Source organism: Coffea arabica, chromosome 6c (assembly GCF_036785885.1).
Source record: "Coffea arabica cultivar ET-39 chromosome 6c, Coffea Arabica ET-39 HiFi, whole genome shotgun sequence".
Taxonomy (NCBI): Eukaryota; Viridiplantae; Streptophyta; class Magnoliopsida; order Gentianales; family Rubiaceae; genus Coffea; species Coffea arabica.
In genome coordinates this window covers 24735962-24808050 of record NC_092320.1, presented here as the reverse complement: position 1 = coordinate 24808050, position 72089 = coordinate 24735962, and the positions used below count along the sequence as shown (strand labels likewise).

Here is a 72089-nt window from a genome sequence, read left to right as displayed (position 1 = left end):
GATTTGTTTGAGAATAAGGAGATGATTCTTGTCGAGTGGGGATATGGAGTGGAAAAGATATAGTAGCTGCTTGATTATCTTCCAAACAGACAAGTATAGATACTGTACAAGTTTTGCGGAAATAGTCAAGTCAATTCTGGTCTCATCTATTATAAGTCTCTGAACCAATGAAACAAGAAGTCAAACTTTGGGAAATTTCTAACCACGATCTGAGACCAACATGCAAGTAATTATGAAAGTGGCTCCGTTCCATTTGACCCGTTTTTGGTTGGGTATAGAGTTGGATTTGATAGACTGTGCTTCTCACGTGCAAAGTTCCATTCAAATTAAATAGTTGTTCTTAATTTTCCATCAATTGTCCTTGATTGACAAAAATTATGAATCTTTGAGGATGAAATGTGTTTTGGGTGAAACTTTGAGGATGAAATTGATCAAAAATCCAAATTTTGAGGATGAATAGTGCATTTTTCCCGTTTAAGTATTCTTAACCAAACATAGCCTTGCGAGCATTTGTCTCCTTGGATCTCTCTAGTTTGTGGGCATTTTGATGACCTCCTAATGCTTGTTTGTTGGAGAATTTTCTATCACAAAATTTGCAACTGAATTTTTGCATTTCCTCTTTGATTCCTTGCCCCTCCAGTTTCACTTCACAATACTGCTTACTAGATTCGCCTACTAAGATAGCCTCTTGGGGTTAGAGCTGTTAAACGAGCCGAGTCGAGCTCGAGTATAGGATAATCGAGCTCGACTTGAACCCCTAATTGAGCTAGCTCGAGCTCGCTCGATTACTAATTCGAGCTTCACAAGGCGCTCGAGCTCGACTCGATTTGGTGGTAAAAAATTCGAGCTCGGGCTCGAACTCGAGTTTGAAATCGAGCCGAGCTCGTTGAGCTCGCGAAAAACTCAAGCCAAGTTTTTTGAGCTCGAAGCTCGAGCTCGAGCTCGTTTACGGGAGACACCATATCAGACCCTAGCACACTCGTATTCAACAAGTCCAAACCATCAAATTCAACAATACAAGCTCGAGCCAAATGACAATACAAGCCAAAAACCATAAAATGGAGAAACAAAATGTCCAAACTCGGATTACAATGTCCAAACCACATCAGATTACAACATATCAGTGACCAAAATGTCCAAAACAGATTAGATAACAACATTTCCAAACGAAAATGTCCAAACTCGGATTACAATGTCCAAACCACATCAGATTACAACATATCAGTGATCAAAATGTCCAAAACAGATTAAATAACAACATTTCCAAACCAAAATGTCCAAACCAGATCAGATTACAACATGTCCAACACAAAATGTCGAAACCAGATCAGATTACAACATGAAAAAGTACATAAATAGCCACCATCAGGTATAACTCAAGTGTTATTTGACTATAAATATGTAGCATTTCCTTCATATGATCACGGGGGACTGCCAAGAGCAATTCAATGAGTTTTCAGAAGCCATCATCTTCACTGCAAAATGCAAAACATGCAGCCCAGCCACGCTCTGCCATCAGTTGGAAAGGAATCAGGAAAAGAACAAATCATTCTTTTTCTTATTTTGTTTCTGTTTTGAAATTATACAGCCAAAAAATTGTATTGAAAATATAACTGCAGAGGGCTGCCCATGCACCCTAAGCATAGTTAGTGAACAATGTATTGAAACGAAAATCGAGCGAGGAAAAGAAAGGAACAAGTTTGGGCATAGAAAGATAACTTAGATTCATAACTAAACTATCAAGAACTTTAGATTCAAATTCTAAAGTTTGGGCACAAAATGGGATCAGTTTGCAAGAAATAGATAGACTCCAAGATTACCAATATCAATAATTTGTTTTTCATTTTGTAACAAAACATACTTATTCATCCCAAGTAATTCATCTTCAGCCCGCAAAGATTGAATCTTGAGCTGCATTTGAAGTATAATCAGTAATTGAATTTTGATATTTTAAGCAGCATAAATCAAGTAAAATGTTAGGAGTTTACCTCCCCTGTCACGGGAAAATAATTTCCCAGCCCTCCCAAGTTTAATTAAAAAAAAAGGGAATCACATTACACCATATCAATTTTGACTGCTGCTATCCAGTAGCACAATCACTGAAGAAGTTTAGCTAAAAATTAAGGCTTAAAGCTAATTTTAGCTAAAAAAAAGGAAAAAGAAAAGGAAGAAGAATGAGAAAACAAAAGTACAAAGTCATCGTCTATTTCCAGACTGGCATTAATCTTCCTGTGTCTGAGATCTCTTTAATTGCATTTGAAAGGGAAAAGGGCCAAAACAATAAATCCAAAAAAAAAAAAAAACTGAACTGTTGGATTAATTTCTAGACCAGGAAAACCAATTAATTATTAGGTCTGCAATCTATGAACAGGAAATTGCAAAATTTGGAGAAGAAATGGTTACTACTTACCAGAATGTAGTGAATCGGGGTATGGTAGAGGCCCCTGGCTCTACCGAGGTGGCTCCGTACGGCGCTGCTCATGAATTCACGAGCAGTGACGGTGGCGAGAATGGAGGGTGCTCCGTATGGTGAGTCAGTGACGGTGGGTGCGGCTGCGGCTGTGGAACGGAAAAAGAGTTGACAGAAATCAGAGGAGGCGCCTGGCCGTTGCTGCTGCGGCTGCGGCTGCGGCTGTGGATGGCGCCTAGCGGTGAGAATGGCGGCTGCGGGGTGTGGCGTGAGAATGGAGGCTGCGGGGATTGGGGTGTGGCTGCGGGGTGACGGCTATGGAACGGGAAAACGAAGGACCAAAAGAGAAAAGGAAGAATTAGGGCTACACGGGACTTAGTTAAAAAAAGTACCACATACATATTGAAATGATGAAAATACCCCTATCTTTCGAGCCTACCGAGCTTCTACGAGCCGAGCCTTGCTCGGCTCGTGTTTTAAACGAGTATTGATTATAACTCGAGCTCGGCTCGTTTCTCTCTGTAAACGAGCCGAGCCGAGCCCTTATCGAGCCGGGTCGAGCTCGGCTCGCGAGCTGCCCGGTTCGATTAACAGCTTTACTTGGGGTTTATCAGACTCAGTTTTTAGACATTTGAACTGATTTGGATGCTAATCTGATGAGCATTGGCATTCTCATGGGGTACATTCTCACTGGGAATTTTTTACTCCATTAAAATATATTTAGCATAAAGGTTTTGAAGTCAATTTGGTTCTCAAAAAGCAAAACCTATAGTTTATATAGGACTTTATAGTACAATGGAGGGGACATACTACACGATGGCTTTAAACAGGCAAGATATTGAAGATAGTGCTCATTATGTTAAAGATGGCTAATGCCTATCTTGCATAACATCTACTTTCCTAGTGTACCATCTAAATAGGCATTCATTTAAGACTTAACTTCAAAGAAAATGATAAATTTAAAAATTTGATCCTCACCTACCTTGCATTCAATTACTTACCAAAATTAACAAGATTATACAAATAAGTTTAAGTAGCTATTTTGGCATTTCACTTATAACATTGACATATGTATGTTTGTGTAATCATATACATACATACATACATATATGTATGTGCGCGCGTGTATATGTATATGGTACCTAATAATTACCAAAAAAGAAAGAGTAAATCTTTCCTACACTGACGGTGTATACACTATCATCATTGGATTCATGACATGAAAATTCAACTTTTACATAGTTGTCAATCATCTAAGGTTGATAGTATATACACTGTCAGTGTAGGAAAAATTAATCCAAAAAGAAAACATCTTTGGTTTTACTATCATTATTTGCATTAGTGGATAAATTATATGAAAATTTTAAAAAAGAAACATTATAAACATCTACATTCTCTAATATGTAGTAGATTGATTAAAATGATAGATGCAATACAATGGAGGATAAATTTTTTTTTATACGAAGATTTGCCACTGTAGCTTCAATATGATAATAATAAATATGCATCGATTTCACAATTAATTCCATTATTCACGGATATTATTTTGCCATGGCATGTTTCAATTAACACGTGCATACATCTCACAGCCAATAATTAGCAACAAAGAAATCATCTCTTGCTCTTTTCTCATATTTTTGTATTTGGTCATGGAAATAAAATTATTTACCTTAAATTCATAGACTCTCGTAACTATCATTTGAGTAGCTCTTGTAACACATATTATTTAAAAATGTAAGAGTCAGTCTTATATGCACTGACAATATATACACGCTATCACCGTTGAATACATGTCACGTATCTACAATTTGAATTTCAAGGTTAAATTTACATTAGTTGTTATACATTCAAGTTGACAGTGTGTATAATATCAGTGTATAAAAGATTAATCTCAAATGTAAAAAGTCCAAAGTTAACTTCCTTCAAACATAAAAATTTTAAGATACGAAGTTCTTAAATAGAAGGAAAAGTGCAAATGTTGGTCTCTTCCAATCAAATGTAGTCACAGATACATAAGAGCAAAAATAGAAAAATTAAGCAAAAACTTTATGGGTCCAAGAATAAACTTGCTTCTCCTCTATGTCTTTCTCAATTCTAATCGAATGCTTCACATCCTCCATTTCCTTAGAGTGCATCACCTTTTTATCGAGCTAACTATCACCTTTTTATCTTTTAAATCCCTTCCTATAGTAATGTCTTCCTCCTCCAGGCCAATAAATTTCATGCAATTGAACCCTTAACCCAAATTATTCCACCTAACTACTTCCTCATCCCTTCGCATTGTATTGCTTCTAAGAATCTCAAGTTGTGGATTCATTTTTTTAATATAGTTTCGATGATTATCAATAAAGAATAACCAAATGAAATTCCATAGGATGCTTACATTTTGTGTATTTTGTTGACCTTCTGTCTGTATTTTTACATTTTGTTTGGATTGAAGAATGTCACAAATTTGGTATATTAACTAGTGATTTGTTGATTGAAGATTGATTAGTACAAAATAGATTTATAAAGAGGAGATTAAGACTACAAGAAGATGTGCTGACAGGTTGTATGAAGATGAGCAAGAAAAAAGATTTAGAGAGAGGTTAGGTGGTTGATGTGGCATTGCAAATTGAGATTGTGGTCTCGAATGTTGGGAATATTAGGGTTTCTTTATATTGGGAATATTGGGGTTGCTTATTAAATTGGCTTTGGTAGAGACAGAGGATCGATGAGTTTCTAGAATTGCGAGGGGACAAAGTCTCTTATGGGGAACAAGCATCAAGGTGAATAAATGAATTTTGATGAAGGACGGACAAAGTTTCCATTAAATTAAAATCTTCTCTAGCACCAAATTTGTGCCCTAGTAGTTCCATCAGCCATACATAAAACAGTATTATGATCCACGTTACGCTTGGGAGTGCCTAAATTTATATAGAAAAACAAATCAAGAAACACTCCATGCCATACCCAAAATATTATGCAAGTAACAATTTAGTTTTGCTAGATTGTATATAACTTATGCAAAGATTAGCTGTCTTTACTGCATGCTTAGGGATATCCTTGGTATGTAATTGTCATTGGCTATTTTCTATAAATAAAAGTTCTATTTAAAAAAAAATAAGTGAATCTTTTGAATACAATCACAAGATTGAAGACTATATCAGAAAAATCATATGATCATTGTAGATGTTGTGACGCCCCCACTTCTCCCAAGAGCGAACCCAAGGGTATCCATGGAACGCCTGCCCAACTCTCGTCGGGGCTCACTACAATCCATAATTCAAAACTAGAAATACTTCAAATAATTTCAATATATAATTAAAGTACTCCAAATGAGCAATTTAGGGGTAATTGACATCAAATTTTTTGAAACAAAACATTCCAAAACAAATTTGACCATTCGGCCAAGAGAAAAAGAAAAGTTTCCAGATTTGAAATGCAAACTTTGGGACATCATTTGGGTATCAAAATGGTCTTAGAATAACACCAAATTTGGTACACTTAAACTTTCATATGAGTACTATTGCCCTATAGAATTTCACACAAAAACTAGTATGGAAAGATAGTTAACAAGACCACCAAAGTTTGGAAAATATTTTTTAGTAAATCTGTCTTCTTGCTTTTAGTTCGTTTCTGAATATTTTGCACAATGAAATCAGTCCCATTTCGGTTCGTTTGTGAAACTAATGTCCAAGAAACACTTAACAAGTAATTGGTAGTCACTTGACATCAAAATTTTCAAAGCAAAGCATCCCTCAATTAGCCTAACCATTCGGCCAACACAAGAAAGGGTTTTCCCAGCTCTGCTGCAATTTACAATTTGTACCATATCTCACTCAATATAGCTTGGAATTGAGAATGGTCAACGGTGTTGAAAACTAGATTCAAAAGGCTACATTTCATCTAAGAAGTTGTTTTGAAAATCAATTCATAGGTAGTTCGAATTCAAGCGACAAGATGCAGCTTATCACTGTCATTCGAACAGAACAGGAAACTTTGGTGAACTCCTACGGTTCACTCAGTTTGAACCAGGAGGTGAATTTTATACCGTTGGAAAACTACAAATGTCTAGTTTCAAATGCCGTAAACGAAACTCAATTTTGACTTTTGTACATAGAGATATGTTCAATTAAAGAGACACTGTTTATCAGCCCAGAACACGTTTTCTAGGTTTCTATACATTTCAAAAATTCAACTTTTGTTCAACCAATTCAAATGATTTTTGGTACAAACTTTCTACACAACATATTCAACATATACACATCAGTTTCACAGTCATTTGAGCCCCCAAAATTCGAAATACAGGTACGGCAAAAACAGGACAAATTTGTCTAGCATTCCTGCGAAATTTTTCCTTCATCTTTCCTTCAATTTCTAAGCTGATGTGAGACGCGGAAGCAAAGATTGGATCTTAGAGGAACACGTTGCGAATTGACGGAGTTGAACCCAAACTTGGACCACTCAAGAGTGAATTCAACGGTAAAGGACACCATAATCAAGTGTGTTTGTTTGATTGATAAGTCAACGAACAATCCTAGGATCAACTCTAGAATGTTCAAACTAGTTTTCACAAGCTAAGGAATTCGCCACAAAGAATTGAATGAAATTTTGGAATTTTTATTAATAATATCGCAAAACTGAATGTAAAACATCACTTAAGGCTATTTATAACCTTGACCAAACCCTAATAAATCTTGGAAAATACAAAGAAATTCGGCTAGCCCATTTCCGTCACTTCGCCGAATATTAGCCCAACAACATATGGGCCGTAAAGCTTAGGGGGACCCCATACAGCTCAGCGTAGGTACTTAACTGCGCCCCAATCTGCCGTTTGAAACTTGACCACTTGCATCTTCAACTGTAAGCAACACTTTAGTAGTCTCGCAAGGATCTTCCAACTCAATCCCTTCAATGGGCGGTTTCTCTTGAGTTTGGAACGCATCAACCAAGGCTTGAAACGATTCCTTGAATCTCTTAGTTCGTGCTCGTGTCACTGGACCTTGGGGCACCTTCACAGAGTCTACTTGAACGCCATGGCCTCGTCCGCATCATAAGCTTAATACTCATCACAACCACAATAACACTCATATTATCATCATATCAGCACGTATTCCCAAGGTGGGAATTCATAGAACCCACTTCAACCATTTCAATCCAAACAACAACAACAATAAGGAAGCTACAAGCTTCAAAACCAAAAATTGCAACATGAAAGCAAGAGTTGTGGTTACTTCCCTAGTTCTTGAAGAAATCAGAAATTTTGGTGTGAAAAACACCTTAAAACAGCCCCTATCCAGCCGTTCTCATCACTTCCTTTCAAGCTAGAACAAGAATCCAAGGAGTTTGATGGTTGGAGGATAAAGAACAAGCAATCTTGAAGCCAAAGAAATGGAGTTTTCTTCTTCTTTTTTCTTCCTATGGCTACCGATCAAGAGAGAGTGTGAGGGAGTGATTTTGTGATTTGGTTTTCTTGTTCCTTTTCTTGTCTTGAGGCTGGACGAGAGTTAGGAGGGAGATGAGGGAGTTTGGTGGTTTAGTTTTCTTGGAGGAAAAGAATGAAATAGTAGCATGTGTTGGGCAAAAAGTCAATCCTTCACTAGTGCTCAATAGGGTTTCGTTCCACTGTTTTCTCTCGGGTTTATTTCAATTGTGCACTAAACCTCCAATGTAGTTCCTTTAATATGGTAATTATCCATTCTTAGTAGTCTAGTATTAGTTTTTTAAATTTCCGCTTAGCTGTTCCGACGTGAAAAACGCGAACCTCCGACTCGCGCGCGATAAGGCAAACATTTGAATTCACTCACATCCAATCACTCAATTAACTTTTCTTAGTCTACTAATGATCATTTTTAATTTTTCATGATTATTACACTCTTTGATCACATATAGCCTCGAAAAACATGTATTCGCTATTTCTCGCTAAACGAGTCGTAAAAAAAATTAAATTTGCTAACGAAACAATTTAAAATTATAAAGGGACATTTTTGCATACAAATGGATTTAAAATGGGTGAAATAAATTATTTGGGGTAAATAGGTGAATAAATAATTAAATAAACCAGTAAAATAAAAGTAAAATAAGTAAAAATTTGGTTCCTCACATCCTTCCCTCCTTAAAAAGAATTTCGTTCTCGAAATTCACACATAGGATAATATCATACCCTTTTAATAGTTAGGCTTATCAAATCGATCAACAACTTACATTCTCTTACCCATATCTCACAATTTCTATCCACCCAAGAAGTAATCAAACTTTGATCCTTAATAGGCGTTTTGAATTATCCAAGTCATAGAGTAATTTAATCGGTCTCACGTCTATCCCACTCAGGAATTTAAGATTTACACAAGAACAATTTGCTCCAGGGTCAATTAAAACTCTAGTTAAAAGATTCAATCTTGTAGTTCGAAACTCAACTAAAATGAAATATTTTCAATAGAAGACTAGCTTACCAAAAAAAAAAAATTTTCGGACTCAATTTGTCCCAATGGCCAACCAAAAAAAATATATATATTATATATTTTTTTTTGTAACGATCAAAAACAATCTAAGAGGGGGGTGAATTAGGTAGTTCAAAAACTGGCCAAGTTGTGAGTCACTTTTTGAGTACTTGCCCTCTTTTTCTAAAAGATCACACAATGGAGCAATTGATGAGAAAGCACAAGTACTTGTGAGTAGAAGAGATGAGTATTATATATAAAGACAGTAAGTAAAAGAGATAGAGTATCAAACCAAATATCAAACTCCTCTTGAGTTTGAATATCACTTTATATAGCAAGCTTTTTCAAGTTGATCAGCTTACAACGAATCTCTTGTGTACAAGAGAAGGATCACTTCCTCCTTACCCTAAGCCACTCTTGGTCAAGTAAGGAAGTTTTATTTCACTCGGATAACCCTCACAAAACTACACTATTGAAGTAATTGAATCACACTAGAAAAGCTTATCAAAAATTATACAACTAAGAGTACAAATCCTCTTTGAAGAGTATTTTAACACTAAAATCACTCTTGATCTGATGTAGTCTCAATGTGCAAAGTTCCTTTGAAGTGGTTGACTTTGTTTTATTTATATGGGACTAAAAAATTTCTCAATTAATGTTTTCAATGGATAGAATGCAGTTGAAGAATCAATTAGTCGTTGGTAGTGTCGGACGTCTGGTAGACCAACTTCTTGCGTCCAAACGTAGACAGTGAGCTCAAGAAATTTTTTTGAATTATTTTGGACGTCCGGTACTTTCAATCTATGCGGCCGAAGATAGGAGATGAAACTGAGAATTCTTCTTTAATTCTTTTCGGACGTCCAGTGCCTTCAAGGTTTTGCGTCCGAAGTGTCACAACACTTGTCGGACGTCCGGTGTTCTGATGATATGCGTCCGATCGAGGTCAGTAAGCTTAGAGGGAATGACTCAATATCCTCGAACGTCCAAGAGTGAAGTTCTTCATGCATCCGAGATTGCGCAAAAGTTGTCGGACGTCCGATCCAGTCTTCTTGTGCGTCCGACCGCAGATTCAGCATTCTTTGTGCTTAATCTTTGAACCTGTTTTACTCTATTTCTGAAAGGGTCTATTGAGAGAACATTAGTAACATCCATTTGATTTGTAATCATCAAAAATTATGGACTGAGATAAACAATCTCCCCATTTTTGATGATGACAAAATAATGGGTTGAGAAAAATAATTAGGGCACAACTTCCCCTTACTTGATGCATCCAAAGAGTGGATACTAAAAGTGTCTTCTCACATACAGATTACTGGGCACTCCCCCTTAGAGTGCCTCCCCCTCACATATAGATTATATATCTATTTCTCCCCCTTTTTGTCATCATTGAATCCAGTATCCGATACACATCATTAATATTTCTAGCAATCTAAAAAACCAAAACTATCAGCAATTATCAGCAATACTATCAACACTTATCAGCAAAACCAAAAGCCAAAACACAACATTATTAATATTGGCAATTGTCAACAACAATCATTCATCCAGTTAATATCAAAAATCAGAGGTCAGACAACATTCATCCAAAAACAGAAATAATCCACAAAAGCAATATTCATTCGAAACATAAAAGATAACCAAATAATTTTACAGATCAGCAGAGGAAGGGAAATAGAATTCTTAATACCGAACACACGAAATGTTTTAAAATGCAAGAGATGCCAACAACCTATTATGAACTACTATCCTAGTCATGAAGTGTATTTGCCTAGAAGAGTCTAAATGGTAATTTTTGATGATCCAGGCCTCCTCCTTGTTAGGCGAAACTGAGTAAGATCCACTTCTTCCTCTTCAGTGTTCTCATCATCATCCTTTTCAGCTTCTTCTTCAGTTGCTGGAGCCTTTTCCTTGTCCTGTGGCAGAGAACTGGAGGCACGATGCTCTAGAGTAGTTTCAGTAGTTGGATCAGTTCTAAACTCCTTTTGGTGTGCATTCTCATTGTCTTGAGGAACAGGAGGTATAAGCAGATTCTTTTTGTCAATGAAGGTGGCTTGTTATTCGGATGATATGGTCATCATCAGACCATCTTCAAGAAGTAGGATGTGTTATTTGAGATTCTCAAGCAAAGAAATGATCTCAGAATTGGATGAAGAGCACTTAGTGGCTGACTTTCTAGGATGGATAGTAAAGGGTGAGACAAACATGGACTGATCTCGAGGAGTCCTAGGGGTAACAGGAGTTTCATGAAAATTCTTTCTCCTAAACTCCGAAACAGTTTCCTTATAGCACCAGTGACTCTAAAAAAATTTCAGATTTTTTTTTTCAAAATAGGTCTTGGAGAAAACAGTTGATGCACTTTTTTTTTGGTAATTTTTCAGTAAAGGAAATTTCAAGATGAGCAAATATTGGAGTAAAAAATTTTTCATAGGAAAGTTTCCTACGGCTATCAGTGCTGATTTTGAGCAAGAATTTGCACATAACAAAACCAAAATTAATTCTGATTTTTTCAAGAAAATAATAGAACAGGTAAAGCTTCATTTTGTTGGTATCAGTCCTATAACCATCAGTAAGGACCAACAGATTCGAAATTATGAAAAAAATAATCAAGTTTTGAGGATTGAGATCCTCCAATCTCGCCTCATCAGGAGTACGAGTTTGAAAATAGATCATCAATTTAGCAACATGAAAATGATGATATGCAGAAGAAAATTCTTCATATGAAAAGAAATTTGTAATTCTGCCTTTAAAACCATTTTTAAATTTTGGTTTCCAGAACAGCATTAACAATGTCAGGGTTCAATTCTATGTTAACAGAATTGACGCATGAAACACGATCAGTGTGTGATCTACCCTTCCTAAGGTTGGCAAAGAATTGATGAAGCATGTCAGAATAGTATGTGTTTGGAATAGTCAGAAGATGGGTCTATTTTTAGAATTCAAAAAACTTAAGAACTGGTTCAAGATCAAACTTATGAAATTCGTATGGGATGATAGTCCTCTAAGTGATGAAGCCTTTCTGCGAAATCCATTCGAATCTGTCCCTGGCATCATTATCAATGAACTTGGGTAAGGGGGTAGGTTCCTCTGCAGTCTGAGCCTTAGGTTGCTCTTTGGCAGAACGCTTTCTCTTTCCACTGTGTTGATTAGTTGGCACAGTATTCTGAACACCAGATTTGTCCTTGGTGACTTCTTGGTAGAAGATTCAGCAGTTTACTGTTCCCTAACATTTTTCTCTGCAGTCTGCTATTTCTCTCTTTGCTCAATAGAAGGAATAGCAGTTTGTCTTTCCTTAGTTTGAGCAATCCCCTTCCTTTTAGTGGACCTTTTTCCCTTTTTACTATGAGATTTTATCACATTTCTGGGTATTTTCGTGACGGATGTATCAGCATTGGTGGGTTGCTCCAGTTTCTCTTCACTACCACTGACTGGATGCTCTTCAGTTTGATGCTTCTTCATCTGCTCAACAGAGGCTTCAATAGATGGCTCACCAATTTGAGCATTCTGCTTCTTCTTTGCAGACTACTTCGTCTTTCCACCACGAGTTCCAGTTCCCTTTCTGGATGATTTGGTGGAAGGTTTGACAATCTGAACGTCTTCATCCTCTTCATCTCTAAGCCTGAAGGTGCGTCCGGCATTGACAGACGCTCCTCTAGTTTTCACCATGATGCAATGCAAGATGATGTTGTTGCAGAGTATGATGCGAGTGTGTAATGAAATAAACTATGAGTGCAAATAAATACAATGACTGCTTGAATCGACCACAGATAGTGAAAATTGAGTGATTAGGGTTTCGGGTGAGAATTGGAATTTATAGTGCAGTTGACAGTTGGGAGAAGTTATGAGAAGCAATAAACTTGCAATATAAATGTAACGGTATTGGTCAAAACAATTTCTTAAAACTTGTTCCGAAAAGAGACAAATTTGAATTTTGAAAGTGAGAGAATATGAAGAGTTGCGTCCAAGACAAAGGATGAAAATGAACTGAATGAAACAGAGTACTTTCTTATAAGACGTAATTTTTGAGTGTCGGACGGCCGAACGAAGTAAAGCTTCCGACACAACCGTTCGAGCCAGAACATTCTGAAAAAATAATCAAGAACACTGTCGGACGTTCGTTCTAACACATCAGACGTCCGATAAAGAGTGACCAGAGAATGTTTTAGAATATTTTTTCTAAAACGCCCAATTTTGTTCTCAAAAACACAAATTGATCCAGTGGTAGGACTTTTGTGAGAATATCAGCAATTTGATCTTTTGAGCTGACATATTGAACACAATTTTCACTCTTATGGATAAGATAGCGAATGAAATGATACTTTATGTCTATGTGCTTTGTTCTAGAATGTTGAATGGGATTTTTTGTCAAATTTATGGTACTAGTGTTATCACAATACATAGGCACACAATCATACATTAATCCAAAATCATTCAATGTATTTTTCATCCATAATAATTGAGCACAACAAGCTTCGACGGTAACATATTCCGCTTCAGTTGTAGACAAGGAAATAGCATTTTGCTTCTTACTAAACCAAGATATTAAGCAATTTTCAAGAAAGTTACATATACCCATTGTACTTTTTCTATCTATCTAACAACCACCAAAATCAGCATCCGAGAATCCACATAAAGGAAATTCATGACACTTAGGATACTATAGGCCAAAATTCAAAGTTTCTTTTAAATATCTAAGAATTCTTTTTACCGCATTCAAGTGAGATTCCTTTGGACAAGATTGAAAACGAGCACACAAGCACACAGCATATATGATATTAGGTCTACTAGCAGTTAAATAAAGTAAACTACCAATCATACCTCTATACTTCTTTTCATCAACTTTTGTACTTTTTTCATCCTTGTCAATCTTAGTAGATGTGCACTTAGGTGTTCCAACTTGTTTTGACTCTTCCATTCCAAATTTTTTGATCAGCTCCTTGGTGTATTTTGCTTGATTAATGAACATTCCTTCTCCGGTTTGAATCACTTGGAGTCCAAGGAAGAAATTTAATTCTCCAATCATGCTCATCTCAAACTCTTTTTTGCATAATTGTGGAAAAATCCTTGCACAGGCTCTCATTAGTAGCACCAAATATAATATCATCCACATATATTTGCACAATCAAAAGATTATGTGAATTTTGTTTAGTGAAAAGAGTAGTATCTACAATGCCTCTTTTAAAACCATTTTCAATCAAAAAATCATTTAAAAGTTCATACCATACCCTTAGAACTTGTTTTAATCCACATAAAACTTTTTAGAATTTAAACACATGATTGGGATAAATCTCATTTTTAAAATCAGGAGATTGATCAACATATGTTTCTTGATCAATAAAACTATTTAAGAAAACACTTTTAACATCTATTTGAAATAATTTAAAATCCTTGAAACATGCAAAGGCCAGAAACATCCTAATTGATTCTAGCCTAGATATGGGTGCAAATGTTTCATCAAAATCTATTCGTTTTTCTTGAGCATAGCCCTTAACTATAAGTCTAGCCTTATTCCTTACTATCTCACTTTTGTCATTCAATTTGTTTCTAAAGACCCACTTTGTGCCAATGATAGGATGATCTTGAGGTCTTTCAACTAATGTCCAAACCTTGTTTCTTTCAAATTGATTTAGTTTCTCTTCCATAGCTAAAATCAAGTTTTCATCTTTCAAAGCATCAATAACAGTTTTGGGTTCAAAATGAAAGACTAATGCAAAATTATCCATCAATTGTTTAGAGGAGGAACGAGTACTGACCTTTTCGAATGGATCACCAATGATGAGCTCCTTATGATGGTTTTGAACAAATTTTCAGATTCTTGGAAGATCGTTAGGTGTACTGACATTTTTGTCATTGTCTTCCAGTGCTAGACTGTCTTGAGAATCATTTTCTTTTGAATCATTTTCTAGTGAAGCAGTGTCTTGGTCATTTATTGTAAGCTTCTTTAGTCCTTCTTAAACACTTGCATCATCATCTTCACCACAACTTTTGGAAATATCATCATTAGATTTATCAAGAGTAATATGTATAGCTTCCTGTATAACCAAGGTCCTTCGATTGTAAACTCTAAAACCTCTCTTATTCTCACAATACCCCAAGAAAATTTCTTCATCAGATTTTTTATCAAACTTACCAAGATATTTTTTGATGTTTAAAATAAAATATTTGCAACCAAAAACTTTGAAATATCCAACAACAGATTTTTTATCAAACATCAACTCATAAGAGGTTTTATTCAAGATTGGTCTTAAAAAAAATTCTATTCATAGTATAGCAAGCTGTATTTATGGTTTCAACCCAAAAATATTTTGGCAAATTGCACTCACTTAACATGGTTCTAGTAGCTTCTTGAAGTGTTCTATTCTTTCTTTCAATAACCCCATTTTGTTGGAAAACTCTTGCAATTGAAATTCATGTGTAATTCCATTGTTATCACAAAATTCTGAAAAGCAACGAAAATGAAATTCTGAGCCATTGTCACTTCTGATCTTGATGATTTTCAACCCAATTAGATTTTGAACCTTTGCAAATAATGAAATAAAGTTTTTGAAATCACCATCTTTGTGTACAAGAAATATCATCAAAGTGTATCTAGAATAATCATCAACAACAACAAGGCAATATCTTTTGCCACCTAAACTAGTAGTTTATATAGGATCAAATAAATCAAGATGTAGGAGTTCCAAAGGTTTTGTGGTAGAAATATATTTCTTGAGTTTAAAAGAAATTTTGACTTGTTTTCTAAATTGACAAGCATCACAGATTTTATCCTTTTCAAATTTGATTTTTGGTAACCCTCTAACAAGTTCCTGTTTGGAAATCTCTTTTAGCAAATCCATGTTAAAATGACAAAACCTTCTATGCCACAACCAAGGGTCTTCATTTGCAACTTTAAGACATTTAAGATTAGAAGAATCAACATTTTCCAGAATAACTACCTAAATGTCATTAACTCTTTTTCCTTTGAAAATAGTGTTGAACTTTGAGTCAAAAACAAGACATTTATGCTTTTTAAATAACACAACCAGATTTCTATCACACAATTGACTAATACTTAACAAGTTATAGCTCAGATTGTCAATTAAAAGAACATTGTGAACAAAGGTTTGATCATTATTACCAACATCACCAATTCCAACAGTTTTGGCTTTGTTATCGTCTCCAAAAGTTACTTTTCCGCTTGCTTTTGGCCTGAATTTGATGAATTGTGATAGATCACTAGTCATATGCCTTGAGCATCCACTATCTATGAACCATTTTGATTCCTTGATAATATTCACCAAGTTCACCTACACAAAAGTTCACAAGATAATATTTGGTACCCTTTACTTTTTGACTCCTTGAGAGTTAGTATTGTGCCTAACTATCCATTTGCATTTCATACCATTTCTCATATTCTTTCTCACATAACAATTACTCTTCATGTGATCAATTTGACAACAAAAGCTACACATAGTCAGTGAGTTGCTTGCATGGACAGGTTTAACAAATCTGATTTGCCTTCTCTTATAAATGGTAAATTCATTTGCACTAGAATTCAATATTTTCTCATGAATGCCAAAAAGAGGTTTTATATCATTCCTTTGAAGGCAGTTTTGTTTCTTATATTGAAGCAACTGATAAACATCATCCATTCTTCTTTTCAACTCCCTTGTTCATTTTTGAGCATGTCACAGAAGTTTGTTTTTCTATCGAGTTCAGCATGTAAATCATTTTCAATCCATTTCAGGTTTTCATTTTCATTTTTCAGATTCTTGTTTTGTCGAAAAAGGTTTGCATTATCTTGAATCAGAAAATTGATCTTTTGTTTTAGTTCCTTGTTTCTAACATAGGATTCTTTCAAACTATTATGCATTCTTTCCATAAAAGAATTAATATCATCATCACTATCAGTTTGAGAGTTACAAGCAGTTACATCTTCATCACCAATGGCCATGAAAGCCATTTGGGTAGATTTCTCTTCTTTTTCGACTTCACCTTCTGAGTTGCAGTCAGTCCAAATGATTTGAAAGTTGTTAAATTTTAGTTTTCGTTCAATTTTTCCTTCTTTCTTTTACTTCATTCGACACTCGCTCGCATAGTGTCCAAGTTGGCCATATTCGAAGCATTTATCAATTTACTTCTTGTAGACACCCAAATTTTATTAATTCAATTTTAGACTTTATTTATTTAATTAATTTAATTTTAGCTTTATTTGTTTATTTAAATTCAATATTAATTTTTTTCTATTATTATTATTATTATTTGTTCTTGTTTTCATGTTTATTATTTTATTTTATTTTAATTGATTTTAGGTTGCAAATAGTAATTCATGTTTATGTTTATTTTGGTACATTGAGATTCATCATTTTCTTTTCTTTTTAAAGCATTTTTTACACAAAATTTTAGGAAAAAGAAAATCCTTAATAAAGATTCATTTTATCTTTTTCAAATTCAATTTTTGCTAAGTGAAAAGGCATTTTGCAAGGTAATTTAAAATTAGCATTTATTTATCTGAAATTGATTTTTGAAAAAAAATGGAATGCACGCGCTATTCTTTCTTCTTCGTACGAAGGAATAAGCCGAAAAATGGTACAGAAGCGGAAATTGCAGTGGCATTTTTGGTTCTTTTTTTCCACTCATTTTTCCACATTTCTCTTCTCTCCAAAACTCTCTAGAACCTTGCCAGCTCGCCCCCTGATTCACAGCTGGAATATTCCAGTACAAAGAACCATCAAACAGCTCCCCAAATGCCATAAAAAAGACAGCTTCATCTATACCATTGCTAGGAGGGTTTAGGTTTTTTGTGGGCCATATAAAGGCATAAGATGAAGCCAAAACTAGTAGGGAATAAGAGTGACGGCTGGAGAGTGAAAAAGAAAAGGAATGACGGCTAAGGGAGAGAGCATATAGAGGTGGCAGCTAGGTTTAGAAAAAGAGAGCTTGGGGGGAGAGTGAGAGAGAGAGAGAGCTTAGGCTGAGGAAAGAAAAGGAAGAAAAAGCTACGGGAACCGGGAGTGAAAAAAAAGGAGAGAGTGGGGGAGATGAAAACTGAGAGGAAAGAAGGAACAAGGTCTGAGAGAGAAAGGGCGACTGAAAAATTGAAACAAAAAGAAAGGAATTAGGAGAGGTTCGGCTGGGTAAAAAAAACCAAAGTGAAAAGAAGAGACCTTGGGGTCTTCAGCTGAAGGAGAAAGAAAGCAAGGTAGAAAAAAGATTAGAAGAGAGGTTTTTGGTTGAGCAAAAACCTCGAACCGAGAAGAGCTTGGAAAGGTGACGGCTGGAGAGAAAAAGGGAACTTGGAACAGTACTGAAAAATGCGAGGAAGACACAAGAGAGGATCTGGCGTTGCAAGGAGGTTTCGGCTGAGAAAGGAAGGGAGGAAAAATCTGTAAAAGGTAGTTTCTTTCTTCTTTTTTTTTTCTTTTTCACGCATATGCTGTTGGGTCTGCATCACAAAGTTGAAGTTGTTTCGCAATGCTTCTTGTCATATTTGCCGCCATTTGTGAATCTGGTAGGGTTTGGACTGGGGTTTTGGGGCAGAAATTTAGGTCTTTTATAAGATTGTATCGTGGTTTCTTGCTTGAGTTCATGACTGGTGTACGTATGTTGAATGAACGAACCCAGAAAGCGATTATATTAAAAACCTGTGAACCGAAGAAGAAAATTTTTTGAGAAAAGATTGCATTTTGGGACTGATTTTGGTATGTTTGGACGTTGAATGTTGTTTTTTCTAGCTTAAGATCGAAGCTTGATGTTTGTGTGACGCCCCCACTTCTCCCTAAGGTGAACCAAAGGATATCTGCGAGACGCCTGCCCAACTCTCGTCAGGACTCAAGCAAATTACGTTCAAGCTTATAACGGTACTAGACATTACACCCAGATAATATAAATGCAATTTGTGCGGAAGCGTTCAAGCTTAACAACGTTTAACAATTACCAAATCCATATAACGGGTTTTCAAATACATCCCATAATATACAATAGCCGAAAAGTCTAGACAATAGAATTGGAACCCTATTACAAAAGTCCACAAAAGTACTAAAAATGGAAATTTCCTTCGAGTCTCATTCCAAACCCAAACCTGATAAGGAAAACAAATCTACAGGGTGAGCAAAACGCTCGTAAAACCAAGAACACACATACAAGTACATTGTTCAAGTAACAATCCCAAATTGACAAGTCGGGCAATAATACATCCATGATTAACAATTTACGAGGAAAGTAACATAAACAATTCAAGGATACTGGAGCTTTCAGGAGCTATATTCCACTTGCACGATCAATAACCTCCACGAGTTGACACTCCGTCAATCGGGTAGGTTTAGTCCGTAGAACTCCACTTAACTTGTCCCCTTTCACCTTACATACCCCTGTTTCGGGCCCGCCTGTCATTTGTTTAAGGCAATAATACTCGAGTATGCCAAGCGAGATCTCTCACTAGATCAAGTTTTTCAATTTTTTTCCCATGGTTTACCAAGGAGCCCGACCAAACCCATGCCAGCTCGAGTCCAAGGTTCGCCAATAAGATATGGGCATCCCCCAAGCATGTTCGAGTATCGAGGAGATTCACTCCAACGACGTATGCAGCCATAGCATACTATTTCAAGTCAAGCAAGCAAGTAACATGTGCAAGCAATTGAGACATTCGAGTATTTCAAGTGCGAGTCATTTATTTCAAGCGAGAACGGGTGCGATAAAGTACACCCCCGTCTCAAATTTTAAAATCTCAAGTATCAATAACAAGTAAACATGTATCTGGTTGACGGTAGTTCAAGTAACACACACTTGACACTCACTAAGTAAAACAAGAAGAAAAGGGCACTCGAAATTCAAGCGTCCACCGTGGGATCCTCTTGAAGTTCCTCTTGGGTGCCTGAGCAATTAACAATAGACTATTACTAACAATCCCCAAACAATGAGGAGAGTTGCACACTAACACGGTCTGGAAAGTATCTCGAAAATCGAGTTTAAGTTCCTTTGAAAATCGAGATCGGATTCCTTTTTTTTATCGAAACTCGAATGAGTTATAAGACTCGAGTAAAAAAAAATGGATTTACTATCCTTAAAATTATTGGATGGGAACGAGTACGTGCGAATAATTCTCGAAACGAACGACCGAAGTCTAAAGTGGATTGGCCACGTCACAATCCCGCCGGATTCTTGGCCGGATTGGAGGTAGTAGCCATCCTCAATTTTTTTTTTCAAATCCTGACAGCAATCTGGCCGACTATCCGGCCAGAAACTGGCCGGATTCCAGCAAAATGCTTCCCGCGCGGATTTCATTTCAAATGTTCAGAATTTTCGATTTTTGGTACAATCTTTGAAAAATCATAACTCACTCTTCGATTGTCAAAAATTGGTAAATTTGGTACCGTTGGAAACATCTTTTAATGTACTAAAAATTCTTAGAAAAAACCATTCCACAAATCTAAGCAGAAGGTATTCAAATTTGAGCTTGAAGATGATAACTTGCGTTATCAAAGTAGGTTCAACTTGGTTTTTGGCCAACTTTGGAAATTCGGCAAAATTCACTCGATTTGAACTAATCTCTAAAATTTGCAACTCTATTAGTGTTATAATCCAAGTTTACAACAAAATAAGCGGAACAAGAAACGGAGTTGTTAGCACCAAGATATGGTAGCTCAAAGTTACCCAAATTTCCTTGTTAAACAAGGGTTTTCCAATATCAAGTCTTGAACTTTGGTAATTTAGTCAAGCAGCGAAATGGACTCGGATTGGTACTAAATTTGGCAGTATAATATTCCTATATAAAGGGTATCCTTCTATAAAATTTCATGAAAAAATACCTTTGAGAAGGTAGTCAACCAAACAACCAAAGTTTCAAAAATCCTAAGGCAGAACCGCCTTGAGTTTTTTTTTTTTGGTTTTCCATTCCAAGCATTTGGTCAAGGAAAATCCCTCAAACATGGTTCATTGTGTAGGAAAAACCTGAGGAACATTCATGGTACATTTGGTAAGTGTTTTAACTTCAAGAAATTCAATTGGCAAGTCCACACCAAGTCTAGCATCAATTTTGCCCAAAATTTAGGGTTTTCAAGAACAGGACAGGTTTCGTATTTTGATCACAAATCACTCAATTCAACTCAGAATTAAGCATGGTTAGTGGCGTTGGAAAACACATTCATAAAACTATAAATTTACAGAAGAAATTGTTTTAAAATTCAGCACCCAACTAGCTCAAATTCGAGCCTCAAGTTGCAGCCTCTGTACTTCGTTCCAGGAAAACAGAGAAACAAGACAGTCATCTTAAAATGGTTGGTACGGAATACTCGGGTGGAATTAGGGGTTGTATTTTATACAGTTGGAAAGCTGGGAATGTCTAGTTTCAAATGCTACCAACGGCACTTGATTTTTATATTGGAGTACAGAGTTATGGACGAAACAAGAAGGCTGTCTGAGCATTACGGGAACATTTTCCAGGTTTACTAGCTTTGCAAGATTAATCCATTTGACCAACCAAACCTCAATATTTTTTAATGAAACTGTATACACCATCTATACAACATATAAATATCATATACAAGCCATCAAACCCTCAGAATTTCACAAAAAGGGGCTCGATCAAAATAGGGGCAGAATTGGAAACTTTTTAGCCATGCAATCCTTGAAGTTTATATTAGCTATGCACCATTAATCTACCAATTTGAGCACTAAACCAACATTAAATCCCTCATCAACATCACATCAGCTATCAATCCAAGAGTGGGAGTTCATAGAGCCCACCTTCCAAATTTTCCAACAATAACAAGCCACCCACATGAATACAAGAGCTTAAAGGTGTACTAGAACTTCCATAAATCAAAACTAGAAGGTTTGATCATTACTTACTTTGGTTGATGAGCTAAGCAGAAATTTCGGTCCTCTCTTGGTCCAAGAAAACCATGGAAAGCTCCCTTCTTTTGTAGTTAGATGAACTCTCCAAGTGTTAAGCTAAGTATGGTTAAATTTTGGTGGCATTTGGTGGTGTTTTTGTTGAAGAAATGGGGATGAAAAATGAAGAACTTGGGTGTTGTTTTTGCAGCTTGATGGCCGGCTGTTCTTGTGAGGAAGAGAGAGAGAGAGTTGATAAAAAATGTAGCTTCCTTGAGAAGCTTCAATGTGTGGCCCAAGTTGGTACAAAAGTCAACTCTCCTCCGCGCGTATACGCGCGCGTTTTGTGCTCGATTCCTCTCGAGTTTATTTCACTAGTACACTAAACCTCCAATACACTTATATTCATATGAATATTATTCACTCTTAATTGTCCCAAAATAATGGTCTAAAGTCCCTCAATTAATCGCGCGTGTGAAAACGTGTATTTCCAATTTAGACGTGATAAAGTGAAACCTTCGAGAAATTCTTATAACGATCGTACCACTAACTATCACTTGAGTACTCAAACCTAAAATTACCTATTTTAGAACCATTGTACATGTCTCCAAATTTTCGAGCTTATTGTACTCCCAATTGGCTAAAGTTTTCAGACACGTTTTCACTATTTACATTAATCGAGCTTCCAAAAATTAATTTTTGAAACGAGTCACTTTAAAAATATAATGAAGTCATAATTCCATGTATTTAAGTCTAATAAGGTTAGAAAATAATAATTGGAGCAAATATTCGGATAAATAATTAAATGGACAAAAATAGGGGTCGAAAAATAATAATTTTTACAAGTCCTCACAGTTTGGTTGAAGTTTTAGCAATGTTTGGATGGAAAATTACATTGAATAAACACAGCAATGGTAGAGAATCGAATCTGAAAAATTGTAGAATTTTGTTATTTGATGCTTGTATGATCTTCCGTCTGAATTTTTTGGTGCTTAAACATGAGAATTTTATGGTAAAAATGAGGAGAACATTTGGTGATTTTGTTGTTTGGTTCAAACTGAATTGGGTTGAGATGTTAATGGTGCATTTGGGATTGCGTCTGAGAGTTGCAGAAGCTCCTGCGAAGAAGAGAGTTTTGACTAGGCTGCATAAAATTTTTGGAAAATGCATACTTTTGGCCCCTCTCTACTCCAAATTTCCTTTGTTGCTTGTTTAACCGTGTGTTCATGATGAATATAATAAATGTTGGGTTGCAAGTTTCCTGGGTTCTTGATAAGCTGCATTCATTCTCATGCTTTATTGCTTCTTTGCTGCATTATTAAGTCCCGCTGTTTTGGTTGGAAGGGGATAGATGATTGTGTTTGGGTAATGGTAACAAGAATGGGATGAAGTTACAGCATTTGGGATTCGATTGATGATGTAGTAGGATCCGTTTAAGTTACTTCATATAGGCCTCTTAGTTGAGTGATGAAGTTTCATTTAAGAAACTCACAAAACTGGTTTTTCTTTTGCTGCCGCAGCATATGCTTTCCATTTGGTTATTCATTTGATCTTTAATAGTTTGTTGTTTATGATTGGGTTGTGGTAATCAAAATGTCTAGTTGTTAAGGGGTGTTGAGAGTTGGTTTTAGCTGGTTTTTTATTGTTGCTTGAAGTGTGGTATAGAATTGCAGAAAGCTCCAGGACTTGCGAAGGTTTTGTTGCAGAAAGCTTCCTTGTAACCTTGCATTAAGATTGCATGAAAAACTTTCAAAAATTGCCTCTTAACCCCCAAGTCCCTTTTTGTTCCACTATGGCCTAGAAAATTGGGAAGACTAATCAATTGGGTCCCGTAAAAATGTTGTTTTTGATTGATATGTTTTAATGTGGTTCTTGGACAGATTATTCGTGAATTTCAAAATGAAATTTTGAGGTTTAATAGTTTTTGAGGGATTTATGAATTTGATTTGGGTTTTTAGTGAAAATTTTGAGTATTTTGTTACTTAATTGTAACAAGTGATTTTTTGATGTATTTTCGTGAATTTTAACATTTGATCTTGATAGGTATCATCTTAAGCCATCAATTTTAGTATTTTATTTTAGACCCTTAAGACTTTTTAATTATTTTATTTAGAACCGTGTTTGCTTTAATTTCTTACATATGGATGGTTTATTTTACGTAAATACCTTAAGTGATTCCATTTCGTGTTTAATTTTCATTTCATGTTTAATTTTCATTTCATGTAATTAATTGTTAATTAAAGTGATACCTTGATCTTTTTTTATTATTTTGGAGGGTAAATAAGTAAATTCGTTTTATTAGGGGCACCAACTCAAGGGAGGTACACACTAACCCTTTATTTTTACTTCATTTGACTCTATGTGCCTATGTGACTTTATGTGTTTAATTGCATGTCCTTTGAATGTTTTTATTTATTTATTTATTTATTTGCTTCATTTGTTTAAATTTTGAATATTTATTTTAGTTTCATTTTGATTATTTAGAAGGCATTTAAAGGCCAAGTTGTAATAGTTAGGTTTATTTTATTTTATTTTATTTCATTTTTTCCCTTAGATTGTAGTAAGACCCCCCTAATGTAATAGTTAGGGCTTGTTTGCTTTATTTTGCTTTATGTGATTTGCATGTTTACGTGGTAACCCCTAATGTAATAGTTAGGGCTTGTTTGCTTTATTTTGCTTTATGTGATTTGCATGTTTACGTGATATGTGTTACCGCTTTTTTAGGGTCTTGCATCTAGATATCATGATTATGTGTTATATGTTTATGTGATATTATGTGTTTACATGCTTTATTAAGTTTTGCATGATTAGTTTACTTATAATTAATGTATGACGTGTTATCACACTACTCCAACGCTAGTTGTGATCAATTTCTCGATTCTACACTAGTCCAATGTTACTTGTGCCCCTTTTTTTGATTTCTCACTAGTCCAATGCTAGTGAGAACTTGTAGATATGGATTAGTCCAACGCTAGACTCTTAGGAGCCCTTCGAGCGTTAGATCATGATTATGTGATAAAATCACTACATCTCATACATATCTTCACTTTCTAGGGCCTTTTTTTTATCATTTTGCATGTCTCTCTTATATATGTATTTTCCCCTCATATTCCCCTTATATGTATATTTCTTATCCCTAATTTCCCTATATATATACCCCTATGTGTGATACATGACATTAGACTTGCATTTCATTTAAGAATTAGAATTAGGGTAGTACATTTGCTTGATTAGATAGGGAAATTACCCCTTGAATATGGGATATGGACAAGTTTTGACTTTCTACGCTTAGCACGCTTGTATTTCCTCTACGAAAGGAAAAAATGAGTCACGAACATTAATTTCCCATGCCCGTTATGATGCATCCGTTTAGAACATGTATATTTGTATATTATTATTTTTCTTTTCTTTTCTTAGAGTCTCATATTTTTGCATTATTCGTGATTTTTTCAAAGAGTCTCTATTGGGTTTCACAATTAATGTGATTTGCACCAATTAAGTTTTGAAAGAGATATTCTGACCCTCCGATACCCTCATAGATTTAGGGTTTGCATTCATGTAGTACATCCTAATGTGATAAATTCCTAGGTTAAAATAAGAAAAGTTTTGACTAAATCGCGCAACTAGCCTTGGTTAGGTTGAAACGGTGTTTTGGATTGGGCAAATTATCTGATTGGCCCTTTAACTCTTTGTCCAGGTAAAATTAAGCCCCTCAACTATTTTTTGATGACTTTAAGCCCTTGAACCTGTAAAAGTGGAAAATCGTGGCCCTTTTACCCAATTTCTCCGGTTTTGCAACCGGAGGACCAATTCACACGCATGCAATGTGCTTCTTCAAAGGGCATTTTTGTCCGCCTGTTCTAATGGCGTGCGATGGGGGCGCGCGATGGGCTTAGTCGAGCGAAATGGCGGCGGGCTGCTCGCGCGAAGGGAGAGGGGGCTCGCGACTGTGGCTTTGGGAGTGAGCGGCGGCGGCACAGAGGCTGGGGTGCGGCCGGCTGGGGTTGCTGGTGAGATGGCGGCGCGCGACTGGTCAGCGGCAGAGGAGCAGCAGCAGATGCAGGGGGTTCGTGGGAGCAGCAGTTCTGGTGGCGCAAGAGTTTAGCTGGGGCAGAGGTCGCGTCTGGAGTGATGTCGAGCTGGTGGTGGGGAGAGCGAAGCGCGAGATCGATTTGGAGCTGGCGGCGAGCACGGGCGGCAGCACAGAGCAAAACAGAGGCAGCGGGAAGAAGAAAGAAGAAAGAAAAGAAGAAGAAGAAGGAGCAAAATAGAGGCAGCGGACAAAAATGCCCTTTGAAGAAGCACACTTGCATGCGTGTGAATTGGTCCTCCGGTTGCAAAACCGGAGAAATTGGGTAAAAGGGCCACGATTTTCCACTTTTACAGGTTCAAGGGTTTAAAGTCATCAAAAAATAGTTGAGGGGCTTAATTTTACCTGGACAAAGAGTTAAAGGGCCAATCAGATAATTTGCCCTTTTGGATTTTTATCCTTGCCTTCCCTTTTTCAAATGTGACTCGCGAATTTTTTTTTTCTGATTTTTGTAAACTTGAAATCGTTTAAAAAGGGTTTTTTACTTTTTTTTTTAAAAAAATTCATTTTTAAGTGATTTGGTACACCTCAACTCAATACTAAGTGGCGACTCTGATTTTTTCATTCAAAAACCCTTTTCAAACTATAATTTAGGCCAAAATCGTCGCACTTTCAAACCCCATTTTAGGCCCTTTTTATTTTCTTTATTTATTTTCATCAAAAATCAAAAACTCATTTTCAATTAAAAATAAATCAAAATTCATTTTTATAACACTTTAATCTTTATTTTTTTCAAAAATGGGGCGCGACACTTCTTGTTGAACTCTTGCTTCCCTTTGTTTCTTGAGTTGTTAAACTGGTTTGGGGATGAATTGTTAGGTCCTCCTTTTCTAAATGTTCTTTTGTTGAGAATTCTCTTGAAAATTCTTGTGATGAGTGCAATATCACTGTCATCAACTTCCACATCATCTCCATCCAAGGAAGCTAAATCATCTTCATCTTGCGAGGGTTTTAAATCAATACTCTTTCTCACCTTTGCATCTTCTTTCTCTTGCACCTTGGACTTGAGTTTCAACTCATAAGAAATTAGAGAATTAATAAGAGATTCAATAGGCATGAAATTTAGATCTCTAGCTTCTTCAATGACAGTTACTTTACTCTCCTAATCTTTGGATAAAGTATTCAGAATTTTCCTGTTCTTCTCGCCTAGAGAATATTCCTTTTCCAATACTTCTAAATCCTTAATGAGATCATTGAATCTGCAATACATCTTATCAATGTTTTTATGAGGTTCCATCTTAAAAGATTCATACTTAGTGATCAGAGCAGACTTCTTTTATTCTCTCACATTCTCATTCCCTTTTGGATTTGTCTGAGTTTATCCCAAATTTCTTTTGCAGATCTACAGCCTTTGACTCTAATAGATTCATTTAAATCTAGAGTACTGTATAACACATTCATAGCCTTGGCATTCAAAGTGAGATGAGTTCTATCATCACCAGTTAACTTATTTCTAATTTTTAGTCTTGGTTTATGAGCGACTTCATCAATAATAAGCGACTTCATCAATAATAAAGGCATCATATGGACCTTCATTGACAATAAACCACAACTTGATATCGATAGATTGTAAAAAGATAATTATCATTTCCTTTCAACCCACGTAATTTGATCCATTGAACATTGGGGGTCTAGTAACGGATTGTCCTTCAAAAAACATGGCATTGTTGGTTGTCATTTTACTCCAAAGCCAATTGAGGTTAATCTCTAGGAGACCAAGGTCTGATACCAATTGTGAGGATAAAAAACAATCTAAGAGGGGGGTGAATTAGGTAGTTTAAAAACTGGCCAAGTTGTGAGTCATTTTTTGAGTACTTGCCCTTTTTTTTCTAAAAAATCGTACAATGGAGCAATTGATGAGATAAAGTAAGTAAAAGAGATAAAGTATCAAACCAAATACCAAACTCATCTTGAGTTTGAATATCACTTTATATAGCAAGTTTCTTCAAGTTGATCAACTTGTAACCAATCTCTTGTGTAGAAAAGAAGGATCACTTCCTCCTTACCCCAAGCTACTGTTGGTCAAGCAAGGCAGTTTTACTATCACTCAGATAACCCTCACAAAACTACACTATTGAAGTAATTGAATCATACTAGAAAAACTTATCGAAAATTACACAACTAAGAGTACAAATCCTCTTTGAAGAGTATTTTAACACTAAAATCACTCTTGATCTAATGTAGTCTCAATGTGCAAAGTTCCTTTGAAGTGGTTGACTTTGTTCTATTTATATGGGACCAAAAAGTTCCTCAATTAATGCTTTCAACGGATAGTAGGCAGCTGAAAAGTCAACTAGCCGTTCGTAGTGTCAGACGTTCGGTAGACCAACTTCTTGGGTCCGAACGTAGGCAGTGAGCTCAAGAAATTTTTTTGAATTATTTCGGACGTCCGGTACCTTCAATCTATGCATCCGAAGGTAGGAGGTGAAACTGAGAATTCTTCCTTAATTCTTTTCGGGCATCAAGTGCCTTCAAGGTTTTGTGTCCGAAGTGTCGCAACGCTTGTCGGACGTCCGGTGCTCTGATGATGTGCGTCCGATCGAGGTCAGTGAGTTTAGAGGGAATGAGGGAATGACTCAATATCTTCGGACGTCCGAGGGTGAAATTCTTCATGCGTCCGAGGTTGCGTAAAGGTTGTCGGACGTCCGATCCAGTCTTCTTGTGCGTTCGACAGTAGTTTCAGCATTCTTTGTGCTTAATTTTTGAACCTGTTTTGCTCCATTTCTGAAAGGATCTATTGAGAGAACATTAATAATATCCATTTGTTTTGCAATCATCAAAATCTACGGATTGAGATAAACAATTTTTTTGTCCAAATCAAGTTAATCATAACATACGAGATATAATCGAGAGCTTTAATGTATATTGGATATGTATGTGACAGAATGTGATTTAAAATCTCAAAATTAGAGTTAAAGATACAAATTTTTCTTCATGGTCCGAAACTAAATTTCCTTAGTAAGAAATTTCAAATAATGTTTTTGCCACAATCATCAATACGTATTTCAAATTCCTCAAATACGTTTAAAAAGATTAACCATGCGACTCAACGCGTGGATATTAAAACACACACTAAAACACATATACTAGTAACAACTCTAAAGAAAAAATAAAATCACTTGCACAAATAACATTATCACCATACAAGTCAAACACAAACTAGAGTTCATCAGATCATAGCACAAGTTACAGTCAAGTAAAGCACATACCAAGTCAAGATCAATAAATAAAAATAAACAGGTGATTAACAAAAGTACATGCATTTCCAAGGTACAAACTCCTAAATTCTACTCCCATCGTCCCATTACAAAAGATCAAAAGTAATGTTTCACTAGATTAATTGAAACTAAATGGTTCCCATTTCCTAACATGTTCAACTTCATTCCCAACACTAGGATCCTCTAGGCCATGATCCTTTCCACCTCTCTCTCTTAATCTCAACTATATTCCACTTCCCTCTGGCCGATATTGTCTCACACTCAGTTAAAATATTTCCGTCCGATGTCTCACTTCTCTTACTACTCGAACTTGACATCCTTTGACCTCTTGTACTTGTTCTTACGAAACATTAGTCCATTTTTATTCCTCGCAAATGGAGATCTCAAATCTTTAGCATTGCCCTCAACTCTTAAGTACTCGAGTACAAGAATTCGAAATAAAATAATTCACAACTTAAGCCGGCCGGTCCCAAGAGTAAATCACCACATTTGAGATTCCTATCTAACATGCATATCTAAAGTATCAAGATAAAGGGTTTATACCTATCACATTCATGATTCACAACTTACGCTCTAGAAGAGTACTTAAGTCTCCACTCATTCACATAATAAGGACCATAACACCACTTAATCCAAGCTCATCCCGTGAAGAGACCACGCGAAGTGGCTCTGATACCACCTATGACTCCCCCACTTCTCTCAAGGGTGAACCCAAGGGTATCCGCATAATGCCTGCCTAGCTCTCGCCGGGACTCACTACAATCCATAATTCAAAAATAGAAATACTTCAAATAATTTCAATATATATGACGGGTTTTTACTTTAAGTGCAAGTTTAAATTCGATTTTACACCCGTTGGACTGCAAGTATACAGGTCGCAATTGTAGTACAAGATGTGTATCGGGTCGATCCCACGAGGAGCAATTTAAACAATTACTAAGCCCTTGTTCTCTCTATTATTTAGACTTACAATTAATTTGAGCAGAGAAAGTCTAATGCTGTAATCTACAAATCTGATATACAAATCTAGTTTAACAAATACTGAATACAAATAGAGAAATTTTACTTAAGGAAGATTCTAGGGATGTAGATTCCACTTATGGCATAAACAATACAAATGAATGGATTTACTTCATACTATTATTCTTATTTAACCAGAGATTCATTTCCAAATTTACAAATCTCATTTTCATGATGAACTGGTCTAGAGCAATATAGATTTCCCTATTATCATGGTGAAATACTACTACTACTCTGTTTTATTTCATGAAATGCTCACTAATCCACCTAAGTGTATCTCTATTTTCATGAACATACAACTCAAGCTCTACTCATGTGTTTCAATTGTTATTACCAATTCTCATTGAATAATAACACTATAAACATGCTATTGGTGATCAATCAATAACAAGTAATCACAGCTACACAAGTAGACAAGTTAATACAAGATATAACAAGTGTAGATCACATTCAATTAGTATTATTTAGCCATAAGTTTCATCTACTCCCTAGATGAAGGAGTTTAGCTACTCATGAATGATTTAACAATCAAACTCACAAGTTTATTAATGCAAAACCTCATAAAGTACAAGTATAAGAAAGATAAAAGAAAACTTAGCCAATTGAAGGTGAAGCTTTCCAATTCCTGCTATGTTCTTGCACAATATGATTATAAGTGAAACTCTCCAAGTACTTCTCCAAGAACTCCTATCTAGAGAGAAAACTAGATACAAGAAAGAAAACTAGCTACGTATGGTAATCCAGCTTCTCCTCTGTGTTTCTGCATAAATGGTGGGAGAAATTCCATTCCTCTCACTTCATAATTTCCTCCACTCAGATTTTGTAAAAAGAAGTCAAAGATATGATATTTCCTTTTGTCCATACTCATTTGGTTTTCTCTTTTGTTGCAGAAGCATGTGCCACCGATTTCTGTCCCTCAAAATAGCTGGAAAGTTGAGAAAAAGGTAAAGAAAAACAGCTGTGGCACTTGTTGAGGAGAGAGACAAATCCGAGCCTCGGATCCGAGGGCTGAAAATGGATCCGAGCTCGGATTATAGGATCCGAGGTCTTCCCTTGGTGGATCCGAGGCCGGATCGTCCTGACCTCGGATACACTCCGCCAGAAGTACAGACGAGGGGTCGGATCCCTCTTATATACACGGATCCGAGCTCGGATCCGTGTTGAGCAATTTTCCAGTTTTTCACTTCTTCCCTTTTTCTACATTTTTGCTCCCAATTTCTTGTATACTTTGTCCTCTGGATGACCCTGACATTTCTTTCAACTTGTGCATGAATTTCATACATCAATTACCTTCACAATTTCATAAAATTAACGCATTAATTCACTCATTTATCAAATTCTTAACCCTTAAACAATATTTAAGCAATTATCACCAAAAGAGTTCAAATATGGCTTTAATCTTCTCAAAACATACCAAAATTCATGCCAAATTCGTACAAAATGTACGTTAAATATTCACTTATCAAATTCCCCCACACTTGAATCATTGCTTGTCCTCAAGCAATTTTACACAAAACTTACTTCAAATATTCAATAGAGAAAACAATATGCGTACTCTTGTCAAATTTAATTCCTCAAAAACCTAGAAACCAATTATTATGCCATTTCTCAGATTACACTAAATATTCATAATATTCAATTAAATAAAAATAATTATGCCTATATTTTGACCAATTCAAATCAATTCTCTCATTCTATCCTAATTCCACAAATAAGTAAATCACATAGTCAAATTTATGGCCTTCCTCATCCCAAAACTTAACAATTTAGAGGGATTTATTCACATTTCATCTTATTTAAATAGTGAAACGTCTTTTTACACGAAAATCAACACTTTTATGTGAAAATTCCCGGTTACTCAACATTTCACTTATTTAAATTGCTAATCATACTCTTAATTCCAATACCTTTTTACGCGAATGTCGACATTTGTAAATGCCAACCCCCGGTTACTCAGTATGTGAATCATTGGAGTAGAAAAATAATAATATTATTCCTTTTTTTTTAACATATAATTTCTTTTTCCCTCTAAGTATAATTAAGGGAAGAATTTGGCCTTGTCTTTGACTATATCAATCACTTACTTATAAAATTAAGTAAAAATGATAAATCTCATTAATTTGCAAAATTCTAAGCATAATTTTTCTTATTTAACCAAATATACTTTCTAAAATGTAAATATCCTAATTGCATAATAATTCATTCCAAGTTAAATAAGAACTAAACTTTTCCAAGATACACATAGCATTTTATCCAATGGAGGAATTAGACACTTAAAATTTTAACATTTTGGCCATTTAATTGGAAGAATTGCAATGAAATATTGGAAAATATTTTTTAGAAAAATTTTGACAGAGTTTCCCCATAAAAATAGATGAAACTCCCTGCCAACAACCTCAATTTCACAAAAATTATCCTCATGACAATATTTCCAAATATAATTCCAACATTTTTAAGCTATAAACAACTAAAATCATGCATTTCAAGACACAATCACCCATAAGATAAAGTAATCCCTCCCCCACACTTAAAATCTACAATGTCCTCATTGTAGAGGAAGGTAAAAGAACTGAAACTTTCCTCAAAATAGGTGGTGATGCCGTTTGAAGCCTTTAATCATCACGCTCATCCATTTTCTGTCCAAAATGAGACAACAAGGGTACCAAATACCATAAGTAGCACAAGATGATTTAAATTAAAGAAAAATAAAAACTACAAAGTTTGTCTTAACAAAAGGAAAGAAAAATAAAGAAATAAAAGGTCTAATTCGCTAAAAAGCATCATGGCTGCTGGGAACGAGGGTCTACTGCCTCCTCGGCTCCATGAGGACCCTGTGAGGTACCAATATGGCCCTCCTCCTGATGAGGTGTCGGTGTAGGGGACCGTCGAATATGAAAATGATCCTCGATCGCACGAAGACGGCGATCATGTCGGTCGAGTCGCTCAGTCATCATCCGTTCCGTCTGGTCAATGCGCTCGACGACTCGCGTCTCCATACAGCAAGTAGCATTGAGAAGCTCTTGCCACTTGGAGCGCGATTGAGGAGGTGGTAGTGGAACCGGAGGAGGAAGAGTCTGCTGTGCCTCCGTCTCTTGAGTTTCCGCTTGTGGTTCAGTGTGAGGCGGAGGCTGAGTGGAAGTCGATGCTTCTCCTGTGTCCCGGACCAAAGTAGCTCCAAAATCAGTAGAAATACCCAAGGATTTGAGTAACGAATCATTTACCTCCTCGGCCGACCTAGTTACCACAGCTCTCTCGGTTCCAATGGGAATCTTGAGCTTCTCAAAGATGAGGGATAGCAGCCGAGGAAATCCAAACCAAGTCTCGCCGGCCCTCATACGAGCTGTGGTTCGCATATAGCTGATGATAATGCTGAGTAGAGGAATACCAGTCAACTGCCTACCCACTCCATGTATCATTTTATCCAGAAAATAGAGATCGCTATTTCGGATCTCCCGTTTCCCACTCTTTTTCGGCACCACATTGAAGGCAAAAAGGTAGAAAATCAGGTGGTACCGATACTCGAAGGAGTCGGCATATACCGTGAGTTTTTTCGAACTTCCTCGCTCACGGTATTGACCCTTTAGCCGTCCCACAGCCTCTCCCACTTCCCAAGGGTCTCGAGCTTTGAACTCCTTGGTCAATTTGACATCTTCGCCTTCACCTTTGAGTTTGACGAATTGTCTCAGTGTATCGCGATTGAGAGCCACTCTTCTTCCTCGAACCCACGAGACGATGAGGTTGCCACTGTGACTTTGTTTATTTTCTACATTGGCGTAGAATTTCCGGACCAGATTGGGATAGTAATGTTTTGGCAAATTTAGTATAGTCTTCCATCCGAGTCGCTTAAATGCCGTGGAGATGTGGTAGTGTGCATCCACCTCCGGTGCCAAATGTTTTTCAACGATAATCTCTTTGTCCAAACCAGCCTCGTACCACTGTTGATTCTCGAGTGAGGTGAAACGAGTGGTATCATAGTCAGGAAGTGGCTCGTCACGGCTAGTGGATGCGGTCTTTCGGCGAGAGCGAGGTGGCGGCTCTGGCGAAGGAGATTCTTCTTCTGGCGACTCCTCTTGCAAGGAAGGGGTGTGTTCCTCACTTGAAGAAGGAGTAGGAGTAGGAATGCGAGCCCTCCTTGTACGAGCCATAGTACCTATAAACAAGATGAGTATGTATTAGAAATGATAGAAACTTGCTCATACATGTTAAATAGGAATTTAAGAAAATTTCGGCAGAGTTTCCCCTTGAAAAAGGGCTAAACTCCCTGCCAAACTGTACCAAAATTTAAACAAATAAACTTCCTAACACTTCTCAAATCCAATTCCCACATGTAAAAAGGATATTACCAATAAGGAAATCATTTCATGCATATTAAGTGCAAACAATTGAAAATTATATCCATAAACACACAAACACTTAAGAATATCTCCATTCCCATTTATAACACTCAATGTACATACATATGAGTTCCAATTCATCCAAACAAATGCTAATTATCTTAAGTAAAAGTGGTTCAATGTGGTCAACTTGATCAGGGACACACTCTTTTATCCCATAGGCTATTGTTCTAATGAGAGCATATCATGTTCAATTGGTATGTTAGTGACTTATACCTCTCGAAACAAGTTCATATAATCTATGAAAGTACAATGTAGCACAATTGTATCAAGAAGTTCTAACAAATACAAATTTATCACAATATACCCAAGAAATAGAAAAATGCAACATTAGAGATTATGTAAACTCAAAGAAAATTGCAAATTGTTACCTCAGATAGATGGAGTGATGATGGAGGATGATAATGATGCAAAAATGGAGAACAACCAAGCCCAAATTTGACCTCAAATTGCAAGATTTCAGTTTGGCCCTATTTCACGTCTTGAAGATCAAAACCCCTCAATTTGATGTTTCTGATTCCAAATTGTTGAGGGTTAATGCTCACAAGAGTATTTGGGATGTTTTTTGTTGAGAAATATCCAAGGATTAATGGGCAAAATGGAAGATTGATGAAGGTAGGTTAGGGTTCGGTGAGAGAGAAAGAGAAAGGAGCTGGAAAATGAGGAACCGAGGCCTCGTTTCCTTTCTTATCGCGAACGGATCCGAGGTCGGATCCGTTCTGGAAGGCCTCGGATCCGACATGGCTCGGATCAGTCTCAACAGAAACACAGACGAGCCCTCGGATCTATCTGGGTTGGAAACGATCCGTGGTCGGATCTATGGATCCGTGGTCGGATCTATCTGGCTTTTTAGGATCCGAGCTCGGATCTGTATTTCTCTGCACTAATTGCAGAAACTGCAATTTTTCTAAACTTTTTCTCCCTTTTTCGGCCAATTCCAAAACACACATTGGACAAACTTTTTATCAAATCTAACCTCCCACGCACATGCAATATACCTTAAACACAATATCCATCCTCTCAAAACACAACAAACACATTTACATTGAAAATCGAGGGGTGAGGTTCTTTGATTATTTTTGCATTTTTACATCAAAATGGCAATTTTGAGCATTAAATACACATCAAATGAATCCATGAACCTTTATAACCATGATATCACCAAAACTCACTTGAAATGCACAATGTATGTATAGGCATAGAAATTTTAAGCACTCAAAACACAATTTGGTAAGAAAAACTCCCTGCCAACATGTTCTTCAAGTGCACCTCCAAGATGGATGATAAAACTCCCGTATCTCCTACAAACAAGTGAAATACATCTAATTAGTTAATTAAATGACACCAAAATGTAAGAAACACATAAAAACACACAAATGCACAATTATTATTGGGTTGCCTCCCAACAAGCGCTTTTGTTTATAGTCGTTGGCTCGACTGAAAAAGTTGAATCACTTTAGAGCATTAGAGAGAGATTTTCTCCCCATGGGTCGAAACTCCCGAGCCAATCCACCATGTGGTGAACCATGCATTGATCTTCATAATCCAATTTCCTCAAATGCCAAGGAGGAATATTAGACTTGTCATAGAGAGGCTCAACTTCACCTTGGAGTGGATTTTGCTTGTCTTTTCTGAATTGGCTCAACTTTTCACCATTTTCTTCATGGAATGGCGAATTTATTAAGCCGACTTCCATCCTTATCTTCTCCTCCTTTGTTCCTACACCATGAAAGTTAGTACCAAGGACATTTATAAATTTAACTTCTTCGGTCCTTTCTTGGTTAACCTTTTCATCAGATGGCATATTAGAAACAAGAGCAGTAGGCTCTATACTCCCATCTTTATTATCCAAATTGAATTTCAATTCCTCACCATTAATCCGTAATATAAGCTTACCTTTTTCTACATCAATTATAGTTCGTGCAGTGGCTAAAAACGGTCGTCCTAGAATAATTGGCATTCTCACATCTTCTTCAATATCTAAGACAACAAAATCCACAAGTATTATAGATTGTCTTACCTTTATGAGCACATTTTCCAAAATACCCATGGGACGTGTGATTGACCGATCCGCCAATTGCAATGTAATATTGGTAGTTTTTAGCTCTTGAAGTCCCAATCTCCGGGCAACCGATAACGGCATAAGTGACACACTTGCACCTAAATCACATAAAGCATTAGAAAAATGCAATTGACCAATAGTGCAAGGAATAGAAAAACTTCCCGGATCTTTCAATTTAGGAGGGAGTTTATTCTTAATCAATGCACTACACTCTTCCGTTAATGATATCATCTCATTATCTACAATTTTTCTCTTCTTTGACATGATGTCTTTCAAGAAACGTGCATAAGAGGGAATCTGTGTTATAGCATCAATGAAAGGAATGTTAATGTGCAATTGTTTAAACATTTTGAAGAACTTTTCAAACTCCTGATCCTGTCCATCTTTCTTCAACCTGTGAGGAAAAGGTATCACATTAGAATTTAATTTGGGATGAAGTGCATCAATATCAATGATAACATGATCATTTTGACTTTCTTGCTCCCCTTCAATTGCTTGCTTCTTGTCTTTTTCACCACCTGAATTTTCAAAATCGAATCCCTCAACCGTTTTACCGCTTCTAAGAATGATTGCATTGACATGCTCTCTCGGATTCACTTCGGTTTTACTTGGTAATTCACCAGGGTTTCTATTGTTGATTACATTGGCAATTTGACCAATTTGAACCTCTACATTCCTGTACATTGTAGTGAGTTGGTCCAACCTTCCTTCTACTCTCTCAAATCTGTCTGAAGTAACTTTTGCGAGCTTTTCCACTGCTATCTCCCAACCAGGTTTAGTTTCAGCTTGTTGTTGCCTTGATTGAAATTCCGGTGGATTAGTTGGCCTTGGTTGATTTCCTTGATCCTTCCATCCAAAGTTTGGATGATTTCTCCACCCCGGATTGTAAGTGTTCGAGTAGGGGTTATTTTGAGCATTACGATTGTAATTATTGACAAATTGTACCTGCTCAGAATCAACACACTCATTAGTATCATGCTCACCTCCACATATAGAACAACATGCTACATGTGCATTAGATGAACTTGGACCAACTCCACCTTGTCTACTTAGCAATTTCATCACATTATTCATTTGAGCACTCAACATATTGAGAGTGTCCATTTCTATCATACCTGCGTGACGTCTTGTATTACCTCTCTCATTGGCCCATTGGTAGTTGTTTGCTGCCATTTCTTCTATCAAATTATGAGCTTCTTGGGGTGATTTACCCATTAAAGCTCCACCTGCAGCTGCATCGATCATAGTTTTAGTGGAGAAAGATAAACCATTATAAAAGGTTTGTATAATCAGCCATTCGGGTAGTCCATGGTGTGGACATTTCCGTAACAAATCTCTAAACCTTTCCCATGCTTCATATAATGATTCTCCTTCCATTTGACTAAAACCAGTGATATCCATTCTTAGCTTAGCAGTCTTACCGGGTGGAAAATACTTATTCAAAAATGCCCGTGATAAATCATCCCATGTGGTAAAAGTGTTAGGAGCATGAGAGTGTAACCACATTTTTGCCTTATCTCTTAATGAAAATGGGAACAACCGTAACCTAATAGCATCATCACTAACTCCATTCATTTTAATTGTATCACAAATTTCCAAAAATGTAGTTAAGTGTGAATTAGGATCTTCTACTGCATTACCTCCAAATTGAGATTGTTGAACCATTTGGATAAGTGATGGTTTAATCTCAAAATTGTTAGCATTTATCGTTGGCCTTGCTATGCTCGTTTGAGATCCTTGTGTTCCCGGTAGAGCATAATCTCGTAGAACTCGCCTATTTGCTTCATTTTCTGCCATGTCTTCTTCAAATTGTAATTCTATCAGGATATCTTCTATTGGCTGCCAAACCTCTTGTTCCTCTTGATGTGATGTACTCCTCCTTTTTCTGTGTAATGTTCTTTCAATTTCAGGATCGAAATGTGCAACTTCTCGATTTGATCGGTGCATACACTACAAACAAAAACAAGAGAAATTTTCAGTTTTAATTCAACAACTTGAATAAAAAACAATGAAAAATATCTAAATTAATAGAGATGATTAGGCCCTAATATTGCCGCTCCCCGGCAGCGGCGCCAAAAACTTGACGGGTTTTTACTTTAAGTGCAAGTTTAAATCCGATTTTACACCCGTTGGACTGTAAGTATACAGGTCGCAATTGTAGTACAAGATGTGTATCGGGTCGATCCCACGAGGAGCAATTTAAACAATTACTAAGTCCTTGTTCTCTCTATTATTTAGACTTACAATTAATTTGAGCAGAGAAAGTCTAATGCTGTAATCTACAAATCTGATATACAAATCTAGTTTAACAAATACTGAATACAAATAGAGAAATTTTACTTAAGGAAGATTCTAGGGATGTAGATTCCATTTATGGCATAAACAATACAAATGAATGGATTTACTTCTTACTATTATTCTTATTTAACCAGAGATTCATTTCCAAATTTACCAAATCTCATTTTCATGATGAACTGGTCTAGAGCAATATAGATTTCCCTATTATCATGGTGAAATACTACTACTACTCTATTTTATTTCATGAAATGCTCACTAATCCACCTAAGTGTATCTCTATTTTCATGAACATACAACTCAAGCTCTACTCATGTGTTTCAATTGTTATTACCAATTCTCATTGAATAATAACACTATAAACATGCTATTGGTGATCAATCAATAACAAGTAATCACAGCTACACAAGTAGACAAGTTAATACAAGATATAACAAGTGTAGATCACATTCAATTAGTATTATTTAGCCATAAGTTTCATCTACTCCTTAGATGAAGGAGTTTAGCTACTCATGAATGATTTAACAATCAAACTCACAAGTTTATTAATGCAAAACCTCATAAAGTACAAGTATAAGAAAGATAAAAGAAAACTTAGCCAATTGAAGGTGAAGCTCTCCAATTCCTGCTATGTTCTTGCACAATATGATTATAAGTGAAACTCTCCAAGTACTTCTCCAAGAACTCCTATCTAGAGATAAAACTAGATACAAGAAAGAAAACTAGCTACGTATGGTAATCCAGCTTCTCCTCTGTGTTTCTGCATAAAAGGTGGGAGAAATTTCATTCCTCTCACTTCATAATTTCCTCCACTCAGATTTTGTAAAAAGAAGTCAAAGATATGATATTTTCTTTTGTCCATACTCATTTGGTTTTCTCTTTTGTTGCAGAAGCATGTGCCACCGATTTCTGTCCCTCAAAATAGCTGGAAAGTTGAGAAAAAGGTAAAGAAAAACGGTTGTGGCACTTGCTGAGGAGAGAGACAAATCCGAGCCTCGGATCCGAGGGCTGAAAATGGATCCGAGCTCGGATTATAGGATCCGAGGTCTTCCCTTGGTGGATCCGAGGCCGGATCGTCCTGACCTCGGATACACTCCGCCAGAAGTACAGACGAGGGGTCGGATCCCTCTTATATACACGGATCCGAGCTCGGATCCGTGTTGAGCAATTTTCCAGTTTTTCACTTCTTCCCTTTTTCTACATTTTTGCTCCCAATTTCTTGTATACTTTGTCCTCTGGATGACCCTGACATTTCTTTCAACTTGTGCATGAATTTCATACATCAATTACCTTCACAATTTCACAAAATTAACGCATTAATTCACTCATTTATCAAATTCTTAACCCTTAAACAATATTTAAGCAATTATCACCAAAAGAGTTCAAATATGGCTTTAATCTTCTCAAAACATACCAAAATTCATGCCAAATTCGTACAAAATGTACGTTAAATATTCACTTATCAATATAATTAAAGTACTCCAAAACATTTCATACTTAAAATTAGTTAACTTTCAAACTTAAATACAATCCAAAAGAATATGTACTACAGTCATCCGCTATAATACAACTTAAGGTTTTCAAAAGAAAATAACTTAGTACTATTCATGAGCACTCGCGATCTTAAACCCTGTTAAGGAAAATAAAAACATGGAATGAGCTAAACAGCCTAGTGAGATTCCAAGACAATCTAACAGTTCTAATAAATCAAATAAGTTAAGCATGATACATATATGGTTCAAAATTTCATATTGGCACATTTACAATGAGACAGTTATCATTGTACAGAAATAAACACATATTGAACGATACGGTGTTCCAATGGAACCATTTCGGTCAACTTCACCTTATAACTTCAGATCCTCTCGGTCTGTCTGGCCATCACCTTATTCCTCGAGTGATAATACTCGAGTATACCGAAACGGTGGTTTAGGGTTCCAACCTACCCGACCGAGTCCAATCCTGGCTCGAGCAGGTTAGTAACCAAGGGCAGGATCCAATTCAGCTTAGAGCTTACAACATGCGCAAGTAATTAAGTAAATCGGTAAACGGTAAGTAATCAAATAGATCGGTAAATGGTAAGTAGTTCAAATAAATCGGTAAACGATACGTAGTTCAAATAAATTGGTAAACGGTAAGTAGTTCATGGTTAACGGTAGAAATTTGTCATTTTAGTAGATCGAGTGAGATAAAGTACACACTCGCCTTAAAATGGTGGAAAAGTTCATAGGAACAATTATCGGTAGTACTTAACAGTTAAACACATAATGACTATGGAGTAAACATGTCGTAAAACCATTCAAGTCATATACTCCTATATGGAACACTCACCAATTTAAAATAGAGTATAAGTGCTCAAACAAACTTTTAGGCGTCTGCTTCGAGATCCTCTTGATGGTCCCCTTGAGCACCTGAACAAATAATAATTGGCTATAACACACTATTGTTTATAAACCTCTCGTTAACAAGGAAGGTTGTACACTTGTACAATACTAAGAAAATATCATGAAAGAGAGCCTTAATTACTCGTAAATCGAAACTCAAAAGTGGGGTTTAATAACACAAGGGAAACTGATTTTTTTCATGAAATTAAGTTTAAAATAGTCATTCAATATCGAAGGGTAGTGAAGAGTTTCTAAAAACTCATTTCCCATCAAGTTCGAAAATTTTAGTTTTAAGGAGCAATCTTTGAAAAATTGAATCTTGCATTCAGTAGGTCCAAAATTGGAAAAATTGGTACCGTTGGAAAATAGTTCCAAAGTACTAAAAGTTCCTAGGAGACACTTTTCTATGATTCCAAACGAAAGGCAATCATTTTTCAGCTCAAAGCGGCTGATCTGAGTAAGTAAGGCAGTTTCAGTCTTGTTTTTCGGCAAATTTAGGAAATTCGAAAAAATTCACAGAAAATGAACTAGCCTTTGAAACTCATAACACAATATGAATTCCAATCAAAATTTCAAACACAACAAATGGAATGAAATTCGGAGTTTTGAGCATCAAGATATAGTAGTTCAAAGTCGGCTGAAAATTACTCACTGACCAAAAGTTTCCAAATTTGAAAAGCTATCTTTGAAGTATCATTTGGCCATCGAAATGGCATTGAAAATACACCAAATTGATACATTAAATATTTCATATGTGAACTATATCTCTGCTAAAATTTAGGCAAAAACTCGTACGGGAAAGTGGTTAACGAAATAACCAAAGTTCGTGAAACTCTCAAGGCTAATCTGCCTATTCGAGTTTCTCTTTCCTTTTAAAAATTTTGTCCCACACAATCAATCTCAATTCACTCAAATGTTGAAACCAATGTTCCATAAATATCCAATGAGCAATTTAGGGGTAATTGACATCAAAGTTTTCGAAACAAAACATTCCAAAACAAATTTGACCATTCGGCCAAGAGAAAAAGAAACGTTTTCCAGATTTGAAAGGCAAACTTTGGGACATCATTTGGGTATCAAAATAGTCTTAGAATAACACCAAATTCGGTAAACTTAAACTTCCATATGAGTACTATTCCCCTATAGAATTTCATGCAAAAACTAGTATGGAAAGACAGTTAGCAAGACCACCAAAATTTGGAAACTATTTCCTAGTAAATCTGTCTTCTTGCTTTTAGTTCGTTTCCGAACATTTTGCACAATGAAATCAGTCCCATTTCGGTTCATTTGTGAAACCAATGTCCAAGAAATACTTAACAAGTAATTGGTAGTCACTTGACATCAAAATTTTCAAAGCAAAGCATCCCTCAATTAGCCTAACCATTCGGCCAACACAAGAAAGGGTTTTCCCAGCTCTGCTGCAGTTTACAATTTGTACCATATCTCACTCAATACAACTTGAAATTGAGAAAGGTCAATGGCGTTGAAAATTAGATTCAAAAGACTACATTTCATCAGAAGAAATCATTTTGAAAATCAGTTCATAGATAGTTCGAATTCAAGCGACAAGACGCAGCTTATCACTGTCATTCGAACAGAATAGCAGAACAGAATAGGAAACTTTGGTGAACTCCTACGGTTCACTCAGTTCGAACTAGGAAGGTGAATTTTATACTATTTGAAAGCTACAAATGTCTAGTTTCAAATGCCACAAACGGAACTCAATTTTGACTTTTGTACATAGAGATATGTTCAATTAAAGAGACACTGTTCATCAGCCCAGAACACTTTTTCTAGGTTTCTATAAATTTCGAAAATTCAACTTTTGCTCAACCAATTCAAATGATTTTTGGTAGAAACTTTCTACACAACATATACACATCAGTTTCACAGTCATTTGAGCCCCCAAAATTCGAAATACAGGTATAGTAAAAATAGGACAGATTTGTCTAGCATTCCTGCGAAATTTTTCCTTCATCTTTCCTTCAATTTCTAAGCTTAATACTCATCACAATCACAATAACACTCATATTATCATCATATCAGCACATATACCCAAGGTGGGAATTCATAGAGCCCACTTCAACCATTCCAATCCAAGCAACAACAACAATAAGGAAGCTAAAAGCTTCAAAACCAAAAATTACAACATGAAAGCAAGAGTTGTGGTTACTTCCCTAGTTCTTGAAGAAACCAGAAATTTTGGTGTGAAAAACCCCTTAAAACAGCCCCTATCCAGCCGTCCCCATCACTTCCTTTCAAGCTAGAGCAAGAATCCAAGGAGTTTGATGGTTGGAGGATAAAGAACAAGCAAGCTTGAAGCCAAAGAAATGGAGTTTTCCTTCTTCCTTTTTCTTCCTATGGCTGCCGACCAAGAGAGAGAGTGAGGGAGTGGTTTTGTGATTTGGTCTTCTTGTTCCTTTTCCTGCCTTGAGGCTGGCCGAGAGTGAGGAGAGAGATGAGGGAGTTTGGTGGTTTAGTTTTCTTGGAGGAAAAGAATGAAATAGTAGCATGTGTTGGGCAAAAAGTCAATCCTTCACTAGTGCTCAATAGGGTTTCATACCACCATTTTCTCTCGGATTTGTTTCAATTGTGCACTAAACCTCCAATGTAGTTCCTTTAATATGGTAATTATCCACTCTTAGTAGTCTAGTATTAGTTTTTTAAATCTTCACTTAACCGTTCCGACATGAAAAACGCGAACCTCCGACTCGCACGCGATAAGGTGAACATTTGAATTCACTCACATCCAATCTCTCAATTAACTTTTCTTAGTCTACTAATGATCATTCTTAAGTTTTCATGATTATTGCACTCTTGGATCAAATATAGTCTCGAAAAACGTGTATTCGCTATTTCTCGCTAAACGAGCCATAGAAAAATTAAATTTGCTAACGAAACATTTTAAAATTATAAAGGGACATTTTTGCATACAAATGGACTTAAAACGGGTGAAATAAATTATTTGGGGTAAACGGGTGAATAAATAATTAAATAAACCAGTAAAATAAAATTAAAATAAGTAAAACTTCGGGTCCTCACAGATGTTCATTTTGTTGCTATAGATGGTTTTTCAAACTAAAGAAAAACTAGACCGAAGGTCCCATCCTAGAGGTGCCAATTTATGACACGACTCGAAAATACGACACGAATCTAACACGAAATTAGGTTTCGGGGGTTCGGGTCAGAATCGGGTCGAACCCGATGAACCCGATAAGAAAACAGGTCGATTTCGGGTCAACCCGTGGTGACCTGATATGACCCGTTTACAAATTAAAAATAATTTAATAAACATAAAAATTATTTTATCTAAAGAAACTAAATCATTCTTTTTTTCAAAGTTATTAATTACTTAATCCTAAATGAATTTATTTAACTTGTGTGAAGTTGAAATTATTATATTTGGACAAATAATATATTATATTATTTTTTACTTTTATGATGTTTTAATTTATTTTATATTTGGTTTTGGATAAAACACTTTTACGGTGTTTGATTTATTTTAGATTTGGTTTGAAATTATTTATTTAAATTTTTATTACTTGATGATGTAATTAATTTTGTGAGAAATTGATTTTATTAGAAATTACAGTGATAAATTAATAAATTAAAATTAAGTTTCGGATAATTTCGGGTCGACCTGCCAACCCGAAATTTTTGAGTTCGTGTCAGGTATCCTGACTCGTTTCGGGTTGGTGAGTCAAGTTCGAGTCAGCGGATTTTTTGTTATACTTGGACCTCAATCCGACCCGTCAATCCGAACTCGACCCGATTGCCACCCCTATCCCATCCAATGGGTTTTGCTGTATCCTATGAAGGGCTAGGCTGGCTTGGCCTTTCTATCCTTCCGTGTTTGCTTGTCCTAAGTAGTACTCCGAGTGCAAGGTAAATGGCACAACATACACTAAATAAGGGCAGACGCCATTACATTTTAACCTATCTCCATTTTACAAAGAAGAAGAACCCATTCCAGATGAAATTTTGTTCTAAAAGTGGTTATTTTGGGGTATATATAATAGTAAATTGAGGCTTTCGAAAGATACATCTACATCTAAATCTAATGATGAATCCATGAAGAATACGTGACTGGATAAGAAGGCCATATCCTCTGTGAATAATGGCCAGTCAAAAGCCTTGACCCAAGAGAAGTATAACAAATAAGTACAGTGGGTGAGAAGGATAGGAAAAGACCCCCACACACCTATAACTGCCTATTACTATGTACGTCTTCTTTACCACTTGGTCACCAATGTGAGGACCTAGAAAAAAATTTGTTAATTTACTTAGTCTAAATATATGGTATTTTATTTATTTAGTCATCTATTTATTTATTTATTTGATAATGATTTTGTTTTAAGGCTTTTATTAAATTTTACATGTGAAAATTTGTGTGTGGGATAAAATGCAATTTTTCCTTTTAAGTAGGGTGTGAAAGGAACTTTTGAAAAAAATGAGGGGGGTTTAGTGCAATAAGAATTCTCTAGAAGGTGACATGAGTCACCATAAGAGCCAAGCCTCTTTCTTTAACTTTTGACCAAAGCTTTCTTACCATTTATCTTCCATTTCTTGTTTTAAGAAAGAACAAACAAACACAAGAGAAAGAAAGAGAAAGAGAGAGAGAGAGAGAGCCATGAGCTTGAGGAGGAAAACAGAGAAGAAACTTCATCCAAAATAGATTGAATCTTACTTGTATTTTGTGGGAAAAGGAAGAAGATAGCTTGGGGATTCCATCTACCTTTGCTAGAGCTTGCAAAAAGGAGAAGATTTGGTGGTTGAAAGTTCATCTTGGTTGGAAGCAAAAGAGATAAAATGCTAGATTAATCTTCTTTTTTTGTCTTATGTTGAAAATAAGGTTGATTGTTGGACAAAAACATGATTTGGTGGAGAATCTTGGTAGTTTTCAAGTTGATGATGCTTATCTTTCATACTTGAGTTCTAGAGTTTAATTATGCCTATGATTATGGTGCTTTCTTGTTGTGATTATGGCTACATATGTGTCTATGGTTATGTTGGAGATGAAACTTTATGGATTTGTTAAGTATGGTTGGTTGAATTTGGGACAATTAGTTGAAGGAAAGTTGGAAAACTTGAAAGTAAAATTTCTGGTTGCTAGGGGGGAAGTTGCAGCCTTGGTTTTGAAAATTTTATCATGATTCTAGGTTTGTTTTTGCTCAAAATGCTTTATACTACTTTAGCCTACAAGTGTGTATTGAAATTTGATTAAAATCATGCATTTTAAGTGGCTTAAACCTCACAACTTGACCAGAAACCATGGCTGGAAACTTTCTGCAGGAGACTCTGAGCAGTTTTGGGAAATCTGTCATATCTTGGTGTAAAAATATCTAAATTGAGTTTTGCTTGTTGCATTTGAAACTAGATTCAGAGTACTTTCTACCGTGAAAATTTCAGAATTTTTCTCAATTGCTATGAATATTTGTGATTTTCCAAAGTTGACTGAATTTCCATACCTGTTCTGTTTGTCTACTGGATGAAGCAGCAACTTTATGATGGAATTTGACTGACTTGTGGATGGAATCTTACATATGTGTCTTCTGAAAAATTGTGACCCTTTGAATCTATTTTCCAACGGTATAAATTTTATAAATTTTGGGCTTAAGAATCTTGAGATATGAATTTTCAAATAGCATCGCGTAAAACTAGAAAAAATCCTGTTTTCCTAAAATTGTCTTTACTTTCATTTCCAACTTTAAGTTGGAGTTGTTGAACCATTTTGAACTCAATTTCCTTTTGAATAATGTGACTTGGCATAGTGGGTCTCATGGCACTTTATATATGTGATTTTAGGACGGGGAAGTGAGGTCGGAAGTGCATCCGAGATGAACACTTGAATTTGTTGCCGTGGTGAGTGTTTTAAGTGCATGTAAAGTGCTTATGTGTCATGTCTCTTACTTAAATGACATGTTCACTTGCTTGAACTACTTGCTCTCGTTATTCTTGAACTGTTAATATTGGAACGAGGATGTACTTTATCATACTCGCTCCTTTGTGACTTGCTATTGATATGAGATGAAATGTTATGCTTGTACTTGACTTATTGGTCGATGCGATGGTTATTCCATCGACTCTATTGCATGCTTGGGCCCAAACCCCATTGGCTAGTTGGTCGGGTTGAGCCGACAAGGGCTTGATTGGCACGATCAACGAACAACGAGTCTTGTCACTTGGACGTGAACTCGTACTTGAACTCTTGAACTTGAACTGGTATACTCGAGTATTACCCTTCTTAAATTTTAACGTGCAGGCCCAGTAGGGGGTTGAACGGTGGTTGGAGAATGATGTGAAGTGGTGAAATACTTGTTAGTATTCTAGGAAAATGTTGACGGAGTGTCAACGGAATTTTGATCAAGCTGCCCGAATATGCTCTTAAGAGCTCCGTATCCATTTACCTGAATAGGTGAATTCTCATTTGATGTGTACTTGCACCCTGCTCATGAAAAAGTTTCAAAAGAAACTATGGATCCACTTTGATAGTATGTGTGGGTTTGCTAGTCACCCTTCTACATCTTTCTCCCCGATCATTGCTTCACACCCTTCTCTCCTCTTTCCCTTCTCGTTTTCACCTCTCTATCCTCCTCCTCAAACCCACTACCCCCTTTCTTCTCCCCTTCCCTTTTCTTTCTCCTGCTCATCCCTCCTTCCTTTTCCTTCCCATTACCCCTCACCCTTTCCCATTACCTTTATTTTCGCCTCCCACCCTACTGCCCCGATTTCCTCCTCTCCTTCTTTATTTTTGGTCAACCTATTCTCAGGAGAAAAAGGGAGGACATGGATACCTAGAAAGAAATGGAATATGGTGGAGAAAGGAGAAGGAAGGAGGGGGGGGGGAAGAAGGAATGGGAGAAGAATGAGATGGCAAGTGGAATAGGTAGGGGAATGAGAAAAGATATGGAAAGGCAATGATGGTGGAAGGCTAGTGATCTTTTTTATTGTTTTAAGAAAATTTGTTATGTTTTAGGGTATTTTTTGTAAGTTAATGCTAATGTTTTTTTTGTAAAAATTTGTCTTCCTAAAGCACCCATAAACTAAGGGAATCAAACAAAACCTATGTTATCAAGTTTTCCTTATAGTTTGGTAGTTATTGATTATGTAGAAGGTGGAATATTGTATTTTTGGCTATCAATAATTGACAAAATGCACAAGAGTGCTCTTTTACAAAGTCTACATTTGGTTTACCAGTATATTCATTGAGAATCATTGCTTGAGTTGCAACTACTTGAACTATGCTTCATGAATTTTGGAATTATGGTTCCTTCCGATTATAATTTTGCTTCCTTCCTATTACAATTGCTGTTCTTTCTAGTTGCACTTCATCGTATATGGTTACTAATTGATTCTAAAACTATATGATAATGAATGTAGAATAAGGAGAAATAAAAGACAAAGAGAGCCAAAGAAAATATAAACTTATTACCTACTGTAGCCATTTCAATTTAACTGCCACTAGCAACAGCAAAATATCTGCTAGCAAAGTATTAGTAGTACTTCTCCATGCTTGATTTCAGAATTTAAACTCCAAACTGGGCCCAACCGGTTTAGAGTTTTGTTGATCTTTTTTTCCCCTCGAATAGATGTTTTGGACCGATTGAAACAGCCAATTGGGTTCTAGATTCAATTTTGATGTACTTGAACCAAAACATTTAGTCAAGGCTTTAGCCTTATTTCCAGTTCCCCATATTCAGATCAAATGGCTATTTGACAAATTATTGATCCAATTACTCTTTGGGTCTAGTTCAAATCTAAATTATGGCCATGTCTACCCTGGTGGAACTAGAGATGAAGAGAAGGGAAGGAAATGAAAGGCAATGTGGATCTAATGATACAAAAAAACAAGAGAAAGTGAAATAGGTATTCATATGCACAAATCTAACCATTAGCGCAAGGGCAATTTTGTCAAAGAATTTAAAGTCAAATGTAACATCATGATGCACGTTCAAATATTCACTCAATGAACAGAAACTTTCCAATAATGTAAAGTACTTATTAATAGATAGTAGGGTGTAATGCATGTTGGAATCGCTGTCTAAGAGATTGTGGTCCAATCATAATCTCTTTGGAATCCATTTCTGCTGAAATGGGCTATGTTAAAAAAAAATTCCATATTTTCATTGTGGTTGGATAATATGATATCTCCTAGTTCAAGTTTATATGATATCTATTCATCCATTCTCAAACATTTGACCATCAAGCTATATGACCTAGTGGATGTCCTTTATTTTAAATGTGATAAATAGGTGATTGTATATTTCAATTGCTTCCATGAGGTTTGCTAGAATTGCCTAACAACTTGTTTGTGCAAAATTGTGGCTGCAGTTGTATGTGACATGGTTTGCTATAATATTGAGTGGAAAATGTAATTAGTGGTCCCTGGGTAATAAGTTTTTGAATAGAATAAGAGAAAGGAACTATGAACTAAATAAAAGGGGAATGAAAGTGCTGGTATTTGTATTTGTACTTGACAAAATAGAAAATATAACTGCTAGTAGCATGCAGATAAGTAGTTTTGTAATTGAAGTATATAATTGGTATTATAAGCAAACAATATTGCCATAAGTTATAGTAAATATAAAGGAAATTTGTTTAAGCATATATTTAGTAGAAGCAAAATAAAGATGATAAAAAATGAATGGTTTATAATGAAAGAGAATAGATTACCTCCATGTTGAACTGTTATGTATGGATAGCACAGAATCTTTCACTACTTGTGATCAGTTGGTGCTGAAAGCAAAAATCAAACATATGATTAACTCAAAGAATGTACATTGCTGTAAGAGAAATATAATTCCATGTGTATTTGTTATAGAAGGACATGTGCAGAAAAACAAAATAAAGTATAACATACAATAAATGAAAAAGAGTTGTAGAAATGAAGTCAAATAATATTATGTGTAATAATAGGAGAGAGATAGATTGTGGTCTAAACTAAAATGGTAGCGAATTATAGGATAGATAAATGAAAACTGAGTATTAATTAAATTTGACGCTTCAAAAGTGTAATTTGAAATTTATAATGTGGAAAAAAGATAACATAACCTTAGTAGTGCATCGTAGAAGGGAATAGGTGAAAAGAAACATTTATTTTTTAAAACAAGAATGATTATAATTAACTTGACATAATATGTTTTCCAAAACTTGAGAAAAAGTTTGTTTAGACACAATAGATTTGTTTGAAATTTTATATATAGTTTAAAACCTATAGAGATAATTGTCTAGTATTACAGTAGTTAAAGGTATGAAGCATGGGAAGTAAGATATGAATGATCATCAAAAAGAGGTTGTTTTTTATGACGCAAATGCAAACAAAGTAGAATTCATTAAAAATGTTGTGCTATGAAGCAAACTAATAGCTATGATTCTGTGAAAAGACAAGTGAAATTAAAATGAATTATAAGATTGGGTTAGAAAGGTAGAATATAAAATTTTAAAAATTTCATTTTCTCAACCATTATTGTAGGAATAATATTCAGAATATGATGAATCATTAAATTTATAATAGAATTGAGTTTATTTTTGAGGAATAGACGGAGTTATCGGAAAAAAAATTACTAATGAATGTTGATAGGCGATTGCAAAAAAAAAAAAAAGACAACGAAAAAAAGAAACTTACTCAAAATAATTATACATGTGAGAGGGTTTAAGTTGGATTATGGGGGGAAAATATAAAATTTATATAGAGGGAGAAAATAACTTTTAGAGTAACAATAAGTGTTTTAGCATATTAGGATTAGATGTATTTGCATTATATGGACTCAAAGTACTGCACATATTAGAGAGGATGGATTTTTTGGATAGACTGTAGAGATTGAAGAAACTAAAAATTAAGGGAAAAAAATAAGACCAACAAGGAAGATGAGCAGATCACTATTTTTTTAAAGCAAGAGGGGAAAAAGTGAGATTGAAAAAATAAAAGATCTGGCCATCAAGCATGCCGATGGAAGGACTAGTAATTTTAGATCTAAGTGCTAGATCATAATTTAGGTGTACAAAACTATATAATCTGAAAAAAGGAAAAAGAAATGAAAGCAATTTCAGTACATATAGTTTTTGATAGTGATATAGTGTTGATTCAGTGAGTTTTTGAAGTCAGTAAATTGAAATAGAGAAAAAAAGGTCAAATTATTGTAGAAACTAATAAAAAAGAAATCAGATGCATGGTTATTACCATAACCTTGAAGCTGTGCAATTGGAGTTTCAAGAATTTATTCATATGAATGCTTTAGAAACATTCAGAGTAGAAAAAGATGGAGGGAATAAAAGTTGCTATGACAGAGTTTACAATGTGTAACTGGATGTATGCTTTTTGGGCTTTTGGATAAGGGGAAAACATTCTGGTTAAAAAATTTTATTAATATAACTGTGTTTATTATGTATGTGGGCTTGAGTTGCAGTTGGATAATTGTATTGTTGCAGTTTGTTATATATATGGGATCCAAGTAATAAGAGAATAAGATATTTTTGAGCTAGTTAATTTTGTTGATAGATAATTGCTCTATTTATGTTTATATGTGGTGTCTTATATATTTTTTTAATTTTTATTGTATTGTATAAATCTATTTAATTTGTATAATTTTTATATTTATTGCATTATAATTTTAGTTATGCATTGGAAAGTTATTTTAATATAAATTAAAGTACATTAAATATTTTTAGTTTATATTTATTCATATTTTTTGTGTATTTTTAATGCTGTTACTATTTGTCTTGTTATTGGTCATGTTTTGATATTATTGTTGTACGTCATAGTTAGCCATGTACTATTTTCGTAGTAAAGTAGTTGTAGTCAATCAGATTTATTGGAATGAGTGAAGTAATAGTCAACTCAAATATTGATTATGTTTTTATCTATTTGTTTGGATGTGTTTGCTAGTTGTATAAAAGCATAGGCTCCATGACTGTTTTGTACCAATGGGTGGAATTATCAAAAAGATAACTACAATTGTTGGAAATTACACTTTGTAAGGTAAGATTTTTTCTTTCGTTGGTTATAGTTTTTTTTTTGTTACATATAAATTTTTTGGCTGTTTTTTATGTTTATGATATTTTTTGGTAGGTAGAGTCCAGGCCTTTTTTTTTTTTTTTTTTTTGAAAATTGCAGTGATGATACAGCTGATAGAGTTAGGATGAATTGTGATGCAGAAAATTTTCATTCCAATCAAGTTGTATGGTTGAATAATGAAATTAGAGCAAAGATAGTTGAAATATCCAAATTTAGAGGCCTTTGCTAAATTTGCAAAAGAAGTAGATAAAGAAAGAGATGCACTTTCTTTTTTTTTAGCATAGTTAGATATGAAGTTCAGTTTATAAATGACCACGTTTGAAAATGCAATTATTATATATTTTTTTTAGTTAAGGTGTATTAAGTTTTTTAGCATGTGTTTAATATTTGCCATTGCCTATTTGTATGTTTTGTTTTGTTTTTTTTTGTTTTGTTTTTTTTTTTATAAGTTTTTTTTTTTAATTTTATTGATAGGAGCAAAATTTACACACTAAGAAAGACCAATTCGAAGTACAGCAATCGACTGAAAAGGTAATAAATCAAACACAAAACCTCCATGTCTCATTCAACCGCATATTAGCTCCAGTTGTCCTTTGTTCTCAGCCTTTCATACGCTTACTTTTCCGAATTGAAGGCATTCCTAATCTATCAAGTCGAATGGCCCCACGAGCCATAGTTGGGAACGAATTAAAGGCCTCGTAAAGCTTGACTTGATACTCTGGATGAAATACGCCCACATTGGACAGCGCATCAGCAACTTTGTTAGCTTCCCTATAGCTTCCCTATATTTGTATGTTTTGTTACGCATGAACGAATTTGTATTTTGTAAATATAGTCGTTCACGATCTTCGATTTTATTTTGTTTCAAAATTTTGAATTATATTTATTCTGGATTGGTATATTAGTAGCCGAACAAAATCAAAGAAAGAAATAAAATATTTTATAGATAGGTGCAATATTCTTTGATTAACTGGGAATTGAAAAGCATTACATGATAATTATTATTTTGTAATAAATTAAAAATAATAACACTTCCTTCTCCAAGGAAATGGCATTCAACAAATCTTGCCCAACCAGTTGGTAGATATATATGCCATCAACTTCGCATATCCAATTGTTGTACTCACAGGTACAAGAGATTGTGTGATCTATATTTGTTTGCAATAGGAAATTATGGCTCCCGGTAACATCTGCAAAGAAATGAGAATGCGAATATATATAAATGAAATGAATATTTATATTATGAAATTCTTATTAATATTTATCAGAGATCATGGAATCTAAAAATGACATAAAGGGAATATATTGCAACTCTCTTATTAATCTTGGGTTAGTCAAACAATTGTCTGTTGAGTATATTGCAAGTCTAAAGACCATATAGTATAGCCAATATAGAGAAATCTTAAAGAGTGAATTATCTTGGAGTTCATGATCTTGTATGAACTATAACCACCCAGTGTCTCAAAGCTTGTATCAAGTTCAAAAAACCAAGTTTGATTTTCATTGCGTAAGATCATAACAGGTGTCCAATGCTGCCTGAGCATTGGAAATAGTTGAAGTGAAATTCTCTGTAAAATTGCATGTTAGCCAATGACTGATGCAATAATAAAAAGGGTAAAATTTAAAAAAAAAAATAGCCATATGTTACCAATCCTACAAAATGAAGTAAAATGCCAAAAAAAGGGAAAAAAATATTTTTCCTATAATATTAAATAAATCAATGATGATAAGGAGTAACATTTTGACTATTGTTTTGCAATTGCCAATTAGTGTGGAGTCTCCAAAAACCATGCTTGGCCTTCGAACGACTAACAGACAGATGCCATAGAGAGAGAGAGTTCTAGAGTGAGTAAAAAAGTAAGAAACTTGTGGGATTATATAGTTTCCTTAATTGGATTTAAATGGCCATTCATTTTAAGTCATAAAATTTTTATTAAGCATCCATCTCAAATTAAGCTCCGTTTATTTGGATGGATAAATAGATTTGAATCCAATTTGCCACCACTACTTGAAAGCTCAAGAAGAAACAAGTTTGAGCTGGTAATTTTACGGTTAAAAAAAAAAGGCTCGATATGCCTCCATGACTAAGAGAAACAGAGCTGAACCTTTTGAAGTTGCCTCTTTTCATGTTCACTTATATTTATTCAGTAGTCTTATTTTCCGATGAAACGCAGCAACAATTGGTAAAAACAAGACAGACAAGAATATATGTGTATGTATATATATATATATATATATATATATATATGCAATGAAGAAAAAATGACCAAAAGTAAGTTTCGTTTTATTGAAAGAAATCAAGCACTACTAGGCGAATTCTAACCTTTCTACAGCTTCAATCGCCTGGGAAGCTGCAGAACGTGAAAGCTGATAAATGGTCTCAAAATTCCTTTCTCCCATGGCCTTCTTACTGAATATAGCATCAGACAAAACAACTGATGTTGCTCCATGAGCAATATACTCCCCAACCAAATCTGCATCAGTGTTAAAAGGTGTAGCCAACTTGTAACAAGCATTGCTTTGATAGCGGATGTGTTAATGAAGGTCAAGCAATTGACGATAACCACTTTAAGGAGATCAAAATACATGTAAAAGCCAAAAATATGAAGCATTTGGATGGATCCAGCATACATGTATGAAGCATAAAATTGGTAAACCATGAGAAAACTTTTTCTTGTTGCACAGATTTTTCTTTTGTTTGGGGAATTTTAAGAGAGAGAAGCAAAATGAGAAAATCCAATTGCCTTTTAAGAAGCATCGTTCATTCAAAGTATGGCTTCAAACGGAACAAAAAGAAAAAGGTCATGAAGCAGCATTACTTAGAGATATCAAATGTAACCAATGTAAAGTGGACAATTTTCACTAGCCAACAAAGACTAACAGAAAATGATTGGCAGATTCAATTATACGAGGAAGTACTAGCCAACCAAGACTAACAAAAGAAAAGGCACCCTAAACCTATATACAAAAGTATTTTGCGTCAATATCCAATAACTAGATGTATCCAAAATCAGCACAGAAACTAATAAAATAGATGAAAACCCTGCTGGAGAAAAATCAAGTATCCTGTAATAAACATCTTTTAAGATTGCAAACAAAAATGAGCTTACGAGCCCAGCTAGTTCTCCAGGTTGCATGCACATTAAAATTTTCACATGGCCAGATATATACACTTAGTAATTTGGTAAGAAGGTCAGAAACTTCCAATTTCAGACAAAGCATCCATGTAATTTCCCAACAATAACAATCACAAGAAACTTAACCCTTAGAAACAACCGTGTATTATTGTAGAATTTCTGTGATAAGCTAGTATAACCATAGTTATTCATCAAGTAATATGAATCGAATCCATAATTCACATCAAATTTCTGAGAAACCACTTAAAACATTAACAAGGATTATTCTGACCAATCGCCATGCAACCAATCTCCCAACTAAAAATTAAAGCCAATTTATTGGTCCCTTGATTTGATTAGACAAAAACATATAGTTCCGTGCTTATCCTCAGTTTGTCTCTCAGACTCCCCAAACAGAAAGATGTGCATTTCTTTCACCTTAATTACCCTTCCTCCAAGCCCTAAATAATGTAAAATAAGGAAAAGAGAAATCCTCTATTAACTTTCCTCGACACAGTTTCAAGCAAATGTTTCAGACGGCAGCTAGTATACAAACTCTTTCACCAACCTTTTCATTCTTACAAGTAAAATTAGACAGATATAATTAATAACTTCATAGAAGGTAAAATAGTGGATGAGCATCTCAAAATCCTAACAGGAAAGCATCACCTCTTGGTAGTGCTAAGGAAAGAATATCTAGGCTTTTAAGAGAGATGAAGCCAAACCTACTGTTATGCCCTGAGAGGCAATCAAAGGGATATGAGGGAAGGGCTTTTTCAGAGCTGCTATGTATTGGATACCACCCAATGCAGACACTGGATACACCTGTTGCAACAAAGGAACAGGAAGTAAAAAGGAAAAGAACACACAATATTTTACCACCTGAACCATAATTGCAGTCAATAGGTACAAAAGCCCTCAAAGTCAGCCAAATTAACCATAGACACTAAGTTCGGATTAGTAGATTTAGCAGCTGGATGTTAATAGACTTCGGTAGCAAGACAGGTACGGTAGTTCATTAAGAAAGAAAAGGATAGGGAAAGGAACTGCAACATCCCATGGCACTGAGTTCTCCCAAACATTTTTCTCTAAAAATGAAATTATGATGCAAAGAAATGTACCATACTGGGTAAAGAATTTTCAATATTAATTATAAGCTCAGCTCTTACAACTTTGAGGGCAAGATCATCCCAGAGAAAGATTTTAAAGTAAACAAAAGCAACTGCCACTAGGGAAGTCTCATTTTAAGCAAACACTCAACCCTTCTTAAACCTCTACTTTCATTCAAACCAATGAGAAAAAGACTGGTAAGGAAACAACACTAAAGTTCTCCTTGTCCTTTTAATTAATTTTTTTCTTTTTTCCATTTTAAAACTTTATAGTTTCATGATATCATGGGAAAGGGTTCTGTGCAGTTTTGTGTCCATAAGAGTAAGAAATGTTAAACTGGGCTGGACAAAGTTCTTCTTCTTGACTCTAAAGGTGAAGCTGTTAAATGAAGTTTTTCAAATATGAGGCTGTCTATCAGTAATATAGGCAAAAACCAGAGCTAGTAAAAAATGTCACTGACCACTATTGCATGTAACTCAGCAAACATGATGTTAAAAATAAATATCACATCAATTTAGAGAAGATCTTACATAAGTATTCTATATCTCTTAGTTATTCAAATGAATCTTGTAAGACTTCTACTTCTTTTCTTTAAAAGAAAACGCAGGTGTCTGCATGCATAGCTATGCAATAAGTATGACGGTCCTCTTTTCACATCTCGCAAAACGATGTGCTATCTCTATATCTTTAATGCTTGATATCAACGAGATACAACCAGTAAACATAACAAAAAGGAAACAACTACAAATCAAGGAGATGACAGGTTGGAATTGAAGACCACCATCCATCACCTGTTTTCCCTTCTATAAGAATAGGCATGTCCGTGTTCAGACTAGAGGCACATTAAGAGTTAAAACTGCCTTAGAACCAAGAGCTGTATGCGTATCAAAGGCAAAATTTAAGAGTCCGATTCATTCTAGAGGATTGAGGATCTGATGTAGAAGATCAGTTTCCACCAGGTACTCAAATTGCTAAATCTATCCTTCATGATGTCTTTACGCTTGAAGAAGTTGGTAACATTGAATGTTCACGACATCTCCTCATCTAATTATCAAATAACAAGTTGTTGAGTAGAATACCAAGTGTATCATAAAATATCTCTCTGAAACTCACTTTGGTGGATAACCATTATTTGCAGCACGCCAGATACTTATGGCCTGACATTTGCCAAGGCAAAGGCTCCTTGACAGAGCATCAAAGCTGCTGATGGGGCAACAGAATTGTGGATAGGTACTTTGAGGTTTAGGATTCACAACTACAAGGGTGGGCAATCAAAGGAACAGACATCAATGGGATCAGAATAGTAAATTATAGCAAAAAATTGCAGGAAATTCAAGTTTTAGACTAAAAAAATAAAAAATAAAAAAGGAATTGTAGCAATCACCCCATTGAATATTTAGGCATTAAACTCAAGCAAGATTTTATAAGCTTCAAGATTGCAAGTGTGCATGAATTTTATTAATGTAGGAAATCTGTCTTCTCTCCATGAAGTACAACATACAGACTCATAACTAACTCCTATTTCGAATTAGGATTCCCTCCTTAATTATAAAAATGAACAAGACTCCATTTTCAAAACTCATACAAATTCCAAATCAGAAAACTACCATTACTCAACTCCAAAACAGTAATTAGTGAACGGAAAATTCCTGCCAAAAGCTACATTGATACAATACCTTGATGAAAATTTAGAATATATCCAATAGCATAAAAATTAAACAACTAAAGAACTACTTAGATAAATGCTAGTAAAGACACAATCCAACTCCAAATAGGCTCCTTATCTCAAAAGCATGCAAAAAATGAAGCCTGGGATTTTGAAGCATCTTTGCCACAGCTATCATAAACTTTACTCAATTGCTGCCATTTGACGTTCTTCTCTATCACTCCTTATCCTCCAGGAAAGACTGAAACATATGAATATTATGTACCTGGCATTCCCAAGAGAACCACTTGATACATGCTACCATGAAAACCCAGCGTACCACGTACTTTGTTTACATCTACTTGATTATAACCTGTGGGAAAAGAGAGCCATTCCTTACGAATAACCTCCTGCCCACAGGATCTGGTGTCAGATTAGGGGCCTACCTTGGGACCACTTTCTGATACTCTTTATAAGAGAGATACTTTCACCACCCAACTTTTCGTTGTAACAAACTTGCTGCTCATTTCATTTCTTTGCCAAATCACTTCTCTAGCCATTTCAATAGCCACCGTGTATTGTCATATAAACATAGCTGATCTCATATTCTTACTCATTATTGTAATTTGAACTAACTAGAAGCTTTTTTCACACATTAATGTGTGATAACATGTATTTTGGGAGAAAAATGTCTAACTCTAGATTATGAATGACCAACTACTATTTATAGTACTACAAATCTAACAAATTATTTACAAGAATACTCTTACTAATTTATTTATTTATAAGAGTATTTATATTCTCTTAACACTCTCCCTCAAGTTGAAACATATATATCATAAGCACCCAACTTGTCACAAATGTATATCACCCTAGAGCCCCCTAAACGCTTAGTAAACAAATCAGTTAATTGATCTATAGATTATTGTACATGAAATATCTTAATGACTCCATCAAGTAATTTCTCTCGAATGAAATAACAATCAACTTCACTATATTTTGTCATTTCATGAAACATTGGGTTAGACACAATATGAATAGCGGCCTGATTATCACACACTAAATTCATAGGCTGTTTATATTCAAACCCATTTTCAAGTAACATGCTCTTCAACCAAATCAATTCACACACAGTGTGAGCCATAGCACGGTATTCAGATTCTGCACTTGACTTGGAGACAACCGTTTGTTTCTTACTCTTCCACGACATTAAATTACCACCAACAAACATACAATATCCTGTAGTTGATCTTCGATCTGAGGCAGAATCAACCCAATCTGCATCACTGTATCCTTCAATATCAGTGTGTCCATTATTTTGATACAGCAACCCTTTTCCGGGAACACTTTTAAGATACCTGAGAATTCGTATAACAGCATCCCAATGACTGGTACGAGGAGTCTCAAAAAATTGACTCACGACACTCATTGCAAACAAAATGTCAGGCCTATTACAGTGAGATAATTTAATTTACCCACAAATTTTCGATATTGCTCAAGATCATTTAGTAATGCACCTTGATCTCCTACTAATTTCACATTAGAATCCATAGGAGTATCCACAGGTCGACAACCTAACATTCCAACTTCCCTCAACATATCGAGTACATATTTTCTTTGGCATAAATAAATCCCATATTTAGACCGAACTACCTCAATACTTAAAAAATATTGTAAGTGACCTAAATCCTTTGCCTGAAAGTTTGCCTGCAGATTAGACTTAAGCTGCTGATCCGCACAACATCATTACATGTAATCACAATATCATCCATGTAAACAACTAATAAAATCTTACCAGCATCAGAATGCCAATAAAATAGAGTGATCTATTCCACATCTTGTCAGATCGAACTCCATAACAACAGTACTAAACCGGCCAAACCAAATCCTAGGAGACTATTTCAATCCATATAAGGATTTTTCAAATGACAAACCAACCGCGAATTCTTCCCATGAACAACAAATCCAAGAGGTCGTTCCATATATATCTCTTCGTCCAAATCTCCATGTAAAAAACATATAAAAATGCATTTTTCACATCCAACTAATGCAATGGCCAATTATAAGTTGCTGCCAAAGAGATAAGAAAACGAACAAATGTAATTTTTGCAACCTAAAAAAATGTCTCTAAACAGTCGATTCTGTACGCCTGAGTAAATCCTTTAGCTACCAGACGAGCTTCAATCTATCAATAGAACCATTAGATTGTACTTTTATAGTGTATACCAATTTACAACCAACAACAGGCTTATCAGAAGGAAGAGAGACAAGATCCCAAGTATCATTTTACTTCAAAGCAAACATCTCTTCTTGCATAGCTAATCTCCAACTAGGATGATTGAGAGCATGGGTAATAAAGTTAAAATAGATACAAAATCAAGTGAAGCAACAAAAGAAAAATTGACGGAGGAATACGAGAATAAGAAATAAAATTAGAAATAGGATGAGAATATGCCTCTTACCTTTGCATAAAGCAAAAGGAAGATCTAACTCATAGGAGGGGCTCATACCTGGATTTGAAGATTGAAAGTTAATTGGTGAAATGCGTGATGTATTAGGAGCTTTCTCAACTACAGAACGACGAGAATAAATTTGAAAACTAGAACGAGATAACCGAGTTGTGGAATCTGATGGACTGTATAACTCAAGTGATAAAGATGAAGGGACTGGCAAAACAGGAGAAGGAAAAGAGAACCATTGTTCTAACTCGCGAGGTATATCTTGTTTCATAAAATAAGGAGTAGATTCAAATAAAGTAACATCAACACAAGTGAAAAACCGATTTAAAACTTGACTGTAATATCTATATCATTTTTGCGCTTGTGCGTATTTTAAGAAAGTAAACTTAATAGCATGAGGATCTAATTTATTCACTCCGGGAACAAGCTGATGGACAAAACACACACATCCAAAAATACGAAAAGGTAATTTAAACACAAGTTCAAGAGGAAAAAGAATGGAGTGAGGTAATTGGCCTCCAAGAATATTAGATGGCATGCGATTAATTAAATAACATGCAGTTAAAATTGCATCACTTCAAAACTGTTTAGGCACATTCATGTGCCACAAAAGTGTTCGACCAATTTCGGCTAAATGTTCAATTTTTCTTTCAACAACTCCATTCTATTGTAGAGTGTGAGGACAAGAGAACTGATGAATTATACCGGATTTAGTCATAAAAGTATCAAAAAGAGTGGAAAAATATTCTTTCGCATTAGCACTGCGAAATATACGTATAGGTACATTAAATTGATTCTTTATTTCTGTAATAAATGTACAAAAAATGAAATATAGCTCTGAACGATCTTTCATTAAATAAAACCATGTAACTCTAGAAAAGTCATCAACAAAGATTACAAAATATTTAAAACCAAACTTTGAAGTGACACGACTAGGACCCCAAACATCAGAATGAACTAACAAAAAGGGTTCACAAACCCGTTTATTGACTCTAGGGGCAAAAGAAACACGATGATACTTTTCTAACTGACAAGATTCATATTCTAAAGAAGACAATTGACTCAAGTAGGAACCAACATCTTCAAATTTTGTAAAGATGAATGACCCAAACGACAATTAATTTCAAGGGAGAAACAGTAGCAAAACACACAATTGGACCATTAGAGTTAGAAAATGAAGACCATTTTGCTCATGCCCTCCACCAATCGTCCTCTTTATCTTCAAATCTTGAATGGTAACAAAATCAGAAGAAAAAGTAACTGAACACTACAAAAATTTAGTAAGTTTACTAACATACATTATATTAAAAGACAAATTGGGTATATAAAGAACAGAAGACAGCGGAAGAGATGGGTTAATTTCTAGTCCTTTTCCTTTAACTCTAGTTGTAGATCCATCAGTTAAAGTAACATGAGGAAAGGAAATAGACTCTTGAATATTACAAAAATGTCTAGAGGTACCTGACATATGATCAGTAGCCCCAGAGTCAATAACCCATGAATCAGAATTAGAGGATATGAGGAAACAAGCCATAACTTTACCTTGTTGTGCTAAAGAAGCAGAGGAAAAAAATACGTGATTTGCAGTTTGACACTTTAGGAATTTAACATAATCTTTCTCGGATATGGTAAGTCTTCTGGAACCCTTGTGCTGAAGAACCTGATTCAGTTTAGTCAGTGGTAACCGTATTAGCAAACCGATGAGGTTTTCCAACCAAATCTCAACAAATATCACGAATGTGATTTTTCAAACCACAATGAGTACACTCATAGGTACCTCGACCTCCTCTACTTCTTCCTCCATTAGAGGCACGTCCAAAACTAAGTTGCTCACCTCCAGGACTAAGTTGTTCTATCCGATTGTTATTAGCAACTAAAGTAGACTTGTTATTAATTAGAGTACCATCACCTTGTGCATTATCTTTAGATGCAGAACTTAAGACACGAGCATATGACTCTGCAAAGGATAATAATTGTTCACCTGCTAAAATTTGAGATTTGATTGATTCAAATTCTGGCTTAAGGCCAGCCAAGAATTTGAGCACAAGCGTTTGTTTTCTTTACCTCTGCATAACTGTAGTATCACTTGAGGCATTACATCCGTGAAAGATTACTGCAGTATAATAACCGGACATAATTTCAAACTTCTTTTGTTGTCTCAAAATGAGAACACACGTAAGTAATTCGTGACTCCATAGAATTTCATAGTGCTCCAACAATTTGGGCATCCTCTTGAATCCACATTAGTCTCTTCTTATCCTCCGTAGGAGAGTCATCTATGAGATGTCGTTGCTTTTCTAAGGTTATCAAATAAATCTTAACAGCTTTTGACCACTGTTGCCACTGTTGATAATTAGTGCCGTTCAACTTCCAATTTGTGATTTGAGGCGTCACCATTGTCAAAACATTAGTGGACGCCATCACACTTTTGATAAACTATCAGCCATAACGAATATCACTTCAAACAAAAAAAATAATCAAAATTCGTGATGAACAATATGCGTAACCAGTAATGCGATGTACAGTATCGCGTGAGCAGGACTTTTGCTAGATGTCTAACCCTAACTCTAGAACTTTAGCTCTGATACCACGATAACATGTATTTTGGGAGAAATGTCTAACTCTCGTATTATGAGTGACAAACTAATATTTATAGTAGTACAAATCTAAAAACTATTTACAAGAATACCCTTACTAATTTATTTATCTACAAGAGTACTTATATTCTCTTAACAATGTGGTCTTCTCCTCATGAGATAAATAGTAATGTTCACTTTTGTAGATCATAAATCCATTCACTCATCCTTTTAACATACTCTCTCCCTCTCTCTCTTTCCCCCTCTCACTCTCTTACTACACCACCATGATCAAACCCTGGCCCTACATAATGCCTCAACTTAATTTATAAAAGCGGATTGAAGCCATCAAGTTGTTTTCTAATCCAAAATGAGTTATGTAGAGTTGATTTAGAATGATAGGAAACATGATAATAGGATGCAGTCCTTCACATGATAATAGGAAACATGAATTCATGAGATTACAAGAAACATAACCATCAAAATTATCGCACAACAGATCAAAAAATATGTTTCAATTATGACATTATTCACCTAAAGAAAGAATCTAAAAAGATTCAAAATTCTAAAGAGCTTGTTAGTGTAGGAAATCTTACAACAACACAAATGTTCTTGATTGTGCCAAAAAATTTCAACGATATCTCGAAATATTATCTCCACATCTAATGAAGACAAACAAGATCAAAATCCTTCAAATTTGATAACAAGGCAGACCTGGAGAAGATGATTTCTAATATAAACTTCCTCATGGCATTATTATTAACAGTATTATGTTTTCTAAGTTAACTCTGCTATTCGGAAAGTAAACACTAGGTTTTCATTTTCTTCTTTGGGTATAATCAATCAATTACTTGGCTCTAGAGCGCTCCAGTCAAAACCTTATTTATTGATCTGTCATCACCCATGCACAGTATATCATTTAGGCAGATCAGATTTGCACAAAAATATTGTCTTTTGCCATAAACCAGATAAAATTTATTTTCTAATAAAAAGTTGTTAATTCTGGAATATTGGACAGATAGGATTAAACTTAATATCACAACACAAATTGCAAAACATAACAAGAAGTGACAATTGAAATATTTGGTTTCCTATTAGCAGAAGAGTTACAGACCTTGATCATTTTGGCTCCAGAACTGAATGCGGACAATATCTGCATAAGTATGAAGATAACTAAGCAACTTGCTTTGTCTATTCTTTTCTTTCTTTATCAATCATACATTTCTTTAAAAGATAACGAAAAACAAATAAAAGTCAAACAAAATAATACATCTTTAAAGGAAACATCTTTGTTGGGAAAATATATCTTTAGGACAACAAGGCATCACCACCTAATATATCAGACACACTTATGTACATAAGCATATGGTGTAACAAGTTACATTGGCAAGCTCAGCCCAAGAACAACAAAGATCGTTGAATTCCTAAACAAAATCCGACCCAATAAAGTAGTATTGATAGCCAAGAATAATTCTACCTCTGTTGGAGTCATGGCTCCAGGTATATATAGAGCTTTGCTGCATGAAACATCATCCAAAATACCCTTGAACAGAAAATGAGAAGTCAACATCTAATTAAAACAAATATATCAGTCTACGCTTTTACAGGAATCAGCAGCAGTGCAGCCTACTTTCTGTTCTGTCCATACCATTACCATTGCAGGACTAAGAAGAAACTTAGCTCCATGGCTCATAGCATGTTTGGCATCTTCAAGATTTAAAACAGTCCCAACCTGCAGCACAAAAAAAGAAATTGTATAATGTTACTTCTCTTTTTATTACTGTTTTCGGCCATTCTTTTGTTCCAGTAAACAGTAGAAACGATAAAAATTCAAGTTAAGATTCCACACAACCAGAGTTGACAAAAAGGAACAAATTTCCATCCTAAATTATTTTACAAATGATAGCAATGACTAATGCTAAACTTTATATACGAAAATCCAGTAAAATATTAGTTGCCTTGCTTATTTAAAAGCAAGCCTGACACTAGGCTAAAAAAATATTCCCATATATAAGTTTTAGTGTACAATAGGAGAAGCAACTACCAAGCATACAATCCACCCTACATAAGGCCAATGGAGCTACCATTTTTGAATCTTTGAGATGCGTACTTAAAAGTAAGACAAGTTGAAATGTATAGAAGATTTGGGGAAAAAACCCTAAACTTACCCCTATTATTTTTGTTGGATACTCGTGCACTAATTGCTGTAAAACCTGTCTTGTGAAAGGACAGTATATTAACCAACAAGTTTGCCGCCACTACCTGGCATAGAGGGAAAGTGATATGTTGAAAATTACCTCAAAGACACCTGGATTGGACATTACAATCTCCAGCTGCAGAACATCAAGTCATTTCTCAGTAATCAACTTTAAAGTTTGAAACTTACCATCCTACGAATAGTGTAAGTCGTTGTTTCATTTCTCTTGATGGTCATAACTATGCCACCAAGTATAAGCAATTAAGCAGGCCAAACAAATTTGCAAACCTTCCAGTAACTCCAAAAACCAAATGATTTATCAGAATGCTTGATTTAACACTTATCTTTCTTAACCATTCCCATTTGCTTTAGGTGTTTTTTGGGGTGCTTTTAAAAAATTTTACTATAGGTTTTTTTTTGTTAAAAAACAAAGTGGTGATTTTAGAGTATTAAGGTTGTTTTTAACTGCTACCCTTCCCATCTCCTACAATCCCAGCCAACCACCCACCCTTGCCACCTTCCCCCTCCTCTGCCACCCCACCCTCCTTCTCTGCCACCTCTCTCCACAGCCCCCTCCCATTTCCCCTCTTCCACCCCCAGTCACATGGCATGTGGTTGGGGTTGTGAGGGCAAAAGTGCGAGAGGTTTAGGGGGCTAAGGAGGGGAGGGGGAGGTGCAGCAGTGGCGGAAGGAAAGGGGGAGAGACAAAGGCTGGTGCGCATGGTGGTGAAGAGAGAAGGGGAGATTATGTGGAGAAATAGTGGTTTTTTTTTAGTGATTTGGATCTTTAATGTGTTTTTTGGGGTGTTACGGTAGATTTTTTTTTAATTGAAAAACGTGTGATTTTTTAAAAACAGCTAATCCAAACAAGCCAATAGTTATGTAACATGTAATCCCATTGTTTTATAAATCTCAACTTATAGGACACTGATGAACTTACCACAGTAATTCCACCATTTAATGCAGCACGAGCAGCTTCAAATGCCAATTCTGCACTAGATGACATAGCAGGGAGTAGATCAAGTACCAAATCAGAATCAATTCGTGGCTCTTCCAATTTGAGGATGCCCTTTAACAAGCTATTACCAAAAAAACTAAAAATTCCCCTGCCATCATACCTCACAATTTGCTTGAACTCCTAGAGGTATGAAGCTACTAATAATTCCTATATTGGGTACATCTTCTATCCAATGAAGGTCATTTGGCTACTCTTCTTCTACCACTTGCTAAAATTACCAAAGCAACATCCATATACTACCTGGAATACTTATTTGTATTACTGGAGGCAAAGGCTCTGATCGCACTTTTTAGGAAAATGCTTTGAAAAAATCTCAAAAGCATGCTTCTAAACACCTTTTGCGCCACATAGAATACTATGCTCAAGTGATATACTAATATTGTCCTTAGAAATTTATAAATGCCTATATTTTACGTGGATTCATATAGGCCTGAAACTTATGGGAAGACAAAAAAAATAAAAAATGGAGATTATAGGTTATAGGACTTTACCTTTCAGCGCGAAGACAAGCAATTATACCGGAATTTTGAATTGCTGACAAGGTTTCGTTGCACTTGGAGATGGTGGTGTCAGGCACTGAAACTGAGAGGGAAGAGTTTTGGATCGAACATCTGAGAGGATAACAAGATCCAGATGAAGAAATTCTTGTCCTTGAAGATAGAGATAGAGAAGGACAGGCCAAAGTGAAGCTTGCTGCAAGAGCCATTATGACTCTTTGGTTTTTTGTAAAGCTTTCCTGTTACGAGAGTAATAAAAATATATAAACAAAAGACTAGAAACAAAATTGAGCCAAGGAAAACAATTCAGAAGTGGCCACAACTCTGCTATTCCTTGCTTCTTCAAAGCACAGTGCCCCCTCCTCCCTCTTCTCTCCAATTCCAGTGGCCTGAGCTAAGTTTCAGTACTTTGAAGATAGATTGTGGAACTGTATCATTTAGATGTAATGTTTAGAGTCTCTCTCATTCTCAAAAGGAAAATGAGAATAGATTCTTAAAGCATATCAGCATTTCTCCCATTCTACCAATAACAATCAAGCAAAAGAAAAATAGATTGAGAAAATTACCCGGTTTCCCCTATACTTTTGAAATGATATAGATTCAACCACTCAACTTTTTATAGTAAAGTTACCCACTTAACTCTCAAACGTGTATATTTTTGGGCCATTCCGTCTGTTTTCATTGTCAAGTCAGCTTCCGATTATATCTCATGATCCATGTGAGTCCTTAGATGTCAAGTCTGCTTCCGATTATATCTCATGATCCATGTGAGTCCTTAGATGTGGCAGACTTGACGATCTAAGTAGACAAAATGGCCCAAAATATACACATTTGGAAGTTGAGCGGGTAACTTCATACTCTTAAAAGTTGAGTGGCCAAAATTATACCATTTGAAAAGTTTAGTGGGCAATCAGGTAATGTGCTCTATCCAGAGCAAATTACCCCGTTACCCATTAAATTCCTTAGGGATTTTAACCAAACTATCAAAACTAGTTAGAAATCCATATTGCATATTACAAAATCCCAAACCATAGTTCTTTTAAGAATATTCTGACAACTTTACAACTCAAAATTTATGTCCGTATTAAGTTGAAGTTTGGCAAGAGTAAAGCCAAACCTGGAGTAGATCCAGCTTCTAGAGAAAATTAGGGGGAGAAGGGTGCTTGTACATGGCAGGGGAATGGATAGAAGAGGATGCACCATGCTGGGGAGAGGAGGGGAGAGAATCGTGGTTCCAGCCTACAAATTTTCTTTTACTAATTTTTTGTTGTCTCTTCTGTTCTCCATTAGTGACTAAGGGATTTACATGCAAGTTGAAGCTACAGTAAAGTTGAACTGTAGTTGCTTAGGATAACTTGTGGTTCTTGCACACTCTATGCATGTAGTTTACATAGGAAACTTATATGCCATTAAACGTTCTATTAAAGAAGGGGAAATCACTTATTTAATCCATAAACTTATATTCTAGCTAATTTAGTTCCTAAACTTTAAAGTTTCAACAATTTAGTCAATTTAGTCCTTTTAGCCAACGTCCGGCATCTGGAAACGGGCAATTTGGATACCAGCCGTGCCCTTTGCCTTAATTTACCTATCCTAGCCTTAATCAACAATTGCGTCATTTTCAATGAATAACTAAACAAAGGGATTGAGGATCTCACGTCGCATACCTTTCAAAAAAAATAATAAAATAAAATGGAAGCAAAAAGGAGTTGTTGAAGATTAAAGTAAATTTTTGGTTCTTGATAAAATAAATCAAAAACAAAAGAAAACAGAAAAAGAGCCTAAGATTGGACTTGGCAAATGTGACAATTCAAGTACCTAGTAAAATCTAGGAAACGGGATTTTCAAGAATAAGGAGTCACCACTCAATATTGGGTTCTAGATGTAACAAGTCATCTATACATTTTGCTTAACCAAAAAAAAATTCTATACATTTAGCTAAAAGTTAATTTTTCTTTTTAATTTTTAGATAGAAAACGATCAAAATTCTATACATTTAGCTAAAAGTTAATTTTTCTTTTTAATTTTTAGATAGAAAACGATCAAAATTGTTTATTTAGATGACACACTCTACAAAAACAAGAGAAGTAGATTCAGGTGCTTAGTTGGGAGGAAAGAAAATCAAGGTATCGGCCCTGAGAACCTCCTTACATTTGATGAAAAGTGGGTGCAAGATTAATTAGCGTTCTTATAATAATAGAGCCAAAATTCTAGTTAATTCAAACTAAAAAAATAGCATGCATTTAATTAATAGAAAAAGACTTTTAAAGACATGAAAATGCATAACACATAGATAACTAAATAAAGGAAAGTGCCTAACCTTCAAGCTTCCGCTGCTATAAACACGCACGATTACATTCCACAAAGTAAAGCAAGAGCAAATACAGAAAGCGAAACAACTATAATACACAACCTGCGTCCTATATGGGGCTTACATGAATTCCAGACATTAAATATAACTAGTTAAAGCTAACTAGGATCAATTGAAATGCCAAATAAAGTCAAGACTCACTTTTCCAATCTTAGGGAGCTAATTGAGAATCAAGAAATAAAGTATGAATTGAAAGTTTGGTAAACAATTGAAAACTTGGTAAACAGCAGGGGTCAAATCACAAAATAAGGGAAAGTTGAGGATAATGTTCGCAATTTTCAAAACCCACAGAAGCACGTAGACTACAAACACAGACAACGAAAATTGCACCAAAACGACAGAGAAGGTTTGAAGTATTCTTCTCATTTTCAAGGAGGGACTTTTGACAGACAGATGATGAGCATTTACAAATTCAGCAAATTTCGACAAAAGAAAACAAAGAATTCTAGTAAATTTTGATCAAATTCAACCATCTAAAACCGATTGAATCAAGAAAAATGAGGATAAAGCATGGCAAGACAAGTGCTGCAGACCAGAACTTTAAACATAAGAAAATCACAGGGTCAATAAGGAAACTTAACAGAGAATTTTCGTTGAAGCAGATGAAGCCGATTAGAAGATGACGACACTGGCGGACTGGGATGGCTCCTCCTCCTCCTTTTCCTTCCACAGCTTTTTTCCCCCTACTTCGTTTTCTTCTTCTTCTTGGCGCTGATCCTGTGTTGTTTGTGCTGTTTTGGCGCGCAATTTGCCTCTGTTGTGCGTGCTTGTTTATTTGAAATGGAAAGGCAGAGAATTAGGGAGAGAACCGAGAGTGGGTGAGGTATGGGAGTGAATGGAATATATGCTGACGATCGCATGGATAATGTTGGGACTTAGGGAGTAGTGCAGTTTAGGATCACGTATGCTAACAGCGCGGCACCGTGCGATAGAGACACTACTCTAAAGGATGTAGACACGTACATGGTAAATATGGGCACGAACATAATAAAATGAACAAAAAATAAATTTTTGGACACAAATTTGAATGGGAAAGAACATTTATAGTGCTTCTACTTGATATTGTGTTTGTATCTGTGTGCCACTATCACTGTTGGTGACAAAAAAGGCCCTCATCCGAGCGTAAACAAGTTTAATCCAAGGGATAATTTTAGAAGCCTCCGTTTCCACAATTTCATTGACCTTTCTTGATGTTTATAAAATTAACTAACCTTCTCTGAAGTTAGGGTTTTGATAACAAAATCAGTCCAAATCAAAAAAAGTACCATTAAAAAAGTACTTTGAAAAGACAGATAAAACTTTTATTCCATAAATGCCTTTTATGCTTGCGTACAAGGTGTATTATAAAGGAATGAAAAACATGTTAATAAAAGTGAGGAAAGGTAAGTGCAAATAGCAAAGAACAAAAAGTAAGTAACAACTGACTTTGTGATACCCCAACTTTTAAGATACTCTTGTTGTGTAGTCTCAAAACGGATATTACGATTTCTTTGTTTTATTTTACGACATTGTTTTGTTTTAAAGACCCTAAATGCTAAAAAAAAAAAAAGAGAAAAAAAAACCCTAGTTAACCGTGACTAATCGGTTTTCTTAAATCTCTTATGTTTTAATCGAAACCCTACTTTTAATGGAATTGTAAAATCCCGCACATTTTCTTAAAATTCCTTTTACTTGGAAATTATTACTTTATAATAACCTTACTACCCAATCACCCCACCATAAGTGCAAATGAATATAGAAGTAAGGGTTTTCATTGTCCGTTTTCAAGTTAGAGCGAATTAGGGTTTTCACGTTTCTCCGTATTGTGACTATTCAGTACGGAGTGTGGATCAAATTTGGTGATTAAGAGTGAGTTTTAGATACTATTAACTGTGTGATTAGAAGTGGTAATAATAAGTTAGTGAATTATAAGTTAAAACCCTAATATACGCGATTTAAGGAAAAACGGCTAAAACCGACGCGTATCGATCACTACCGATTGAACACACCACTTGACTACCACTTCCCTACTATCACATATCCTTGATGTTGTTGCAAAATATCTCCCTCATCCTCAGCCCTTATAGCCGAAATATTTGACCCAAAATGCAAGGAAAAGAAAACAAAATTTTAGTTGGTTTTGGTGGTGACAAGTGTTGGCCACCTATGGTTCCTTGACCAAGCCAATGTCTTACCTTCTTATCTTTCATTTGACTTCATTCTTCACCATTTTTTTTCTGTTTTGGCCGAGAGCAAGGAGAGGCAAAAGAGTGAAGAGAGTTTTCAATTTCCAACCTTGAATCCAACCTTTTGAGTGCAAACAAGAAAAACTAAACCGATTAATCACTAGTTTGGAAGCTTGGGAAGCTTAAGGAACCAAAAATTTCAAGGAAAAGTGGAGGATCACTCTTGCAAGCTCTTGTCTTGAGGTATAATGGCTGATCACCCTTTCTTTCTCCATTACTCATGATTAAGTTAGGTATTAACTTTAGAATTGTGCTTGTGATGCCTATTTCAAGTGGTTTTAATGATTGGAGTGATGAATTTTAAGTTAGTGTTTTGATTGATTTACTTATAATTCCTTTTGGTTAGGTGTTATATGGTATACAATCTTGTAAAGGAGAAAGTAGTGGTGGTTTTAAGATAGAAATGTGAATTATAGCTTGAATGTATCAAAATTCCAGATTTCTGGGAATTGTATGCTTCAGTTCTGTCCGATTCTGGTTCACCATGATAGAGGCCGAATTAGGCTTAGCCTAAAACATGAAAGTTGTAGAGAATAATGTTTTATGATTTCCTACAAAATTTCAGCTCAATCGGAATAACGTATCCTGTGAAAAGATGAAAATACCCTGACTGCCATAGGAGTAAAGTCAGTGGACAGTTTTGATAGTACACTAAGTTGGTTGCATTTGTTCACCTTGATACATACTGAAATAGCTTTTAATTAAAGAATGAAAGTTTTATCCCTATGTTTGATCTTTCCAACGCAACTGAAAACATCC

The 72089-nt window shown here is 35.4% G+C and overlaps 2 protein-coding genes and 1 non-coding gene across 16 annotated transcripts; 1 reads left to right on the top strand and 2 right to left on the bottom strand.

Moving 5' to 3' along the window:
• Positions 1-35817: 35817 nt before the first annotated feature.
• On the bottom strand, positions 35818-37998 carry LOC140008701 (uncharacterized). Its single transcript, XM_072053554.1, has 2 exons — positions 37635-37998; positions 35818-37406 (listed from the first exon to the last, which is right to left on the bottom strand). The coding sequence occupies exons 1-2, from the start codon at positions 37996-37998 to the stop codon at positions 35818-35820; spliced, it is 1953 nt and encodes a 650-aa protein (XP_071909655.1).
• LOC113694415 (small nucleolar RNA R71) lies at positions 37727-37833 on the top strand. Its single transcript, XR_003449366.1, has one exon. It is a non-coding gene; the product is annotated as a small nucleolar RNA R71 (small nucleolar RNA).
• Positions 37999-53039: 15041 nt separating the features above from the next.
• LOC113691599 (uncharacterized) lies at positions 53040-70089 on the bottom strand. 14 transcript variants are annotated; one of them, XM_027209810.2, is made up of 12 exons: positions 69687-70077; positions 67058-67162; positions 66729-66973; positions 66160-66214; positions 65320-65355; positions 65191-65235; positions 64677-64754; positions 64500-64565; positions 64137-64175; positions 55958-56057; positions 54440-54590; positions 53040-53306 (listed from the first exon to the last, which is right to left on the bottom strand). In XM_027209810.2, the coding sequence occupies exons 3-12, from the start codon at positions 66941-66943 to the stop codon at positions 53288-53290; spliced, it is 804 nt and encodes a 267-aa protein (XP_027065611.1). In that variant the 5' UTR covers positions 66944-66973; positions 67058-67162; positions 69687-70077; the 3' UTR covers positions 53040-53287. The 14 variants fall into 14 exon arrangements, with proteins under 14 accessions (XP_027065611.1, XP_027065612.1, XP_027065609.1 ...); XM_027209811.2 differs by having other exon boundaries at positions 55962-56057; positions 64671-64754; positions 69687-70076; XM_027209808.2 differs by having other exon boundaries at positions 64671-64754; positions 69687-70075.
• Between the last annotated feature and the right edge of the window lie 2000 nt (positions 70090-72089).

What these genes read in the sequence shown, in the direction of transcription:
- LOC140008701 (XM_072053554.1), bottom strand. Translation starts at nt 37,998, where the DNA reads ATGAATGGAGTTAGTGATGATGCTATTAGGTTACGGTTGTTCCCATTT. An exon ending in TGCAGGTGGAGCTTTAATGG is followed by an intron (nt 37,407 to 37,634) that starts GTAAATCACCCC and finishes CTATATGTGGAG; the next exon opens with GTGAGCATGATACTAATGAG.
- LOC113691599 (XM_072053345.1), bottom strand. Translation starts at nt 66,943, where the DNA reads ATGGCTCTTGCAGCAAGCTTCACTTTGGCCTGTCCTTCTCTATCTCTA. An exon ending in ATCCAACAAAAATAATAGGG is followed by an intron (nt 64,755 to 65,190) that starts GTAAGTTTAGGG and finishes TTTGTGCTGCAG; the next exon opens with GTTGGGACTGTTTTAAATCT. An exon ending in CTGGAGCCAAAATGATCAAG is followed by an intron (nt 62,107 to 64,136) that starts GTCTGTAACTCT and finishes AAACTGAATCAG; the next exon opens with GTTCTTCAGCACAAGGGTTC.